Raw genomic sequence first — 63,054 nt, 5'->3', positions numbered from 1 at the left:
GCAGTGATCGTGGTTCAGCTGCAGTGGAGGTGATGCCAGCTCACTCTTCAGCCCTTGTCTGTCCTGAGCAGAGCACTAGTGGTCAGGGCCATGCTTTTGCAGGCCCATTATGACTCTGCTTTCAATTCTCCTTAGCCATTAGCAGGGGCTGGAAACTGGTGGCAATAGAAGTGAAATACTGGCTGGTTCAGAAGCCATGGGAAATTAACTATACTACCTTCTCTTCCCAGAGACTTTTAATGAAGTAGCAGAGAGAAGACAGTTCTTCATATTTTTAAATGACTATAAAATACCCCAAGATTCCAGTCAGAAGCAGGCATGATCTCTACTGTCCAGATAGTTACCCAGCTTTGAGTTACCACTGTTTTCCCCATGAAGCCCTTGCCTCAGCATAACTCACAGCTTTAGAAAGGCCAGTAGTGACAAAACCAGGGAAGCTATTGAAAAGTGAAGTGCGACGAGAGCACAGTTCTATTAGCAGTGCCAGGACAGTCTTGGCTGTAGCTATGCCTTCATTTTATAAATGAAGTGCAAGTTCAACACATCGGACAAATACCTGATTTTACTGAATAGCTGCATCAAGGTACTTGTTTACAGGAAGTACATAGACAAAGCTGCACTGAGACTGAGCAGACTTCTATCCTGACCAGGATCTTATCCCTAAGAGTGATCAAGAGTGGGATGTTGAAGAGCAACTGTAAGAGTAGAGTAAGCATATATGGATTATTTATTTCCAAAACAGACTCTGATGGTTTACAACAGCATTTAGCTCCGGGCTGCACTGAGCCAGATGCAGTCTTTTCTAAAAAGACAAGACATGGGGATGCAGGTACCAAATGGGCACTTAAAGAAAGAGCTGGGAATTTTAAAAGAATCTGCATTAGCAGCCTCAATGCTCTTAACTCTCCCAAATGGAATGATCTTCTGTCAGCATATTGCCATGAATCTTTGACCTGTAACAATCTTTTTTTAGATGCTATTTAAAAACCCTCACAGATAATGAATTTTTAATTAACATCCTGGAGGAAATATTGTTAATATTTTTCCTGTTGTGAAGTTGAATGCTACATGCTGTACAAACCATTTTATCTCGAAAGAAAAAATAACAATTGCAGTGATACACACTACAACCTTCAGTCCTTCAATTCTGAGACTGAAACTTATTGTTTGTACAATCAGAGATTTCATAGTGCTCAACTGCTAGCATTGCAAAACATAACTTGTGTGAAACTGCTTTTTGTAAAGGACATTTTTAGGGCATCACCAATGAATTAAACCCATAGTGTCAAAATTTTATTAATTTGGAAACTGGAAGCCAAAACCCAATTCTGTTTCCTAGAGGAATGACATGAGCTGGAGAGCTGGGATTAATTCAGTCTATAATCCATGTGAAATCTTCCACTACTTCCCTACTGCAGAATCAGCCATTTATAGGGTTGCTATAAATTGTTCTTCCTGATAGGTGTCTGTTTTTTAACATTACGAAATTGGTTTTGTAATTGTATGTATATAGTTGGTTTTTGACTGTGTTTAGCATTAATACTTTATGTTGCTTCACACAACCTCATACTTACATTTTAAAGAAGGGACTGATTAACAGAAAATGAAACAATAATGGAAATTTCAATTTGTCTTTCTCTGCTGTTTCACATTTGTTGATAGTCCTGCTTCTCATTTCTTTGTAATCCTTGCTTCTCATTTCTTTGTAATCCTTGTTCTCCTAAACAAACAGAATTTTTAATTGCACAGATCTAAGGTGTCCCCCTTCATATCAACCCTTTTCCTGAGCTAAGTTCTCAGTTAATTTGCCCATGGGCTGGTGTGCACTAAGAAAGCTTTCCAAGGGTGCTAAAATAGTTATGGGCTTTTGCAAGTGTAACTTCACCTTCAAGACACTCTCCCTACTTTCCTGAAAGAGAAGAAATTGCTGCTGCTGGGAATACTTTTTCCCCCACTGTATTTGCATCTCCACAGCAGTGTCAGAAAGGGAACAGACTTCCTTAGACTCTTGAGCTGTGTGAGACAGTTTCTCCTGCAGACATGGCTGTGCTCTCTCCTCCTGGCTGTCCACCCTTCTCAATCCCATGGAGAGACCTCAGTGATGCCACGCCTCACATCTTCCCATCACAGCACACAAATAGAAAAGTCACATGAACAGGTTTTGATTTGTCATCATCTCTGACCAAGGCAGCACTTCTGCCAAATTTCCTTTCTGGGTGACTACTGTACATAAGTAGATGACACGCCTGCTTCTATGCAATTTAAAGCTACACAAGTGTATACTTCTATATTTGCAACACAAAATAAAGAGACACTAATGGTGGATATTTGTTTCCCTCTCTTATAAGTACTCTTTGCACACTCTCTATGGTAAGAATACACTCTCTCTTGCTGAGAAGTGCTGCCAGTCCTAGAGAGTTGAGTGCTTTTTCCCTGTGTCCACACAAAACTGCCCAGGGGAACAGTTTAGTGCTCTGAGTCTGACAAATGCCTCTTGGTGCACTTTTTTTTTATAGGCTGTAGACTATTCACTGAGATTTCTGAGACAGAGCTTACCTTGAAGGAAGCTGACAAGCTTTGGGTGAATCAGGTTCTAAAAGTAACACCTAAGTAATAGGTTCTAACACCTAAGTAATAGGTTTTGGAACCAAGCACCACCATTTGGCTTCTGGTTTTGCTTTAGGAAGTACCACATGGTAAAGACTAAAAGCAGTGAAACATACTGTTTTTCTCCCTTCCCTAAAGAAATTCTTGAAGAAAAGATATTATTCTCACATGACCAAATCACAGGACATACCTCTTTTTCCTTCAGTCTGATTTATTTAGTAGCATACACACTTCAGAGTAACAAACACTCATCCAATACAGTCAATGTCAGCATTGCATTGTAGTGTTCAGAACAGATGCATGTGGATGATACAGGCTGTTTGATTTCAGTACCTTAAGAATAACAAATAATAACAACAGCAATAAAAAAGTAGCAAAAGCCCTCTGAGATACATTGAAATCTTTCCCCTTAACAGGAACTGGATCAGATGTTAAGTGAATACATCCCTGTACAAAATTTAGAGGGATTTAGGTTTTACCACTTTGGTTAAATTTCAGCCAAATTTATATCTCTGTGGGGCCTCAACATCCATAATTTTTAAACTTATCTGATCTATCTCTGCGATTTTTTTTTCTATATTGCACCTTCCTCCAAAGAATCTCACAGCAGCTTGCAGGCACTAGTGAAGGAGAGCCTCACACCATTGCCACAAGGTAAGTAGGTCTATTCCCATCTGTAAAATATGAACAAAACAGTGCCTAGGAGAGTTGTCCAAGGCCAAAAAAACCCAAGTCAATGATGAAGCTGAGGGAGAGAAGTCCTAGTCCTACTTCTTGATTCACACAGGAATGCAGCAGCTACAGCACTGCTGCATCTAACTAGTGTGTTTAAGGACCTTGGAGCCTAAGTCAGAGGTCCACTGCTCAGCACCAAAGTGCCTCTAGGCCAGCATCTCTGATCCTGCTGTGGAGCCACACGTACTCTGTGTCTCCAGAGTGAGGCACTCTCTCAGCAGATGCATTAATGAATGACATTCTGGACTTGCATGTGACCAAATTCCTTGGTTACCAAGCATCAGCTCCCCCTGTGTTACATGCCTGTGCACATGCGCCATGTCAACCCTCAGGTAAATATAAGCTTATTCAACACAAATTACCCCACAGTGAAAGAAGGCCATGCTGCTTCCTCACACTAGCAAGTGAGTGTTCATAGACAGGTGCTCTGGGCCACCTGATGAGAAACAAGGAATCTAAAACTTACCCTCAGTTTGCTCCTGAGCACACAGCCTCAGGTCCTTAGAGCTCCAGTGCTCAGCTGAAGTTCTACACTTGCAGTTTGCTATGAAAAGCTGCCTCCTTCTCTCCTTCCCCATAACAGCAACAGATGATTGTGATTTCTTTCTTTCTAATCCCCTAGCAAGACAAAGATCCATTTCAAAACTAACATCCTAGAACTTACATCATCTAGAATGAGTTTCCAGATCAGTGTCTGCTATAGCAGAGATTTTCCTTTTTCCCTGACCTTTCCAGCTACTGCAGTGGAACAAACCTTCTCCATGTTTTCTCCCAGGACCATGTACTGGTGCTAGCCAGGTGCTACCAGGAGTTGTTTTCTTTGAAGGTACTGATAACACTTTGTTCCAGTTCTCCTTTAGAACTGGACAGTCATTCTAAAAGTTTGTCTTAAATTCTCAACTAACATTTGAGCACCAAACTCTACTCTTAGATCTCCTCTCCAGAAAATAGTTTACATTGGTACAAAAGATCCACATATGTGGTAACAGAAGAAAGAAATTTAACTCTGAAGATTATTTAGGCAAACCACTAATTGACTTCTGTCTTTATCTTATTTCTAACTTTAATAATTATTTTTAGTTATGGTAGGACAGCTTGCAATTGCAGTCTAATAAAAAAGGCAATGTCATTGAAATCCTGCCTATGAGACCTATTTACATGCTGTTGTCCATAGGCATTGGTATTCTCCTTAGGCACTGCTATCCATGGCTTACCTGCTGGCTGCAGAAAAGGAGAAATACTTTTATTTTTTAACTGTATGGAATTCACTACAGATTCATTTGTCATCTCACAGCAGTTCAAAAGTTAGGAGGCATCTAGAATGATTGAATCTGTGCTGTCACTTCTAAAAACCTAATGTAAACACTCTGAAACTTCTAAGTGAAAAATTCATTAACATACTACCATAAATACAAAACAGAGAAACTCTGGGAGGCCACAGAAGTTGTCTGAATTTGCAGTGAACTGCAAAAATAATTACCAGTTTTCAGACAACTTCTGGTTTAAGATGAAATACTTCCACATGTCATTACTTCCTGCAGAATACCTACTCTGTCATCTAACTTTTACATCACAACTGAGCTTCAATTTTCAATACTCTTGTTTTGTTTAAGTTTATGAAAAAGTAATTAAATCTGACTGGTATTTTAGTACGCAACACACTTTAGTGTGTTACATAAAGTAACTCCTTTTAGAAATTATTTGAGGCTGTCCAACTTTAACTACAAATATTGCAGATTTCATTCCAGATCTGGACTCTATAGGTTTTTTTTTTTGCTCATGATTTCAACTAGTATTGAAACAGCAGTTTCCCAAAAGTGCAGTCACCTTCATCCAAAGTTCTCAGACTCTTTCCTGAGCACAGGATACCAACAAAAGACAGGAATTTCTGATCAATGTGCATTACTACCTCTAGATGTTGAAAGGGCTTTAACCATCAACTGGTAATGTAACTCTTACCTGCATTGTGAAAACTACATCACCACATTATTCACGTTAAAACCTGGCATGTGAGTCAACATGTGACTAATGATAGTATTTATATTGCCAGCATGTAAAAAAATGTTCCAGAGACTAGAGGCAACCACCAGAGAAGGTATGTGAAGCCATTGCAAGAAAACAATTCAGTCTTTCTTGATTTTAACCTAGGAGCTGAATTTTCTGTGGCTGTGCTTGGGTCACAGCAAAATAATGAAGAACAGATCACCCTGTGATTCCAGATAGGGACTATAGGATGTAATATATTGACATTCCTCCACCCAAACTGCATGGAGTTAAGAGCTGATACCTTGGAGGAAGGATGCCTGGGAATTATCTCATTATTGTGTAATGCTGTGAATGCAGAAACACGACCTCCCTGATTGCTGTGCCACTTTATATGTCTAAGTGGCAGCATCATATTTGAGAAGAGGGACATGGTCAAGAAGTCACGTGCATTTAGAGACAGTCAAATCATGATCTTAAGAGATCACACTGGTTGCTGACTGCTAGTGTGTGCATGTCTATAGGGGTTTTATCTTCAAAAATAAACAAGCCTTGGGAAGAAAAAACTTAGTTCCCTGACTAGTTTGTGAAAGATCATTAGTGATTTTCAGAGCTGCAGTTCAGCTGCAAGAGGCCTAACTCTCCAACTTAACAACATATCTAACAGCCCACCCAGCTGGAATGTTTTTGGAGACAATAGGCTGCTATTCTCTCCCTAGAGTGTTTGTAATCTCCTGAGCGGCTACAGAAAAAGCCAAGGCCTTTCTTGGATAGAGGCAAGGCTAGGGTAGGGAAGGGGAGAAATGGTCAACAGCAGTTAGCCACATCAAGCCACTATAAACTGCTGTCTCTCTTTGCTCCCAGTTTCTTGTGATTAACACCCATTTCCACCTTGCTCACTCTGTAACATAATGTAGCAGAAGTTGCTGGTCCAACCTACAGCGTACACAAGAGGACTTGGAATTAGAGAGGAAAAAACACAATCTGGTTTCAAAACTATGCAGTTCCCTGAAAAATCATTTTTCCTGCCCTGAGTTCCCAAGCATTTGTCCTGGTTCTCTGAGAAGTAATTTGTAGTCCCATTTTGCCAGAAATCATAATCATTCTGGCTTACCACACAGACCTCTTGACTCATGCTGGTGTGATTCCCGAATATGAAGATCTTCATTCTCTGAGGACCAGTCTCAAGTTCATCTGGTGCAATACAGACCAAGCTGGAATGATTCATTTAGGTTCATAGAGGGCTGATGCAAAGTAACTTTGATCACTGACTGCTGGGTTCTGGATGCAGCTCCCTCTGCACTGAAAACCTCAGGAGTTTGGAGTTAAAGGTTTCCTTCTAACTGAGTTTCCTTCTACTTCAGTAAAGCAGAAAGTTACAGAGAAGCCCTGCAAGTTTTGTGCCTTTCTCAACTCATCTTTCAGTGATGCTTTCCAAGATGCCAATCAAATTGTCCAATCCCAACAAGTACCCATCCTCCCTGTTGCCTTCTTGCCAGGGGATTCTGTGATCCAGTGTCTGCCCATCAGGAAGAAGGGTGGTCTTTCCAAAATCGATCAGCCACACATTGGCATTCCCACTGCCATCATGTACAAAAAGTAGTGAACTTCCTACAACCTGGAAGACAGATTGAGACAATCTAGTTAAAAATACATCTTCAGTCCTCTCCCACCAATTAACACTTCCTGCTAAGAAGAAGATCTCCTCATCTGATCTGTGACCCAAAAGACTTTTGGGCTGCACTTATAAATTGATGATTTAGATGCCCCAGTAAGGTACAAATGGGAGGGTAGATAATAAATGGGACTCAGCAGAAAACAGGAAGAAAAGCAATTCTTCATCTTAGGATCAGGTCTCAATTTGAGCAATTCAGCAAAGGCCAATAACTCCTTTCAAAGACACATCATGACCCATGATTAACAAAAATATCTCTAGTGATAAGAGAGCATCAACAAGATAAAATAAAATATCTAATCTCAAAATCTTGAGCTGTTAACAGGCAGAAAATACAATGCTAATGATGCCTTCTGCACAGCAAAGCATACAGAGAACACAGACATCAGAATTAAATGGTATTTCAACATAAATCCATTATAAGTAAGACAGCCTTCATTGTCAAACTATAACTGAATGCTACTGTACCAAATGCAAACTTCCATGAAGCCATTCCCCTGTAAATTCCACTGGAGCACATCCAGGTTAGAAAAACCATATGAAACTGGTACTAATAAACTACTCCATGCAGTGGTCCAGAGCTATAAGTGCTGGGATGTCATAAAGACAGGAGGATTTATTATTCCTCAACTAGTTTAATCGTGGTGGAGGCTTTGTGGTATCTGTGTTGTAAACATGTATTAGATCTTTTCTACAAAACCCCTTCTACTCATACAGCAGGCTGTTCTGAAGTATACCGGAATGACAAACAAAGAAGCAATGCACCTCCACAGCTTTGCAGTCACTGCTCACCTCATGACGCTTGAAGAAGTCTGAGGATTCCAGAATGACATTAATTTCCTGCAGACGTTTGAGGTATTTTTTCTGGAAGAAGAGAAAAAAGGCCCAAAACAACCCATAAACATTTCATTAAAAACTGAATAATCTGTTTACAAGAGTCAATATAATTAAGAGATCATACTCATTTTAGGCTAGAGGTCCTTCAAAACAACAGGTTCATCATTTGAAAGTCAATCTGAAAATACATTTCAAGCTTTACTAGTGAATTAACAGACTGGAGTTCAGGAGTTCATCTGCTGCATGTGTTACACCAGGTATACTTATCTCTCTTGACTTAGATGTCATCAGGCTTTCTGCAACTGTTTTTTTGGTTTTGGTGGGTTTTTTTGGGTTTTTTTTGTTTTTTTAATAAAGAGAAACGGTTTTCAAGGAATTAAAAATCTACCAGTTCCCCAAAGTGAAAAAAAAGAAATTGTGTTAGAGAAACAAGGAGCTCCAACTATGGTGGGGGCAGAGGGGGGATAAAAAGAATCAAGGCCAAATATACAAAGTTCTAGTGCAGATTTTTAAGGCTGCCCTGAGCAACCAAGCACACTCCTCCTGCAGGGCTATTCTGCCTTCATAATGGCTTCCACACTGCAGCAAAACATTACAGCATCCTTTGAAGGTCCAAAGACAAGAGATGTGTTATGCCATCTACCACATGCCTGTTGTGCTACCCATGGATTAGCACACAGGAATTCCTCTTTGAGATGAGTTTCACACATGGGAACACAGCTAGTCACCAATCTCACTTCCTGCCTCCACACTCTGGTTTTATCTTCTCCAGACTGAATTCCCAAATCACAAGTTTTCCTGCCAACACAATCCTTGCTTAGATATCACCCATCTAATGCATCTAACACCCATGACTGAAGCTGATGGCAAGCCACAAGTTAGTTAGTTTGAATGACATTTTGATAGCATGAAGCATTTGGGGTCAACTCATGGCAAGAGCTGATAAAACTGGTCTCAGTCAACTTCTCACAACCCACCAAATCCCCATGTCCACCCCATCTCCTGAGAGCAACTGGAAGTCGAAACCACTTACCCCCTTGGTATTCTAATTCCTATTTCCTGTACCAAAGAAAGCATGGGCCTGGACCAAGAGCATTGGTCCAAGACCAGTGCACCTGAAGAGCTCAGACTCACCAGAATAGTTGTGTTGCCCTCAATGAATTCCGCAAAAACCTGTAGAACTTGCTCCTGTGTCTTCGTTGTTTTGAAGTTTGTGTTACATGTTCCATCCGCCTTCTGCACAGAACCCACATAGAGAGAGATTATTTATACTGCACTCATATCATTCCCCTCATCACTCAATCCTCTTGAACCAGCAACAGCTCAGCCCTTGCTAACCAGATGAAAGTAAGCAGCTGAACAGGAAGAGAAACCAAGCAAGAAGAAGGGAAGAGATACAAAAGCTGATTGGATAGCTTTAAATGGCACTGGCAGTTCATTTCCTGTTGAGTGCAAACAACAAAAAAAGAAACGATTCATGATATTACCAGCTTGCAAGAGGGTTTTCTCACACCAGTGCTAGCATTGCAAAGTGCAGTGGGGAAACCACAGAGACCTCTTTGGTTGTACTCGTCTGGCTAGTGACACCCTGGCTGAGGGTGTGAGGGAACATTTCCAAAACCAATTTTACTACTCCTTTTAGTTTGGGGGTTTCTTTTGGGTTTTGGTGTGGAATTTTTGTTGTTATTTGGGTTTTCTGTTGGTGGTGGTGGTAGTTTCTGTTGTTGTTTCTGTTTTTCACTGGGAAATCAAAGAATTGCAGTTAGGATTCAGTTCCAAATATACCTTTGAACATATAATGTGACCCAGAAGTCACAGAACAGAAATCTGTTGCAGACAGGAACAACCTGGGATTTGCAATGCTAGCAGTGACAAAGCAGGTGAATGAATTTTGGCAAAGGACAGTGCAGGCATGCTTGTTCCAAGTGTGTCCTGGAGAAATTCAGAGTATTTTTGTGCTAACAGTAAGATTCAGTACAGAAACATCCTGCTACTGAAAAAGACAAGTATTTTTATGTGCTTCTGGAGCTACAAGCAAATAAGAGCAGTGCATGAACTGGAGGTATTTGTAAACACAGAATATATTAATATGCATGTCCCCAAGAGCATCCCTGTTGCTTCAAGAGACACGAATAGGAGATTTTAGGATATGGGTGTAAAATACAGCAATTATTACAATTGGCAACAAAAATCCACTAAAAGCCTGCAGGATTATCAAATTGTTTTCCTCTCCATTTTTTCAGTCCAATCCCTCATTTTCATTGTGAGTAAATCAGCAGGTCAATAAAATATGTTGTCTCCTACATGTTAAGTCACTACACCAAAATGCCAAATTCACTTAGCAGGTGAAACACTATTTATTCCACAGCTGAACTTCATTTCTAATGCATACATGAAAAACATTCAATAATGCTAAGACTCCAGATCTCTCATGCAAGGGAATTTTATTCCAAGGCTGTTGGACAGACACAAGTGCCACATGTCAGCCTGATGAGATGTGCAAGTTATGCCAGAGTAGTTCAGCAGGTAGGCAGTGAAAGTTAGAAGCCATCTGATCTGATGTGTGATAATACTCAAGAGCACATAGAAATTTGAAACTTCAACTCGTACCTCTTCACTGGAGCAAGATTGTTTTAAAAATAATTTCTCCCTATGCTGCAGATTGTAGAGCAATGTCTAGAATAGCTGTTTGGTGTTTGTTCCCTTTCTAACCTTTCGTGTCTGGACAAACTAGTTGCTTGCTTCCCTTATTAACACTTTTATGATTTTGCTCCTTTCCAGTGGTTGGCAGGAAACATGATTACTGTCTGTCTTTACTGGCTGTAAAGAACATCCAGAGTTTGAATGCCACCACCCCAGTATTCTAAACCACGCTGGCTCTGCATGTACTTGATCCTCAGAAGGCACTTGCCTGACTCACTCCTTGAAGTCATACCTTTGCTAAGGACTCCACATACACTCCTGCACAGCAGAGTAGTCTGTCACACAGTGCAGCTCGTGGGCCAGTTCTTATTAGATGTGACAGTGACATGGCTCACCAGAAGGCAAGTGTCACAGCTCCATAAAACAGTGCTATTCATCTTAAATCATGGGGTCTTGCTCAGAGCCTTCTGCAGACTTCCCTTAAAGGGCTGTGGGTTAACTTAATGGATTCACAAAGATTTATGAATCAAATCTGATATCCTCCTGGGGAAATGGCTATCCCTGATCTACAGCTAAAGGAATGGTACCCAAGGAAGAAGTAACTTTTCAAACCGCACAGATATTCACTGACAGAATGGGAAGACAGAAATCCCAACTCTCAGCCCCAGGCATTAGCTTAGTATTATAGAGAAAACGTTTGCAATGCCTGGCCTTCAGACAGCCTCTGCCAGAGAAGAAATGTGCATTTGGAATCAGGCAGGCACAAGATACTGAGCAACAGGTTCCAACTGTAGGGAAACCAAATTGGTTCAGATTGTTTTTGATAGGAGGAAAAGTGACAAATCCCATAAATGAACTTGACTTGATTTCAGAGATCCAGAAGTAAGGCAAGGATAAGAAATGGATCAACCCAAAAAGATACCCCATGACTGCAGGAGTGCATATGGTGAATCAGATCTCATTTATCAGCAGCCAGTTCACAGAAAGGTTTATGATTTCACTTTCTTTGCATTTGCTTCTTATTCAAGCAGCCACAGGGTAGGAATACCAAACCCAACATACCTCATCAGCTAACTCCAGGAGTTACCAGTCCAGTCAGGGAGAACATCCCCTTGTTCCCATCAACCACTAGCTACCACCACTGACTTTTATAGGCTTTCTTACCAAAATGGGGATCCCTGCAGAATGGCTTTGCTTTTCTGCAAAAATACAGAACTGGATGTACAGTTCAGCTTCAGTGGAACAGTGCAGGCAGTACTGACTACCTGTATTGCCTGAACAATTTAGTTTCTGCCATCTTTTCTCCATCTAAAAAAAATTGAAAATTATACCTACATTACTCCTAACAGCACAGGGAGATAGAGAGAAAGGGAATGTGCTCCAAAGTATTTCCTATAGTTAGTCAAGGATTAAGTATTCTTTTTGTGCACAGTTACAGCAGTGTCTCCACAGAGGGAAACACTACACAGTCTGTGTGTCATACTGCTCCTACCTCTGACAAGAAACAAATCCACAAAGAAAAGCCAGGAGGTTTGTCTGAAGCACCCATGTTCTCCTTTAGCTCAGTTACTCTCTGGGACTGTACATCTTCACTCATCAACTATCTCTCCAAGAACACACATGAAAACTCTCAAGATCATCTGGGTTTCTGATTCCATTACACAGAGGAGCATACAAGGACATAAGTTGTACAGGAATAAAACAGGTATCTTCATAACATCATTAGCTGGCTAAAGGGCAAGGCAGGATCCTGTGTTCTGGCTGGACTGAAGCCAGACCATCTACCACCCAGACAGTTCCTGCATGAGGATGCCTGTGTCTAACAGCCAGGTGTGGGTGGACAGCACACAAGGGGCCAGCACTGCATGAGCTTGGAGCCCCAGTTCCAGTATCACAGCAGGAGAATCTGTGAATAAGGAAACGAGAAGACACAAAGGAAAGAGAGAAGAAAGAGGTATTTAAAGAGCCTCTGTTCATCAGCATCACTGTCTTTTATACCGTATTTCTATGTGCTTGAATTGTGAAATGGAAAGAAAATTAATCCAGGTCCTGGAGTGGTGCAGTTGACACACCTGAAGGATGGGATACCATCCAGAGGGACACAGACAGGCTCAAAGGTGGGCCCATGGGAACTTCATGCAGTTCAAGTGCAAGGTGCTGCACGTGGGTCAGGGCAGCCCCCAGTATCTATCCAAGGTGGGGGACAAACAGACCAAGAGCAGCCCTGCTGAGAAGGACCTGGGAGAGCTGGTGAATAGGAGGCTGGACATGACCCAGCAATGTGTGCTCACAGCCCAGAAAGCCAACTGTGTCCTGGGCTGTATCCAAAGCAGCATGGCCAGCAGGGCAAGGGAGGGGATTCTACCCATCTCTTCCTCTCTCATGGGACCCCATCAGCAGTGCTGCATTCAGCTCTGGGGTCCCCAACTTAGGACAGACATGGACCTGTTGGAGCAAGTGCAGAGGAGGCCACCAAATTGATTAAAGGGATGGAAAACCTCTCCTATGAGGAAAGACTGAGCAAACTGGGTTTTTTCAGCCTGGGAAAGAAAAGGCTTTGGGGTGACCAAACCGTGGTTTTCCGGTACCTGATGGAACCTACAAGAAAAATGGAGAGCAGGCAGTAAATAGGTTTAAATAGGTATTAAAAAAAGATTCTTCACTGCAAGTGGGGTAAGGCACTAGAACAGGCTGCCCAGAGAAGTTGTGGGTGCCTCATCCCTGGAATTTTTCAAGACCAGGTTGGATGGAGCTCTGAGCAACCTGGTCTAGTGCAGCACAGGGGTTGGAACTACATGATCTTTAAGGTCCATTCCAACCCAGTCCGTTCTATGATTCCATAAAAGATAAGTAAGTAACGGGTAGGAAAGAAAATTGCCAAGGTTCTACTGCAGCTGTAAGGTAGTATCCTAGGAATGGTACAGGGACACAAATTTATCCATCAAGAACAGTAGATGAACTTGGCTGATGGAGAAATTTCATTTTGGATTGCTCTGGCTTTATTCCAGCTCCATCTAAACTGGATCTCATCATGTATTTAAAAGGAAAAGTGGTTTCCTTGATCCCAAGAGTATCTAAGCAAATGCTTTTAACATGCCTTGCCAATAAACACAACTGCAACAAAACCACTTTACTGTGATTTGCTTGGAATAAATATGTATAGTTCCTCGATAAAAAAAGTAATTGCATGCAGAGAGGAAGTTAATACTTCTGTTCTGAATTCCTCCTTACAACAGTCTCATTTTCATTCTATCTGCACTGCGTACCTCCTTGTGTCCTTCCTGTAAGGTCTCTGTAGTTGATTCAAATATGGCTGATGTGTATCTGAAGCTTAAATTCATTGACACTCTCTGTTGCAATTAGAATGAATGCCTTAGAACTGCAATAGAGTGAACTCTGTGGTTTCAGCTAGTGCATTTTCACAAGATTCTTTGGAAAAGCTGGCTACTGATGTGCACAAGCTTGTTTGATAAATCAAAAAAGTTCAGTCTTGAGGAACAGGCAGAAGTGAAACATTTACCTTAATTCCTTCAATCCTGAAGCCCAGGTTGGCACTGGAGCTGATAGTTTCTCTCCACTGCATGTACCGGGGTTTGGTGACAGCATGCTGGGCGTTCTCTTCAGCCGTGGGAGCAAGAGGATCCACTTCAATCATTTTCTTGTACATGTCCTTACGCAGCTTTGGTTTCTCTCGTGCCTTAGTCAGCTCTTCCTCCAGGTATGTTCTACAAACATCACATCCCAACACATCCTTAAGGACTTCCTCAACATTTCTTTCTACAGCTCACAAACTGGCCTCAAGAAACAACAACCAGGAAAATAAGCCTTATCATTGCCCCAGTTCTGCATATGGGGAAACCAAAGTACACAGAGCAATGACTGGCATATTTAGTGTACACAGTACACAGGCATATTTAGTGAAACAGCCCCAGGAATCAGGAATTCTAATCCACTTCTTGTTCTAACTATACCTTTACTTGCTGTTACAAGTTATGATTATTTCCTGGTTACAGAATAGGAGGAAGCTGAATTCCCACTGTGCCAAAAAATAGAACTGCATTTTCAAAGGAGAGGTAGGAGAGATCACTTATAATGAAATTTTAAAAAAAATAGGGCCATTGAAGACTACTGCATTCTCTTTCCTCAAAAAACTTTAAAACAGTAATGGGTAATTTTTTAGGCCTCAGTTTAAGTTTTACTTTATGCATCTCAGTGAAAGACAGCGTCACTCTTCATATAGAAAAAACTAGAGTAAAGCAGATTATCAGAGTAGTTCCAAATCAGAAGAGGCAGCTAAGAACAGGAAGGTGAAGAGACACAAAACTCCTACATTTTGCTCTTATCACTCAATCTGCTAATCTGGTAGCCATTAGAAAGGCACTATCCATGTTTTCTACATTCCACTGGATTCCTAAAGCTTGTACTTAGTCAAGTGCCTGAAGTTTACTTTCTTCATCACAGCGTAACAAACCAGGATGGCATTTAGGAGATGATGCCACTCACTGCCAGAATGTCACCTATATTCAACAAAATGTGTATGTATTGTTGCAAATCCTTCTCCTATTTCTTCTGAACATACCAGTTCAGAAGAACTGCTACATCGAAGTAATTTAAAATTTTGCATCTATTTGAAAAGGCATATCTGCACTCCTGTAAGTAGAGTAACTAATTTATGACAATAACTCTTGAGCATCTGAGCTGACATCCCAGCTGAAAGATTACTATGACAGCTGATACTTCTCTGTAGTTACCTTACTCCAGGATCTCAATAAATTTCTCATTGTTATGCTTAGATAGTATTTTTGATGCTTTCATCTTAATCACAGACAATGAATGGAAAAGAAAGTGAGAACCTGGAGAACAAAGAGAGGGCAACACCTCAAGATGTCAGGGTAGGGAAAAACACAGGTCAATCCTGAACAAATGGTCAACTCTTTAAAGAAAAGATCAATACCAGCAAAGACTCATTCAAGCATTGGAAATGGGCTTTCACACTGGTATTCCATCATTTGCATTGGGAGATGGAAATTTTACTTTGTGAGGCTTTCTGAATCACTGCATACACAAAGATTCAATGAACTGGCAGTGAATAAATCATGTCATTTTTTCCCATGTATTATCAGGCCATCGCAGAGAAACTTTGTCTTAAATCCCCCCTGAACATTTCTTGATGTAGACAGTTTTTGAGGATATAGGTCAGCTAGTTTCCAGAATCCATGTACAAACTGGCAATAATGGGACATATTGTCCTCAGGTTGTCCAAGGTGACTGTGAGCACGACCACATCTCCCCTTTCCTTCAAATGCAGAGAAACTACATTCTCTTTCATTCACCCCACCTGATCCCCATCTTGCAGTCCATCACACTTGGCCCTTCAAAATCAGTGAGCAAGTCATCCAGCTGGATGTAGCTCTCGCCATCTCTCTCCACCACGCCATGGAAGCAAGGGACGCAGGAGCGTAGTGGATCCTTCATCAATCGCTCAAAACACTCCTTTTCATTCTCTGAGAAGCGTTTCAGAATCTTCCCACTATCAGCTGCCTTGAAATTCCCTAAAAAAGAAAATCAAACGCTTGCTGACAAGATTGACAAGCACAAAAGAAAAACCCCCTCCCCCACCATTCCAGTTTCATCTATCTCAGTCTCATAGCAGCAGTTAAAGATTTCCCCTGAAGAGATAAGATGCTTTCCATAAAAAATAAAACACACAGGACGAACAATTGTTAGCAGTGAAAGTCCGTTTGGATACATTCCCATGTCAGAATTTATGGCTTTAAGGAGGGCAGTTCCTTCAGGCCTTTGGGCTGTTTGGATTTTTTTCTATGCTAATCTTTGCTAGGTTATTAAACAGTACTACACTTGCTAAATTGCACAGGAAGAAGCCACGAGGCAGAATTCATCATTAATCCTCTGACAGGCTATTTTAAAGCTGCATAACACTGCCAGCACTGGCTTTGTCCTTAATCCTCACACAGGGTACAAACACCTGCTGAGCGTGTCCAGACAGAGGCAGTGCATCGATCAGTGATACTTAAAGAGCCAGAACCAGACAGAAGCCAGGCACTGCCCTTTCCACACACACACACACACACACACACACACACACACACACACACACACACACACACACACACTCTGTGACTGCGCCTGCCTGCAGGTATTGCCTCTCCTCTGGAAACCTGCTTATCTGCTAATGCCCTGCAGGTACAGCCTGGAGGGCAAAGTGCTTTTTACAGCCCTGTGTCTGAATGCTATCCAGGACAAATGACATCTGCAGAGGCCACAATTAGCAGTAATCAGCCTCCACCTGTCCGGAGTTTCCAAATGCTCTCCTATCCTTGCAACCTGCCAACAGCGTCTGAGGAAAGTGCACGTTTCATTCAGAGGCACCCTTTAACTGAGACAAAATAAAGTGGGCACCAAAGTAGGAGCCTCACTAACCCTGGGGATAACACTCAACCTTTACCACAGCGGGATCCTTCAGCCATTGCAAACTGGTTCTTCTCTGACAAATCCTAGAACAGGCACTGCCTTGGCAAAAGGGCAAGGCTGGTAACAGCTCAGGTTCTAGTTCAGAAAAAAACTGTCATATCAGAGAAGAACAGCTGCAGAAAGGATGGAGTAAACTCAACCACAGAACACTGCTAAAAGGAAACTGGAACAGTATCTCTCCTAATCAGCTTCTATTAAACTCTTCACTCTCCTCTTCCACCCTACTATGTGAGTCTCCAGAAGGGTGATGATTACATGACCAGTGCCTCACTCCACACAGATGAAGCCAACTCCACACTTCTGTGACAAAAACTGCATTAAGACTGGGTCATCTTGGCACTTTGTGTGATACAGATCAGACACAAGAACAACACTGTGCGAAATACAGTTACTCAATTTCTAGGCCTCAGTAAATTTCTCAGCATAGCTTTGAAGTGCACCATATTAGGGCATCAGCATACACAGAGGTGGTTCACATACTGCATTACAGCACGATGCAGCGTGGGTGCCTGCCCACATGTGTACTAATAAAACCCCACCAGCACTGCACAGGAATTATATGAAGCACGAGAGACACAAGCCCATTGACTTCTCTTTGTTGTTTTTTTGCCTTACAAATGAAACTAAGCCTCCACCAGGAGGACACCTACCAATTTTTACAGACACAAAACTAGAACCAACCGAGCTGCTCCTTGCACTCGTACAGTGAACAATGACAGACTCACAATGCAAAAACATGGTCAACAAGGCAATTTTCCCATTAGTTTTCCACCCAAGGACCTACATTCAGATGAGGAGTTTGCAGTGGTGTTAGAAACACTGTCCTTTCCAGGGCTGAAGCACATACAGGCATGCACAGTAATCCTTCCTCCTAGAGAACTAACTACTGGCTACTTAGTCAGGAAAAATAATCCCATACTGCAACCAACAGCACCAGACAGATTAGGGCTTTATCTCCCCAACCTCTTGTTTCCCTCTAACAAGTATTTTACACATATCACCTTACAAGCCTGGCCCTTCTCCAGAGTCTGACCATTGCTTCCCTGCTGTTCTCCTTATTCAGGTATATCACTCCCACTTCCCTATCCTCACCACAACTGAAATATGTTTTAGGTCACAGATTTGTGTGATATTGCCTGCTTCCTTTTTACCTGAAGCAAGGAAGTAAACAGAGAAAGACTGTTCTCCATGCTGCAGTCATCCTCACTCCAGAGACAAACACACTGAAGATACCCCTCTCACCTGTATGCCCAGCCAGCTGCACCCATGAGTAGCGTTTCTTGAAGGGGCTGATGATTGGTAAGTTAACCATGGTTTTAATTGTATGCCATGCTTTCTTCTGGAAAAGAAAAGAAATCTTAAGTTGGGCAAAAGCTGAAATCCTGACACGCCACAAATGCATTCCATAGCTTCATGCACATTGAATTGTTCCTCACTAATGTGTAAGTGCTCCAAGGTGGAACCACAAAACAAACACTATCATCATTGTTGGAAAAATATGCACACAAACCCAAGAATGGACAAATAAAGATAACGTCCTGCCATGCACAAGAAAGCTGCCTATAAGGAGGGGGGAAAAAAAAAGGTCATAGTGCACGTCACAGGCCTGTTCTTAGCCACACCTTGCCCTCCGTGTGTGAGTCACAGAGTATGTGGACAGCAGACGCTGAACGAACACACACATGCACACATTCGCACGTTTAAGTTTCCATGAGACATGCACATAAGCTGCTTGTCACTGTCAGCAACACTTCCTTTCCCAGAGAACTTCAGCCTCACCTCATGATTAGCAGCTTTCCCCAAGTCAGCAGGTAAATCCTACTGGGACACCTGCACAGAAAGTGCATCTCCATCTGGACACGGAGCTCACCCAGGTCCCTCAGCACCCACTGACAGTGTCCTGTAGAACCTACTGCAGGTCATGAATTTTCCTACTCCCTCCCCTCTTTCCCAATCCTGTTACTTTTTAACAAAGCTGGGCATTACTCTGGCAACCTTTGGTTGCAGCTGTCCGGGTACCGCTGCAGGCAGACAGGGAAACAGAACAGCTGCTCACAAAGAGCAGCTGAGTGCTCTGTCACAAAGGCAGGAAAAAAAAAGTAGAAAGTGAAAAAGTCTCATGCTCTGGAACTCAAATCCAGATGGGAGAGAACTACAGCCCACCAGCATTCATGTTACAGTTGGAAGGATCCCAAAGTGCTTGACAAACAAGGAAAGCAGGCTCAGTTCTTCTATCACTAGAACAGAACACCCCGCTGGAGAAGAAAAATGGAGCTGCATTATACTTATGGCATGACAGTTTAGTGCTGAGGAGGTTTTGTTGAGATCAGGTGTAGCTGGGGATTAGGCAGCACTTGCAGAAGTGTTTATCAATGGCTCAATTGGAAATCACCAAAATCAATGGGAGGTATTAATGACACTGAAAACAAGTTTAGGTGCTTGCTCATCGACTGGAAAATACACATTCGAAACAACTGTGTCTTCTCTAGCATGGATATTGATCTGGAGATTTAGGTGCTTAGGATAAGTAATTTTTATTGTCTTCTATACTCTAAGTGTAAAACAGAAAATGTGAAATTGCAGGAAATGATACACAGGCAAAATGTTGCTCTCCAGATCACTCTCTGACCTGGCCACGCTTCCCCAAACTTACTAACTTACACAACATTTCTTATAAGGTACCCTCCAGCAACACTGGTCACCGTGTGAGGGCAAAAACCTGCAGTTATCTTAGAATGTATCAAGAACATATATGAACCACAGACACAAGTGATTTTTTTTTAAGGATTTGCCTTCACAAGAAAGTTTTAAGTAATGCTTCAAATTAAACTGACATAACAACATAATTGCCATATGAGCATACTTACTCTGAAATGAGATTGCTTCTATCTATTAAACTTTGGGTTTTAATGGAGTTCAAGCTGAAATTAATTCACTCTTAGTCAGATATGTGCCCTATGCAGCAATGATACTTTTGAAAACATACTGTGTCAGTGAGAGGAAGCATCCAGAGAAAATCCTGGATGTTTGAGAATTATGAAGACTCAGTTGCACTTATTAAAACTCCACAGATGTTACTAGCTCTAGCTAAACTCCAATTGCATAAATAACTTCTGCAGGTTCATATGCTATATTATTTGGATTTCATATTTTTGAAAATTTGCCTTAAGCTGCTCCAAACTGCAGCCTTGCAGTGTTGAACAGTGACTTATGTCTATTGCAGACCCAGCTGCTGTTCTGTGAGGGAGACTCTTGAACACCACTTAAATATGTCCATAGCCTCCTTCTGGAGGAAAGTGCAATGTAAATACTGCTTTTCAAGTAGCAAAGAAATTATTTTTGTCTAGTTTATTTGTGAGATTTCACTCATAGCAGAAGCTCTTCAGTCTACTGTGCTGTTTCTACTTCAGAAGGACAGAATCTCAAGTTATTTAAACAATAGTTGAAAAAAACCCCATTATTATGAATTAAAATGACCTCTTTGAATGTAGCCCCTCCCAAAGATTTAGTTTTTTAAGATTCCAGACCAGTTTTCAGGGCAACACTGGTTTTTCCCCATCCCTTAACCAGAAGTCAACATTGCTCCATAACTCTGCCATAAAGACCCCCCACACGTCATAAAGTTCCACTCCTAACAAACTGCATCCTGTCTCCCAGTGACTTGTCACGCTGCTGCACGCACCAGTAACGAGAGGCACAGATTCTCAACGAATGCACATCAACTGTCAATGCAACATCACACTCCAGTGGCTCTCCTGCCTCCTCCCTCCCACCAAATGCTAAGAAGCTGAAGCTTTTATTTGTACTGTGGGCGTGAAGGAGAGACAATGGGCCAAAACCAGCCCCAGCTCAAGTGGACTTTGGCTGATTAGGTTACAGCTGCCTTGGATAAGGATGTTTAAGCTACTCATCCAGTAAACAGACACTGACAATTTTTATTTACCTTTTTAATTTTAAATAATCTCTTCACAAACCTCTCCTCCCCCTCAAGATAAGGAAAGCAGAAGGCTCAAGCTAGGAGGGAAAGGACTGCCTTCAGACCTGTCCTGTGGGGAGTGTTGCCATCAGCAGGGGTTCAGCAGTTTCACTTTACCTCAATTTCTAGTCTCCCAGCTCACTCAACCCAGGGTACAAATTGCCAGGATGCAAGCAGGGCTGCATGCTGGTAGAGCAGTGGTGTGAGTGGGAAGATGAAACTTTGTGTGCTTGCTGTAGGAGGAATCATTCTCACTTCTATTTCTAAAGCAAGATCTCTTCTTCTTTGTTAGCAATGGCGTTATGTGCTTTTCAAATCACTGCTTTATGCTGCAATGGCAAAGAGGGCTTCTACCACTGCCCATCTGTATTTGCAGCCTTATCTCCCTCTGCTCCTGTTTCTTCTGCTAGTCTTCCTCGATTTTTTTCTCTGCCTGGGTTTCTCCAAGACCTCACTTCTTCTAGATTCCCACGAGAAACTCAGGTATCTCTGCATTCAGGATTGTCTGAATTGACATCACTGATGCTGTTTTATATGCCTCAACATGCTCAAGAGTTTTCCAACAGTAAGAAGAAAGGCATTCCAAAAGAGTCAAGAAGCAAACCTGAAAAATATTAACATTCTTAGACTCAGCACATAAGTTACTCGATGGGAACTTTAACAGACACATGATATAAACACCCCTGAGCAACACACAAAAGGTGAGGGGCACTAAGGAGGGAAAAGCAAGTTTTCTGCCAATGGGGCAGATCATGTGACAGTCTGTGCCATGGCACATGTGCCCCTGGACAAAATTTCAGGGAACAGAAGGGGAGAAGCAATTAATGCAATGCAGCCACAGTGCAAGCAAAGGAACTGTGGTTTGGTATCTGATCTGCTACCTGGATTACTCTCTTGACTCACTTTCCTAAATTTGAAGCACAGCTCTGAAGAGAATCACACATCCATGCAGCAGATGTAGAGACCTGCTCAGTGCATATGCAGACAAGATGCTGGCTGGGTGAGGTATTCCCCACCTATTCTACCCTGGATAAAGGTGGCTGCTGCCATCCTGTCTATCCTTTAAGGGAGAGCAAAGGGCAGCAGTAACTGAGCACCACTGGTTTGCGCGAGCCCACATTTCTCCTGGCCTTTTCTCATGATAAGCATGCAACTTCACACACAACCAGTGTGCAGAGGCACAGCCATGATGAGCCTGCACAAATACACCAGAGGATATATGCCTTGCCTGATGAAAATCCACTGAACTCTCTGGGAGGTATTTCATCCATTTGAAGCAGTTTGGCCTCAGACCCCACTGTCCCCAAGAATAAATCTCCAGGAACTGCTAGGCTTTCCTGAAACCCTCCCATCACTGCCGGACAAGAGCTGTAACATACTAACAAGCAAGCTCACAGAAGAGATTAGGGCAAACTCCCTGAATTGGATGGGGCTTATTTAGTTGCTACTGTTGCAGTTGCTACTGTTTAGTTGCTACAGGCAGTACAGAACAACTAGCATGTCTCTGCGCATATGCTTAATTCCTCAGGAACCGGAGAGCCACTCTAATTCCTAAAGACAACAGTGCATAGGGACCTGAACACTCCTCTGCTGTTCTATGGAAAAATAAATAAAATCTCTCACTTATTAAGGGTAAAAATAAAACAATAATATCTCAGTTCTGTGAATGTCTGAAACACATGCAACTACCCTCAAGCAAGAAATAACAAACAGGTAACATACATAAGAATTTGTTTCACTTAGGAATTTCAGCAATTACAATAATTAAAAACACCAGCCACATCTAAATTAGGAAGCGTTGGGGGAATAAGAAAAACCTTTTCTTCAGAAAAATGAAGTAATTTAGTTTTCATAATTCTGGCATATTACTTGAAACTATAATGAGTTGAAGAACAAAAGAAGACTAAAATTCCATATAAATCAACAGGGTCTTTAAAAATATCCATGATTTCATCAGCAGCAGAGTGGAGGTGTAATTTCTTGCCTGAGCTGGTAAATCATCATGGAAATTCTGTTAGGCAAGTGTAAACAATGACCACTGAATCATTTCACTGGGTAAATTTCAGCCATTTCTTTACCCAAGATCCTGTTGTCTTTTTTTGTCTTTGTGCATAATACAAAGCCTACATAAGAAAGCTATTATGACAGCAAGAAACAAAAGGATAATGAGAAATTTTTTTAGTAATCCCTTTTTTTTCCTAGAAGGCTATAAGAAAGAGTACTTAATTGTCAGTCATCATTACCTACTGTTCTCTTAAAGTCTTTACATCATTTAGGATAAATTCTGCCACTCTGGGACATGGGGGCTGAAATCTAATCTGTAATGCTGGTTGCCACTGCCTACTCAGTGTCTCACCAACTCCTAGAAGGAACAAAGTTCCTCCACAGGGACTTGTAAGGAGTATAGAAAACTATAATTATCAAAAAAGTTACTATGTGCATTTCAGAACAATCCTGTAAGAGCCATGTGCCCAAAATGCAGGAGCACTGAGCAACCCCTTGCCCAGGGATCTTGGCCAACACAGTGAGCAGCGGGCACATGAGAAGGTGATGAGTGTTGGCCTCCTTTGGGGCACAGTAACCACAGCAACAGTGTCTGGAAACGCAAAAAGTGTCTGGGAACTCGTCAGACCAGTCAATGGCTGGAACTGCCTTCTATGAGGCCCAAAAATAATACCAAGAATTACTAAACTGGGTATCAGTTATGACTTATCCAGGCACAGAATTAGTCATTCTCCAGTGGCTCACCTTTCTGCTGGGTTGGCTTTTTTGCCCCTCTTCTCTTCCTTCCTGGTCACACATTAGCACCCTTATTACTCTGAGTGACACAACAAATCCTCAGGAGGTCCACAATATTACACACAATATTACTCACACAGGTGGCTTAAGTATCAGCGTGAGCAGCTGGTCACTTTCTGTTCATAACTGTTTCTTTTAAACTGTACCTTCTACAGTTTTATTATTGCTTCACAGAATGGGTAAGGTTGGAAGGGAGCACAGTGGGTCATCTGGTCCAACCTCTCTGCCCAAGCACGGCTATTCTAGAGTACGTGGCACAGGATTGCATCCAGAAGGTTCTGGACTATCTCCAGTGAAGGAGACTTCACAACCTTGCTGGGCAACCTGTTCCAGTGCTTAGCCACTTGCAGAAGTTCTGCTTCCTATTCAGGTGGAACTTCCTGTGCTTCAGTTTCTGCTCACTGTCTCTTGTCCTGTTGCTTGGCACCACCAAGCAGAGTCTGGCTCCATCCTCTGACACCCTCCCTTGAGCACTGATAGACATTGATGAGGTCCCCTCTCATTTTTCTCTTTTTGAGGCTGAGCAGGCCCAGCTTCCTCAGCCTTTCCTCATAAGAGTTGCTTCAGCCTCCTAATCCTCTTCAAAGCCCTTCTCTGAACCTGCTCCAGGAGCTCCATGTCTCCCTTGTACTGAGGAGCACAGATGCAGCCTCACAAGGGCTAAGTAGAAGGGTCAAATCACTTCCCTAGACCTGCTGGCAACGCTCTTCCTAATGCATTCCAGGATACCATTGGCCTTCTTGGCCTCCAGTTTTACCTTTTATATACACTTTTTTTTACTTTTATATACATTTACTTAAAATGTTTTATAAAACCTCTGAGTTAATTTTATTTACAAAACCCTTGACTGCTTTATTTACCATAGTTTATTAAAACTGAAATAAGTTTGAAGACTAATTTGTTTTCCTAATTATTTATGCCATTTTATTAAATTATTTAAACAATTTAGAAAATTAAAATATATTTGTTTTCTGCTTTCACCACTACTGTTTGCCACTTTTTTTGAATTGGCTTTCACCTGACATATTGGGCCTACACAGGTAAAGAACTTAAATGTAGGTCTAAAGCTATTAAACATATTATTATAATGGACTAAACCTAGCTGAAACAAAACTTTCTTTTCATCTGTTTCAACACAGTCAATACCTGCCACTACTATAAGAAGCTTTCATGAGAAATAATTCTGAGCAAATCACAACCAAGAAAATTAGTGGCCTAATTTAATTACTGAGTAATTAGATCTGCTTCTTTCTCTGTTTGAATGTAGTCAATAACAACAGTACTACAATTATAATCTACTAAAAAAAAAAACAAACCACATAACACTTAAGCAACGTATCTACTGTTTTGGCAAAATCACGATACTCTACCAAGACAAGTTGTTATCAGCACAGTTTCCCCAAACCAAAGACTGTTCCATAGGCGCAGCTTCCCAGCAGCCAGTTTCAATGGTTATTAGGGATTTCATTTTCTCAAGGAGTATAGCTCTGGGACAGTTCACCATATGGTTTCACCTCATGGAGAGAACTGAAGATCTGAGTGATGTTATATAAGAAAAAAAGATTAAAAAGATAGTGAGAGTTGCTGAGCAACACAGTATCTTTCTGGTTACAGTCACAAAATTTGCCTATCAAGGGATTCTGGTTTTGAGTTCTTTCAGTTTGAGGCTTAGTGTAGTTGTCTTTGCAGATATGAAACAGGCAAGCAGTCATCTTGGTCAGATCCAGACCCTGAACCAGCTAACATTTTTATGCCAAATGTTAGCAAAACATAATTATCCTCAGTGTTTCTTCTAATAATATATGCATACACATTCATGCATGCTTTTAAAACATCTAAAGCAGATTGTAAAAGCCTTTGATTGCAGATGATCAAAATTCCATTAGTTTTTTTTATAATTATCCAGACTATAACAAGTCCTAGGCTTGAGATCATCTGGTACTATAACAAGTCCTAGGCTTGAGATCATCTGGTATTTGAAGAAACTTAGAACACCTTACAAGACACAGAGCAAGTGAGGCATACATGACATTTTTACCATATTTGTTGGGAGAAATATAACTGAAATATCCACAAAGGTTCTGTGTAGGGAAGCAAGGCACAAGATTTTCCCATAGCTAAAACAAAAATGCCCCAAACAAAAATGACAGCAATCCCTGAATTTATCATAGAAGGCACTCTATACTTTCAGCAGCCAGTTTCTGTGCTCTTGCCCCCTATTAAAGGTTCCTGGAATCCTCAAGCTCAGGAGATTCTTGCTGCCAAGTCTACTACCCACTTGGCTGAATCAGACATGAATCACAAATTGAGACAAAGATCTCAATGGGTGGGAGGTGAAAGAGCAAGTTAAGTAGGAGAATGCTACCCAAATGTATGTGAGTGAACCCTCACACAAACCTTTGTCACTGAACTCCTGAGTGCAACACTTAATTCAGCTCCCAAGGTAGGGCAAGGCTCCTACAGTAACTCAGCCCCATTATTACCACATTTCACCTTCTCTTGGTCCTGGGCAGGAAACAGGTTCCTGAAGCACCAAACACTGATCCACAGAGCAGTCAGTGTTTCTGACTAGACAAAAAACTATTTGGGGCCAGAATGCTGCATTATGATAACTGCATTATGAGCCTGGTCCAGAGTCCGGAGCTGCAAGCATGGGCTTTGGACAGTCTGTGCCCTGACAGGCAACAGCATCATTCTTCACACTGAGATCTGTGCCAATCAATGCCAACTGATCATCTGGCCAAATCACAGCAAATGGCCTCCTGCCAGGGAAGCGGTGTCACCTCAAATGCTGTCAGCTATTGCTCAAGGAATACAGTGTAACCACATCCCCGGTCAAGGATATCCTGGAGCCCTCTCCACCTAAGGGATGCCTTGGCAGCCCTGACCATCCCCGCATCTAAGTTCCCAAAGGAACTTAACACTCCCTGCTTTGTCACACAGTTGATCTTCCCATGATGTAGGAGTGCCAGCTGGAGCTGTAAGACTGATAATCAACAGCAAGGGAGAACATGCACTCCTAAAGAGCAGCAGTTTGCATGCTACACAAGCAGCCTCCTGATCAGCACCTCTCATCAGACTGCCAGGCAAACTGTGAACACACCTTCAACTCTCCCTCCCTCTCTTTCACCCTCCAGCCTCCAACCTTAGAGAAGAAAAAGTGCTTAGACTGTTCTTAGCCCTTGATGCTTCTGGCTTTGCACTCAGCCATGGGTGAGCGCCACAGCTGCTCAACCAGCATTTGGCAGGTGGATCCTCTGACTGCAGGGTTTCCATTTCCTGTTTGTGCTGCACTCAGGATGGGCTGGGCTAAATCTTCGGAGTCATGAGAAACACTTAATGTAATAAGCAGAAACAATACTGCAAGTCAGAAGCCTCAGGTTCCTGTGTTTTCTCCCCTGTGGTGCCTCACCATGCAGTGAGATGCACACATAATTTGGTTTTGCTACTCTTTAGGATATGTGGTAAGCCTGCTGGATGTTCATTATGTCTGGACTAAAGGAAGAAGTGAAGGTAAGAGAAATGGCTGGTCAGTATCAGACTCAATTACTAGGAGCGGAGAATCCCATGTCCCACTCCATAGCTGGATTCTACTTGTACAGTCCAGGAGCAGTTCCTCTCTAAATCAGAGGAAAATTAACTACAAAGAAGCAAAGCCTTGTTTGTCCTCCTGCAAAGAGCACCAAGAGCCACAATCTGCTGACTATTCTGCAGGGATCTATGTTGGCATTTTGTTTCTGGTTATTACCAGTTGAAATTTCTGCAACTTCTACATTATTCCTGGGCCAAAAGACAAAATAATAAAGTTATATGGCTTCAAAGGTACCTTGTCACAAGGGTTTCCTTCATCTATCTCACAGATTCGTTGCAAACACCGATACTGTTGATTGAAAGATAGATTTTAATTCAACAAGAATAAATGTTTTCTGTTCTAAGGGATACTAAACTGTCTGCCTTCCATAGCAGGTATTAAATATGGCCATTACCCCTACTTTCACATCTTGTGGTCTGCTCTGAAAGAGACTGGGTCTCTAACAGGATGGAGCTCTGCCACCGGTCCCTACCAAGCACAGGAAAGCTGAATCCATGACATTCTGCTCCTACCAGGTTTCTGCCGAAACATCAGTCTTGCTGGAAACTGAAATGTTACTATCCAAGAAGTAAATGGAAAGTTCCTCACTATAGGAAAGTTGACTCAGAGCCCAAACATTCAAGATTTATTCAGGCTGTCCATCACCCAGAACAGATATGTGGTAAATCAAACATCCCTTTAGCAGATGGTGTGGCAGAAGGAAAGAAATCTTTCTTAACCTCCAAAACAACTGCAGTTTAAATATTCAGAAACAGTCTAGCAAATTGACAGTTCTCTGCCTGTCTTTCACATCTCATGGGTCACTGACTGACTTCTCCAGTCATGAGAAGGGGACATCTAGAAAGACAACACTCTTTACATGATAAAATAAGCCCAGCATCCTATCAGGTAGGACACAGAACTATCAGTTGCAAACAGGATGAATATTTGGTAATACTTAAAATCCAAACAGATCCGCATTTCTCTGTGCACAGACCAATAAATAGGTTTATCCTAAAACATAATCACAACTTGTTAAGGCGCAAACTTGTCATTTGTGAACTGTGCATGACCTCAAATCCAAATGTACTACAAGTGCCAATCAGTTTAAATCAGGTGTGGTTTCTGTGTAACATCAAGGGAGACTGTGTTCTGGCAAGAAGCCAGGAAATAACTTCAATAAACTAATCTCCCCTGAGTGAACTTGGGAAGGAAGCTGAGCATGTGCTGCATCTCATTTGCAATGGTGGTGCAGTCTGTTACCTGGAGACACAGCTCTATCCTGCCTGCCCAGCGGCTCAGGGCTAGGCACACCATCACTTCAATATCCCAGTGACTCAAGAGGCCACAGCAGAATCTCCAGTCTGAACAGACAAAGAGAAATAAAGAAAATTTTAATACTTATCCTTTCTACTTACACTTTCCTATTTCCAGAAACCACTACCATCCAACAGGAATTGCAAAACTGTTTTCTACTAATTGGTCAAAGATCCCTGTCTTTCTATCCCCAGCAGTTTGGGTTAGTGGTCACATGTTGAAAGCTGACCCTGCTTTCAGACATCCTCATGTAACAGCCCCAGAAACTGCATCCCACACAACTTTGAGATTCTGCCTGAAAGAAATGTAACAGTGGAAGACTATTGTACTGTAAATAATTTTTTCTATAGGAAAGGATAGGAAGCACAAGGACAGAATTAAGGTTCCTGCATGTATATATCTACATACATATAGAGAGGTTACTGATAGATATTGATTTTTAAAACGTTTTCACATAACTTTTCTTTCCTACCATGATAATTCAGCTTCTAACATCCTAAACTGTCAGACACTCACTTGCAAAAGATCTCAGCAAATTTCACTGCTTCAATATGGAATCTAGGTCCAGATATGCGCCCTTTCTCTGCTCCAGTTCCCACAACTGCAGGTTATAACAACTCTACCTCAGAACACTGTTGAATAATTTAAGTAATTAGTGCTTGTAAACTAAATTAGAGGCACTCAAATAAGACAGTCAAGTACCCAAATAAGCAATAATTCAATGTTAAGTGAAAATGATTATGAGAGTCTAAAAATACATCATGTAAAAAACAGACCACGCATATATACTAGTAGCAGTTTGCCAACTGCTCTTCCATCTATCACAAGACAAAGTCCAGTACTCCACCTCTCCTGCCTTGTCCCCTCTGAACTGCCTCTTCCATTATCCTCTAAGGAAGCATAAGGGGTTACTGCCTCACCTGCAGTGCACTGCACTGTTCAAACAGGGCCCACCCCTGGCAATGGAATGCAAGTGTCAACATGCAGCAGGCACTGCTACTGAGTGGGGTGTGGCGTTTACCTAGGGGAAAGCCACATCCTTCAACCACTTTAATAATTCCAAGCTTCAACACAGTATAACTGTGAGATTATTCCAAATCACTCTGTTGAAAGGATTTTGAAACAAACAAAAAAATAACAACCCCAACCAAACAAAAATCCACGCTCCTATTAATGGAATGTGGCAATGATTAAGAAACTTGTAATTCTATGGAAATTAGTACTCTTCACCTTATCCCATTGGAGCAAGAGTCTTACAAGGTTGGTTTTTGACACAAACCTAAGATTAGAGAAACTCTTCCTTCCCCAAGTCAGCCCTAAGAACTATGTAAGGAATACAGAGAAAGATGACATCTCCCTTGAGCAAAACTACAGGATCAAAAGATAATTTCTGTCAACAGAACAACGTAAGAGAAGTGAGTTGAATTCCTCCTCTGTATCAGTAGCAGCTAGCCCCAGAGACAAGGGGTTATTTGAGATTTTAATTTCCATAATGTAGCCTTAAGAAAGAGAATCAAATTCAAACCTTACATAAGCATGAGTGACTCAACTAAAGACTGAAACTGAAACGAGGCATCTGTCTTCCTGAAGAGTTGTGGGTGTTTGAACAATAGCAAATGTGTTTTATGGAGCATGCTTCCTCTGCCCGGAAGGTAAAGCTGCGTTCACCATCAGGATGCTGGAGATCCCACCTTTGTAGAAGCATAAACATCAACTGCCAATTATTAAGACGCAAACTCACCTAAAAATAAAGTAAAATAAAAAGGGTGTAGTTTATAAGGACAATTTATCTACCAAAATTATTATCTCATGGTAAAAGAGATTTAAAAACCCCCATAAAACTTCAAAGAACTTCATACTGTTGGCTCCTAGCAACAGAACTGCAAGCCACACTCCCGTATCTTGCACAACCACCTACACCAGCCTCCTGGTATATGGAGCAAACAGCAGCTTCTGTGCCACATTGGACATGGGTAGCAAAACCCAAGAGCAACCAATATCAATTTACCAGGGTTCAACAAAGAGAAGACAGACATTTGAAATGTCATCTGCAGATGGGTGATGACCTACACTGGACACAGGGGAACAGGCCACACAGAGAAGTTACTTCACAAGACAAGACGGATTTTGCTGCCCATCTGCTCTTTTTCTTAAAGAATGCAATGTAAAAGGAATATTGGTGGTTTGGCTACATTCATCCTGTAGTCCTAGACAGGACTGTTTCCTGTAAAATCAGAGGGCTGAAAAGGCAGACTAGGATCAAAGCACAGAACTATAGCAATGGAAGAAGACATATTTCTAGAGATGATGTGGAAAATCCCAATGGATAAATAGGGGCAGAAGACAGATGATTAATTATGTGTCACTCCAGTTTTAATATTGGAATGAGAAATCATAATCAGGACATCAGCCAGTCCTATTACTGGAAAAAGACTTGGAGACTGTTGGCATAGTGATTAACTATCACTGGACTGTTACAGAGCTCAGGACTTGCTCCCTTTCTTGGCGTCTTTGCTGAAAGCAATAATTTTCTGTGGTCTTGCTATAAATTTTGAGGAAACAACTCATGAAACTCTTATAGGGGCCTGATTAGTGCCCAAACCCAAGCACCTGAAAGTCAGGAGTCGCCACTTTAAAATCCTTTTATAGGTTTTTCAACAGAATGGCAGGATCTGTCCTGAAATGAGTAACCTCAGGATTTAATTGCTTACTCCTTCTGGATTAGTACAAAGAAGGCAAAAAAGTTCCTTGTTTAAATGCCACTGAGCAAGACAATACAAACTTTATCAAATTATTAGCTCAAAATTCTGATACTCAGCATTTTGCACTATGAAAAGTGAGAGCTGAAGCATTGGAAGGTTTCTTAGTTTCTTCAGATTATACTTTCCTCTGAACAAAGCTGACCCTTTGTGGGGTCAGCGATGCCATCCCTACAGGCCATACATGGGTGGCAAAGGAGGGAGCCCACACCAAGCAGAGCTTGTCATTATTAGAATATTCAGGTCAAGTGCACTTAGCCAACAACCCACCCAAGCCCCGCACAAGATAACAGCTGATCTGCATGCAAAAACACTGTTCACACAGATTTTTATCCTTTCTGCTGCATCACATAAGCATACAATGAAGGAGAAGAGTACAAAGGCCATACAGTCTTCTCTAGCTCTGCCTCTTTCAGAAGACCAGGGTCCCAAAACCCAGATTTCCTGCACAACCAGGAAAGCACCAATGCACAAGAATTCTTTGTATGTATTTCATTCTCTGGTGATTTGCTCTAAGTTAACCACCTCAAAAAAGAGCTAAAACTCTGGTTTGCTTCAGGTTGAACAACTCTAACAAAAACTTGAGGTGTTTCCAAGGCTAGAAAAAGATTCATATTGACCCCGCTACAAAATTTCTAGCGAATCCTCTCGAAAGCTTTTTAACTTTGAATTTTGAGGAAGGAACCTGAAATCTAGGAAGAGGAGTGTTTTCAAAGCAGGAGTAAGCAATGTGAGGAACAGAAGTCAACCTGACAAAGCCTGGCAAATTGTAATAACCTCAAATTAATTTGCAGCAGACTCTCATTAGTAGTTAATTACCTTCTGTGGAGACTGCTCGGCACAGCACAAACAAGGGATCAATGTAGCTCAGCTGTGAGGGATGTGTTCAGCCATACACAGGAGGGAATTTGAGGAGGCTCAGCTGTGCAGCAAGGAGCTGTGAACTAGGTTTTCCCCACACCAGAGGGCACGTCTCCAAGTACAGCCCTGCAGTGAGTGCCCTCTCTAGCATGGGCACCTCACCTGGGCCAGGCAGCGCTGCCTTGTTCCACAGCACACACTTTGGGAATGGAGAGAGGATGAAACATCACTGCCAGATGTCAGCACCTTCTGCTCCTGGAACATGTTCAGATCCAGAATTACATTTGAGCTGGAACTTTAATAATGCCTTAAATGCAAAACTGAGCACTCAGAAGTTAGAAATTTTCAGAACTGAAGTTTTCGGTACAAACTTAAGGACAATCGTTACAGCAGCAGTACACTGTTTTCCAAATGTTAGTGAATTTGTTCTCACAACCCGTTAAATGAAGGGGTTTATTCATCTTACAGAGAAAAATAGTGAAGGAAAGATAGGTTAATGTGAAAAGTACAACTAATTTTGAAAGCTTAAACTGAGGTATCAACCTTTGCTTTTCCTAATACCCAGTGTTATACAATACTGTACAATACTGTTGTAGAACAGCTCCCATTAACTTTGGCTGCATGCACAAATGTTCAGTGTTTCTGCTAGTAAGGTTCACTCTCAAGTTAGTCAAAAGGAGAATGAAAAAATACAGTTATTGGCCATGGTGAAAGTCTCCATAAATAACTTCCCTAGTCTCTTCTCAGGCAAAGAGGGACTGTGAAACTGTGAAAGGCAGCAGCTCTCCACATCAGCATTCAGCCGTGTTAAATTGGGAAGTCAGCCTCTCCTTTCTGTGATCTGCTGCAGAGCTATCTGTGAATAAACAGAGGTTCTGCAATACATTACATCAGTGACTGTGGAACTGTAACTTATCCTTTGAGTTGACTGAAAATATAGAACTGTTGAAAGTCATGAATTCTGTGCATCAAGTGCTATGCCTACTTGTTATGAAAGACAGTAGAACATTAACATACCCACACTGCAGGAACGTGAGTTCTTTCATTACATACACTTGCAATGTTTGACTGATGATTTCTTAATATAGTTGTCACATGTTCTCCTGAGGTTTTTTTGAGAATGTATTTTCCTTGATTTTTAAAGCAATAATCTGCTTGCCTATTAAGTTTTACTCTTCCCCTCACATTTCCAGTACCCTTCCCAATCCCTGTCAGTGACTCCCCTTCTGTCTCATGGTACATAACCTGAAGATTTTACAACCCTCTTACCTCCCTCATGTCTCAAGTTCTCCTCTTGAGTAGCCTGCATTAGAACCTTGCAGCTGCCCTTTGCAATATGTGTACCCCTAAGATTGGTCATTTGAAAGCACATGACAGTACTACTACCTGTGCCACATGCTCAGATCTGTGCCAGATGCTTCTAAATCTTCGAAGATTTTCAGCAGAGGTGGTGATTTCAGAGCATTTGAAGAGGTTCCAGTAGTGGAAAGTCTTGACATGCGGCAACAATGCTCCCTCCATTTCCAAAGTACGTGCTGCAGAGTGAGCCAGAGCTGGCTGGTTGGTGAGAGATGCCTTCTTGTAAGGGAAAACCCAATTCACAGCTGCCTCGTGCACAGCTGAGCCTCCTTGAGCTCACCTCCTGCGCCTGGAGTGGGATGGCTGCACACATCCCTCACAGCTGGGCTCTGTCGATCTCTTGTGTGCCCACAACACACAGACTCTGACTAGCACCAGCACCTCAAAGGTGAGAAGTAGCAGCCTGCATTTGATTCAGCACTCCACCACAGGAAGCAAACGAAGTAGAGCACAGAAAATAGTTCTGTCTTGAGTGAACATCACTAGAAAGAACTGCCGCAGTGTTCTCACTATATGGAGCTGCTTGAAAAGAGCTGAGACACAAAGAAAGCTGTGTTCTCTGCAGCAACTCAGAGTAGGGAATGCAGCTGTAACTAAGACTGGATCACTTTATGTTGGGATGTGGCAGAGATCAGGAGACAAAATCAGTTATATTGATAATTAATGACAATTTTCTACCATCACTGAAAACAAAGACCTTCTCTCTCTATGCAGTGTTCAATGTAATTTATCAAGAGACATTATTCTTATCACATGAAAGGTGTACAAAGTACACATGAAGTCGTATGAAGCAGTTTCTGCTGATACATCCCAAGTGAACCCTGCCATTCCCACTAACTAACTCATACAGTTCTGCAACATCCCAGCTTCCTGTTAATCCTCTGGAAGAATCAGACACATTTCAGTACCAATGACACCCAGACTAAACAAGTTTCTATACATATTCTTTATCACCTGTAACCACACCTCTGTTAGAATGTGGCTCACGTACTGATGAGGTCAGAAGGCTGAATAAAGCGGCAGACTGAAGCTGAATATGAGTAAAATAAACATGGTAATAGTGGGCTGAGGTAAACAGCTTAAAGTGTTTCCATCACTGCATCACCTTACTTGGATATTTCAGCCTGTAAATATGGACGGCTCCTGGATTCTGGGTTAATGGCGAGCTCCCACAAAGCAGTGTCTGTGCTCTGCTTGCTATAGTCACCAGCTGGCTTGGAGAGTCTGTCCCAAGCTCTAAATCTGGAACATGTCAAGTCTATGATCACTGCTTCACATGAGCTGTCGATTTGTCTTTGGCTGACTTCTTCCCAAGCTTGCCAAGGAACAGAAGATTTGCTAACAAGCAACCATAGCCAGGCCTGATGGGTTCAGGGTAGGTTTCTGTAGAATCTGTCTCACACCTACATGTTTTGGAATGTAAAAGATTTCATCCCTTGTGAGAAGCTCATCATTCATCAGTACAAAAATCCCCTCAAATGCTGCTGGTTATGTGTTATCCCAGAAAGCATTCTCCATAACTGACAGGAATGAATTTGTTAAGCATTGGAAACAATACACCAATACGCCACCATTGGAAACACCACCACCACCACACTGTTATCCAGTGCCAGGCTATTTGCGAGCCTGACTCTGGATGAACAGGTAGCCTCTCCCCGTTCCCTGCACTTTTATTCAGAAGGAGTTGATGGACACTAACACCTGCTCCCACTCCCTCCTTTTTTTATTATATTTTTCCCCAGGTATGCTATGCTTTGGACAGACAGTGCCACCTTACCTAATTTGTGAGCTTCTGAGATGAAGCTCTGTTGGTAGAGAAGAGCACTTAAATTCCATTTAAACCTACGCTATGCAAGATTCAAATTAACATGGACTGACAAGCCAATTTCCTCTGCCTCAGCCCCCTTTGACTGCAAGAACTACCCTGACTGTGAAGGAAGAAGAGAGACTTGACTGCTACTGTACATAAGATCACCTTTTCCTTCCAAGATGTCTAAGGTTAACATTACTTTTTCTACCACCACATTTTATAGATAATCACTACAAAAATGCCATATGATGATCCTTAGTTTTTTCTCAGCCATTGCTAAACAAAACAGCTATTTACCACATAAATACAATGTGCATTCTCAGCTTCCAACATTAAATTGCATCACATTGTGAGCATTTAATCAAACCAATCCACTTTAACACATTCCATTTATAATAAACTTTAGATGTGAGTTGAGGTAATTTTTGAATATGTTAACTACCACACTAATTACACGTGGTAATCAAATAAACCAGTTAAAAATATTCACTCTAATCAAACCAGTCTAACGGGGTAATAGCGTCAGAACCCCAAAATACACAGACATGCAAAATTTCCAAACTATTGCTCCAACCACTACCCTTATTCCTATTAAGACTGGCATGGGTTTTCACAAATCTGCTGAGTCAATGATAGTGTGAGAAAAATACACTTAGGTATTGCCTCTTTAAATATGCATCACCCAGTGATGAGGAGTTGCTGTTACTTTTTTCTCACCTTTCCAATTGAAACAAGCATTATAAGGAGGTTTGAACTATAAAAGTAGACATGCAGAGAAACTTCTACAATACACCCAACAGAGCAGGTCCATAAGGGAAAAGTTATCACAGAGTTCTTTCAACTTTAGACTGTATGCCCAAACAACGTGTCCTTTCACATATGAAAAATGAAAACTATCAGAGTGAAATTGATTCAGAAGAGAAGAATATTGTAATGTCTAAGTCACCTATATCTATTTCAGATATATCTATGATTAGAAACTCTTATCTGATAAGGCATTTAATTGCCTCTCTCTCACCTGATTTGGGAACAGCTAAGTCAATCTCCTTACAGACAAGAATCTACACTACTAATAAAAAGTCACCATCAGACCTGATACTGCTGATGGTTTGATATACTCCACCACTGCAATGTACAGTGGTGAAGAATTCATCCTCAAACTGAGAGATGGCTCTCACTTCAGAGTTTTGTTCCAAGTACTGTGCAAACATGCAACATTACTGCTGTTCGCCTCAAATTTGTTCAGTATACAATAGGAAGATTTCAGTATTTGGGACTGTCATTATAAATATGTGTGTTTTTAGCAGCATGAAATGTATTCCATCAAAAGCAGCTGTCTCATGAGCAGAACACTAGAGAAGCTACTCGACTGGTATCTACTGTCCTGCACCCTTATCAGAGTATCCACAGCTTGTTACTGTCCTCTATAAACTTCTTCCAAAAGCCCTCCAACCTCCCTAACATTTCCACACCTCCTCATAAGTTCCTCCCTTTCACCCCTGTGCCTTAACGAGCACCTTCCACATTGCCTAACCTCACCAGCCCACAGCAGTGTATGATCCCTCCCACACCTTCTGCTAATTACCCTCAGGAGAGAAGACACTACCTGCAGCAGCTGGATCCAGCATGGAAGCACCTATGGACTAACCAGGGTACACTTGGCAATTTGCCAGTCAACAAGTGAAATAGAACACAGCTGTTTATCTCCTCTGGTACCTTCCCCCCTGAGAATAAAAAGTATGCATTTATTTTGGTTTCCTCTCTTCCACCCAGTCTGACCTTTGTGAAACTTTAAAGAGCTCTTGAAGAAACTTTGAGATGTCTATGCTGCTGCCAAATTTGGCTGAAACCTACTAAAGCAGTTGAAATTGAATTGATAGAGTGATTACACAAGCTTTCTTTCCTTTGGAGAGGAGGCTAAAATCCCATTAACAGTCTTACTTATGTCATCCCATCATTCCTATTCTTCATTTAAAAATAACAATTATATTCTACTGCATTAGCTTATGTAACCCACCCCTGAGCCAAAGTAGTTAAAACTTTCCTCCTGTATTTATTAATTTATTTAGTTAGTTAGCTATTAAGTGTGTGTGCCTTTCTATACACTTGTCCATTTTAAGGTACTTGATGTTATGAAAAATACAATTAAGAAGATCCATGAAACCAAACCAAATGCACTTCACTAATAAATATCCTCCAAAGTTTCTGGTATCACTGCAGGCAAGAACTGAACTGCTTTTTCTCTAGCAAACTGTCAGCTGTTCTCATGGTTACAGTTCTAGGAATTTGGAATGACAGGTCACATCTATGAAAATGAGTAGATTTATTTGGCATGTTTCTATCTAGTAAATAACATTCTCCTATAAGGAGGACAAAAGGCTGCTGTACATTATCATGGTATTTATTCTCTGTGAAAACCACTCTTCAAAGTCCCAGTCCCAACAAAGAAGGGGCTAACCAGACTTCATACTTCTAAAAACTGCTCATTCACAGAATTAAGACAAAAACACACAACTCTTGTATCCTCTCCATTACTATAAAGGCACCACTGGTGTTTTCACTGCAAGATTCAGCTGTGTTTATACACCTCCCAATGGCATGAAGCAAGGCTACAAAAGTGTGCTTCCCATTTAAATGCAGGAATGTTAGCTTTTGCCATAGGGTAAAATCTATTCTGTCAGTTGGCTATTTAAAAAATAACCAATATTTCTTCGGTTACTGCCAAGAGTTACAAATATCCAAATATGGCATTATGCAGTTTCCATTATCACAGATTTTCACCACTGGTTTTCACAAACCCCAAGTTGAACCAACAGGACAGCAGCAGAATAGGCTTCTCTCATACTTCCATCCCTTCGCTGTTGGAAGGTCTTCTTTCAGGAAAGCCTGGATAGCCCCATTTCAAAGCCTCTGCTAATTACTGCAAAATGGCATGAATAACTTATGCAGAGAAACAGGAACACCACCCACTGAGCTGCTCTCAGAGGTGGGCCTGCCCAGATGTGAACTGTCCCAGTGGAGCCAGGCTGGGACTGCACTGTCACCGTCATCAGCCCCAAGGTATTCACTGCCCCCAACACTCCAGGGACATGCCCACGTACTGTGCTCAAGAAGAAACAAAAATTTAACATCATCATGATATATCAATCCATCCAACCCCAAATGCTCTGTGAAATACTTAACTGAATCACTCATCCTCTTGGAAAGTTGTTTGCCAAGTGAACTACCAAGGAGAACTTTCCTCCAAGGAATACAGTCAGAGACAGCACTCCCAGGCATATCATCCTGGGATTTAAGGCCTGAGAACTCCAGGGCAGCAAGCCCTAGACACTGAGGCTCCTGAGCTTCCCATCTCACACACAGTCCTGCACAGGTAGCTTGAGAGCCCACAATATTCCAGACTCAGCTGGGTCTTGATCTCCAGACCAACAGTAGAGAGGTCTGGGAGGGCCTTCTTCAGCTTAGGTCTCAAGTTCCTGGGTCTCCAGATGGAAGCCTTGAAGCTCTGATAACAGGAACATTATTATCAGAACTTCTACTCCCACGGTTGAAGACCTGGGCAAGTTTCCAAGGTCCCTGGTAGGCACTGGGGAGCCTGGTAGGCTTGACAACCCAGCAGTTCCCTGAGCACAGGTCTGAGCTTAATCATAAGGCACCAAGCTCCAAATAAACTTCTAACATTTCCAGAGAAAAGTCTCAGGGAATTCCCCCAATACAAGAGAAATTTTAAAATGTCAAAATTTCCCATGAATTAGGAAACAGAAAACTTTGGCCCACCTCTGATTCCAGTTTCCTTCAGAAAAGTCTCTATCCTTTGTGTTCCACTCTTAGAACAAGCCTTCACCTATGAAAATACACTGAAAACAATAAATATAAGCAAAATGTTCCAAATTGCTTATAAATAAAATCTTCAAAATATAAAACCATTCCACAGAGTATCCTAAAATTTGTAGTTATTTTCACTTGCATGTTTGTGCCTTTAACCCAAAGCCTTCCACTCTAAAATAAACATTCATCCTGCCTCAAGATTTACGAGTTGAAAGGACACATCCTGTACAGTTGAACCCCCAGAGGTTCAAAGCATAGACTCCAACTTTGGCACAGTATGAGGTCACTGTTTTGCTGAAGAAATGACTGGACAGCATTGTCCAGTACCAAAAGACATCAATGACAAGAACTGTCCTGGATGCCTCCAGATATTGCTGAGCAAACAGTGCAGCCACCTGAGATGAAGGGCAGTGCACCTGACCACAGGAGAAACAGCAGATTCCTGGGATTCCAGGTCTTGGTGGGTAATGCAGCAAGCAAGGAAGGGATGAGCCATGTAAGCAGTCACTGAGCAGGTGAGCCCATTTAATTTACTAGGTAGGGCCATGAAATTCTGCTGGTTTAGAGTCCTAGGTACCAGACCCTGCTCTGGTTTGACGACTTGCCACAGAAGCGGTAACGAGATAAAGAAAATCAGCCAGAATGCAAGCTCCTGGGTGCAGTTTGCCCCATCTTCCCCTACACTGCAGGTATGGAAACATAACTCAGCCTTTTAAAGCATCAAGTAATTCACCTGAGTTGAGGAAATACTTACTTTACCAAGGAGGAACTAAACAGTCCTGCAGCTGTGCTAAACTTTGGAAAACTGCAAAAACTTTTTCAAAAACTGAATTATTATAATACTATTGAAGTCCTCGTTTTCCCATACACCTAAGTGAACAGGATGGTCTCTCAGAGTTTAAAACATTTATAATATGGATATTTTTAGTTTGTCTATAAATCAGTGCTAGAGACCTTCTTTTAATATTTTATTTTCTTGTAATTAAAAGGTGACTATAAAGACTTCCTAAAAGAAAGTAGTAGCATTCACATGATACATGCATTTCAGACTATAGGGAAGGATACAGCCCCAATCATTTAGGTCTCAATATCATATTCAGTACGAATGACTTCAGAGAATCAGAAGCATAAGCTTTGACGTAGCACAGCTTCTCATCTGAAGAACCAGTTTTGCTTCAGTCTATACTCACACACAGTTTAACCAGATGCCACGATGCCATCTCAGAGTTCTCTTACTGCTGAAGCATCATCACTTAATTCTTGCTGCACACATATTGCCACAGCAGGGATATTGAGTCAAATGATCCCATGGCCTTTTATTGTCTTTAATTTCTGTTCTCCTGCTACTTTCACAAAAACACATAGTGTGTCTTTTAGAAAAGAAAGCAAAACAAGTGGGTTTTTTTTTTTGTGCAAACCATATTCTATCTCAGAATCAAAAGTACAAATTAAGACTTATTATTACAGGTTTCTTTATACTCAAAATGATGAAATACAAAACTCTTTTTTTTCTCTTCCAAAATCAGGCCACAAGTTGATGCAAACAAAACCAATATTGTGCACAGCATTTTAGTTCCTGTACTATGTGTCCTTTAAAGTAGTAAACGCACAATTACCATGAGAAAAGTCCAGCTGGAGGTATCACCTACAAGTTGCATTACTTCTTCTTTATACCTTTTTTATCAAAGCATATGTTGTGCTTGAAAACAATTCAGCACAAATGAGTTGGCAGTAGAACAACAATTTAAGCAGCAGTGTCAATGAAGGTGGGAGGGGGAATTCACTAAAGCTACATTTTTCAGGTACAAAAGCCTGAGAAGCACTCTATATGGAGTCAGGGAAATATACATCAAAGACTATGAAAAAGCAACTAACTATATGCCTTTAAAAGTGCACTTCATGGATGAAAGCTACCAAATTACAGAGGGGATTTACTGAGAAGAATGTGTCGCTGCCAGAATGGACAAAAGCATGCATTCTATCCATTCCAAGCTCCTCCCCATCTCCTGTCATGCTCACAGCAAAAAGCAGCTCAAAAATTGACAACCACAGACTCCAGGACTGAAAGAGACAAAAAATACCTGCTGGGAAATGCCTGGTAAAATTTTATTTTGAGCATCTGACACAGGAGACTGGAAAAAAAAGAAAAAAAACAACCCACTTATGATCAAAAAACACCTCCCCGTATTCTTGGGACGTAAAGTACAACTCCACAGCAGAAAGAAACAGCGCACACCTGGCCGGCTTTTTGAGGAGCCCACGTGCAGAAGCGCTTTTCCAACAGGCACAGCAGCCTGTGCACCGCAGCGCACTGCTGCCGGCCCAGGACAGGAGCTTCACGGAGCTTTCCTGGAGTTGGGTCACGGAAACCTTACTCCAAGCGGGAGCATCTGTTGGCCCCTGAGGAGCCCGATAGGCGCCCAGCTGCCCGGCCAGGGGGCAGCGCCTCCCGGGCGAACCGCTCACCCCGCGCCCCTACCTGGCTGGTGTCCTCGCCATGCTCCAAGTGCACGATGCCCTGGCTCCTACACTCCGTGTCGCTCAGCACGTCGTCCTCCGAGTCCTCCAGGAGGGACGAGGAGCCGGTGGAGGAGATCGAGGAGTTGGACAGCCGGCGGGACTGCAGGTGCAGCGAGCTGCCGGTCCTCAGCCCGCCGCCCTCCGGCCGCGCCGGCCGCGCCTGGGGGCTGCCCTGCGCCTCCTCGCTCTCCTCGGCGGTGACGGTGAGCCGGGGAATGACGGGCGGCAGAACCCCGTTCGGGGGTCGGCAGCCCCTCTTCGGCCGGTCGGGCAGCTGACGGGCGGCGGCGGCGGCGACGGCGGCGCAGCGAGCCTCGAAGAGGGAGCAGAGCTCCCCGACGGTCAGCCGCTTGGCCCGGCTGAGCTCCGGGCTGCTGTGCAGCCCCGCGCGGGGCTCCATGGCGGGGTCGGTGCCGGGCGCCTGCCGAGCAGCGCTCCAGGACCGGCGGCCGGAGGCGTGCATGGGGGAGCGCCGCGCCGCCGCCGCCGGGGAAACTTCTTTGTGGCTCAGTCAGTCTCCCGCGGCTGCCCGGAGCCCGGCGGAGAGGCACATCTCCTGCCCGGGCAGCTCTGAGTCACCCGCGGCGACAGCCGGAGGCTGCTACCGTGCCCGCTGACCCGGCGCCAGGGCCATGGGGGCGCGCTGAGCCCGCCCGACCGCCCGCCCGCCGCCACCGCCCCGCTCCGCCTCGGCGCTGAGGGGAGGAGCGATCGAATCGCATCGAGCTCAGCCGAGCCGCGCCGCGGGAACCTCTGCCCGCCCCTTCCCGCCGCCGCCACCATCACCATCACCGCCCTTTTAGTTTCGCTTTCCCTGCGGCGGCCCCCGGGGAGCGGCCTGGGGGTGTCCCGGTGCCCGTCCGAGTGCGCCGCCTTACCTCCGCGCCGCCGCTCCCGCCCGCCGGCCGCGGCTCCCCGGGCACGGCGGCTGCGCAGCGCGGCGAGCCCCGGCAGCCCGCGGGCCGGAGGGCGGTGCGGCCCCACAGCCCAGTCCGGGCTGGGAACGCGGGGGAGGCGGCCTTGGATCCTCCCTGGGGATTTCGGCCCCCTCAGGGCCGCGCGTGGCGGTCTGGGGTCCGTGTGTGAGCATCCCCTCGGTGCGCGCTGACACCGCGGGCCACCTCCAGGCCTCCGCGGCTGCCGTGGCGGGACCGCGACATCCTGGGGTGGCTCAGCGCGCCCCGCGGGGGCGGGGATGTGACTGGGCTGTCACCAGCCCGCGGGGACCAGGTGGCGGTGCGTGAGTGACCGCGCGGTGCCGGCAGCCGAGAGCGCTGCCCCGGCCGCGCTGAGGGTCCCCACGCCCCGCTGCAACATTCCCGGCGGGCTGCGAGCGGGACAGGGGCTTGGGGCAGCGCCCGCCTCCCGGGAAGCCCGAATTGCCTGTCAGTCAGCGCGTTACTGCTGAGCCGTGCTCGATCAGGCTGCCTTCAGCCGCCGGTTGCTGCGATACCCAAGCCCCCTTGAGCGAATTTCAGCGTTTGACACCCCCTGCCTTGGTACTTCTTGCCTGCTGAACTCCCACTCTTTACCTAAAACATAACCCGTGCTGGACTGCCGTGTGTGTTGTAATTGTAGTTATTAAGACCTTTGGAACAGGAAAGGTGTTCTACCATAGGGTTACATCAACTGAAATGATTACTAAAATTAATAATTTTGGAACCAAATGCTAAAGTCTTCAGCTGAGTTTTTGCTCATTTATCTCATTGTTTCCTTGTACTCTCCCATCTGTCTCTCACCATCTGCTCTCTCTTGCCTGGTGCTTGGGCTGGGAGCTCCATGCAAAAGGGGCTGTGGAGCTCCACCTCACCCAGTGCACTCCCAGCCACGGCTGGGTCTCCTCCTTCCAGTGATGCTATAAATTATTTGTTAACTTGTCTTGTGATTCGGTCAGATTATCTGTAAAATAATCAGTTTATTATTTTACAGCTTGATCTTTCAGGTTACCTTTGAAAAAGCCTGTTCCAAAAGGCACCACACAACATGCCTTCCCCTGAGGTGGCTGCTGCACTTCTCACAGGGCCCACAGCTTGTGAATGCTAAGGAGCAGACAGAAAGGCAGATGAGAAACTTAAAATAAAAATAATCAGTCATCTTTGGACACTTTTCTGAAACTACGTGGTGCCTAGACAGGAATTTGGGAAGTCTGGATTTTCAGCTTAAATGGCCAAGCTTTGTGGTGGACTTAGTTTTGTGTAGAAGCTGTGATGGGAGCTCTCCCAAGGTGTATGTGATGGGGGAGGCAGGGCTGACAGCTGCTACCAAAGTATGTGAAAACACAACCAGTAAAGTGCACAGTAAAGTGGTTGGCAGTGCAACTTTTCCCCAACAGGCAGTGAGAACACCAAAGCACCTGTAGGAGGGTATTCCTTCATGGTAGGCTGTAATGGATTAACATTCTTTCTGAAAGAAGACAGTCACTGCTTTTATTATTGATTTTGCAATCAGTTTCAAATTTCATGTAGCAGAAAGGCAGTCTCAAAACATGAAAATTGATTAAACCTAATATATACCTAAAGTCATAACAGTTTAATCAAAAGCATGATTTTATAATTGGTGGTTTTCTAAGAATACTCACAGTAATAAATTTATAAATCGAGCAGAAAATGCAGACGGCAGTTTTAAATGGGTATTCAAGATTATACACGAGGTTGGACCCATGTAACTCTTTTATGTCACTCTGGCAGCTTCTGTCTGTAGATAAGCAAGCTGGAAAAATATATTTATTCACAGGAGAGGGGTTACGTGTGAGCTTTCACAGGGCAAACAGGAGCCCTTCAGGAGATGGCCTGCTGCATGTGGAAGGACATTTCAGTTTCCAGTCTCTTTTAGCTGTTGCTCTGTCTGCTGATTCTGCAATTACAAGACTATGTGTGGTCTATGATTAGGAAATTTTATTTAGGAAACCTTAACCTTGGCAACGGTTCTGGGACTAGCAGCTCAGTTTGGTTATAAAATATCATTTAAAAGATTCTGCTTTCAACTAATGAAGATGAAAACAAAAACATGCAATACATTATCATTTAATAAATACATGAATAAAAATTGCTCTTTTATAATATTGATTAGTGGTGATTGCTTGGATAAGGTTAGTTAGGTTTAACTGACTTCATTTATAGCATATCACTCTAGGGAACTACTGGTGTCTGAAGTTTGTGTAACATTTAACTCAAAATCTTTCAAAGCTACCTGGAGAATAAAAAGATTCTTCAGCCAGTATCACCACATTTCCTCGTAGGTGTACAGCTGTTTTAACAAATGGAATGGTACTCTGTGTCCTGACAAAGTGCTGGTGACTTGTACTTTTCACTTGTGAAATCCTGCATTCCTGACAGGACAGGACTGCCCGCATCCACCAGTGATGCTTGCCAAGAGCTGGCTCTGATAAGATACAGATAAATATGTCCCTGTTGTAGAGATGGGTGAACTGATAGACAGTACACGAGTTGACTACAGATATACAGTCAGTCGAGGGCAGGAACAGGGAGCTTCAAATTTGCTCTGTGCTACTGTAACCGCCAGATCACATTCCCACCTCCAGGGGTGAAGCGTTTTGCTTATCACAGTCATTCTGGCTCACATCGGCACTGCTGCGCACTGCCAGGGTTTCACATTTCACACACGCCTGCTACAAAAACTGCTTTCTGCCTTTATTTATATTGGCAAAAATAAAAGTCTATTTCATTCCCATGAAATCCCTTTCTAAACATTGTTATCATTAACATATTGCTTATTTCTACTTCCAGTTTGCGTTCCCATAGGGTGTCTAAGCCTTGACGATACAGAGACAAAGATGCAACAGACATTTCTAAATAGATTAGAAAGATTTCATTAAGACAACGGTTTAAATATCATCTAGGGAGGAGCCTTGGGTTTAACTTGGCCTGTGTAGTACATGCATATTTTTCACTGCCCACACGAGATTTCTCAGAGACCTTAGAGAATGATAGCTGAGAAATGCCGCCTCCTTCAATTCCATGCTGAGCATGACCTCAGAATGCCTGAGAAGTACTTGAGTGCTGTGATTTGCAGGTCTCTCTTGGATGCAACAAACACAAGTATTTATTAGTAGTTACCATATCTCTTTCAGGATATAGCTAGGGAGAAAAGGAGTTGAGTGTGTTTTTATACAGAATGACCCTTTTTCCAGAACTGGAAGAAAGGCACATGGCCCAAGTGCTGGCCGTGCCTAACGGAAGATCCCAACTCACCCACACCCATTCATGCCTGAGGCAGAGTTTCCCCTCTGTGGCTGAGATGAACAGCACATCTCTTCCTGGGAAGCCAAGGGGAAAGTGGTGGGTGGGCTGCCTGCCTCTCAGGAGTGGTGTCAGGAGCAACTGTGCCAGGGGATGGTGCTTCTCTGCACAGAGGACCTGGGAGCAGAGCAGGTGATGGCGTGACCAGTCTGGTGGAGCTGGCAGAGGAGCAGCAGAAGGGACAGCAGGCAGCCTCAGTGGCTCACCACCATCTCCAAAGGGGCTGGGCACCCTGGCCACGTGTTTTAGTTTTTCTGTCTTTGCTGCTCATCAGAAAAAGTGAGCAAGTTAGTGCATGTTACAGTCACATCCTCTTTTTGTCATACAAACACAACCAGATCAAATTGTGCTAGTACACAGCTGCCACATGCAAGAGGAGAATGAGACTCCAAACACAGGTCATATGATGTGAAAACAATTGCTGCACTGAGAGCTCTTTATTTTTGGGATTAATTTTTGTAGGGTATTTGCCAAATTTCTCTATGCAAGACATTTATATATTTTTGATGTAAACTCTGGACACCTAATAAATGAAAGCCATATTAAAAAGAAAAAGGGGGGAATGTGTTTTTACCTAAGAAGAAGCAAAACTGTAACTGATCTAAGTGTACAGATCAGACGAACCTGCAGGGAAGAGACAATAAACTATGAAGGTCCTCTCGTGGCTGGAATTAAAATGGCATTTCCAAGTCACGCCTGCACAAAGTATCTCCGACTATTCAGCTACCTCACATACCTAAACTGCAGAGAGGGAGACAGCACACCTCAGGCACAGTCAAATGCCAATGTGCCCTTGGAAAAATGGGTGCTAGTGTTTGACACCATGAGGTGATAGCTATGGCAGTGAGGAAGGACACAAAGGATAAGGCCAAAGGGGAGGAAGGAGAGTGCACACCACCCCTGCTAACAAGATGTCTGCTGGTGTATAGGGCATAGGGTTACTCTATAAGAAAGGGTAGGGAAATACGCTGGAAAGAAAGACCTACATAGAAGGTGGACATCACCAGAGAGAAAAAAACCTGGGAGAAAAACCATTTTTCTCCCACATCTGCACCACCTTATGCTGCAGGCAGTTGCTCTTCTTTATCATGAAAGTGGAAGAGAAATGCCTTTCCTTGTCACTTCCCTCTCACTACTTTATCCCTCACATTCCTACTGCTGCCCTGGGGGCCAATATATCCAGGGAATAAAATAAAATGGGGGAGGAGAAAGGGCCCTAGGTATAGTATTCCATGTCAGGAAACATGTGCTGAAAGGAGCAAGCAGGTAGCAGCATCACTGGCTGCAGGTTGTTGGTTTGGCATGTGGATTGTGCTCTCCCTCCTCAAATTTCCTGTAGCTCCACGGAAGAGCATCTGAGATACTCTCATGGTTTCTGCTAATGTTTTCCCTGTTCTTGCCCTAAATAAAGAATTTATCTTCCACAGCTGGCATTTTAGCAGAAAATCCACACAAAAATTTTGCAATTAAGCATAGTTGTTATTTTTGACTAGCCATTTGTAACCCCTCGGAACACTGGGAGGTATTTGCCTGTATTTATAGTGACACATCAAATTTTCTGGACTTACTCCTGGTTTATAATAGTGTAAAGAAGAGGGAGATATGTCTCATTGTGAATGCAGACTGTTTCAAGAAGTTTAATTTCACCTGTTCATCCTTCAAACTGTGGGTGTACTTAGAGAACAAATCATGGTTCTATTGTTAAAAGACATTTCAGCAAAAGACTATTCCACTTCTGAGACATTTAAAGGAATAAACTATTGTGGTGGTTTGGCCCTGGGTGGATGCCAGGCATCCATCAAAGCCACTTTATCACCCTCCTCCTCAACTATACAGGGAAGAGAAGATATAATGAAAAGTCATGGGCTGAGGTAAGGCTTAGGAGAGATCATTCACTGATTACCATCACAAGTTAAACAGACTCAACTTGGAGAAATTAATTGAATTTATTATTAATCAATATTGGACTAAGACAATGCGAAGTAAAACAAAACTTTAAAATCACCTTTCCCCATCCCTTCCTTCTTCCTGGGCTTTATTTTGTTCTCAATTCTCTACCATCTCCCCACCAGAGATGCAGGGAGACAGGAATGGGGATTATGGTCAGTTCATCATGTTGTTTCTGATGCTGTTTTCTCCTCAGAGGAAAGATGCTTCCCCTGCTCCAGTGTGAGGTCTCACCCACAGGAGACAGTCCTCCACAAACTTCTTCAACATGAGTCCTTCCCACAAAAGCCACAGTTCTTCACAAACTGCTCCAGTGTGGGTCCTTTCCATGAGTTGCAGTCCTTCAAGAGCAGTGTCTAGCCTGGATCTGCCACAGGGCCACAGGTCCAACCAGCACACCTGCTCCAGCATGGGCTCCTCACTCCATGGGTCCTCAAGTTCTGCCAGGAACCCGTCTCAGCCTGGGCTTCCAACAGGTCACAGCCTCCTTTGGGCATCCACCTGCTCCAGCCTGGGGTCCTCTGGGGCTGCAGGAGGATCTCTGCAACCACTCTGCAGAGACACAGCTGCCCCACCAAGGTCTGCACCATGGGCAACAGGGGAATCTGAGCTTCAGTTCCTGGAGCACCTCCTGCCCTTCCTTCTGCACTGACCCTGCTGTCTGTGCAGTTGTTTCTCTCACATATTCTCACTTCTCTCTCCTCTGTCTGCATGTAATTTTGCACAAGAACATTTTTTCTTTCTCAAATGTTATCCCAGAAGCACTTCTACTATCACTGCCTGGCCCAGCCTCAGCCAACAGAAGATCTGTCTTGGAGCTGGCTGGCATTGGCTCTGTCAGACACAGAGAAAGCTTCTGGAGGCTTCTCAAAGAAGCCACTCTTGTAGCCCCCATATATGCAAACCAAATAAAATTATAAAAACCTCAGTAGATTATGGGAAAAAAACCCAACAAAACTGAAAGTCTGAAATAACTAGATTTTAATGAAGATTTAAGCTAAATATAATATTTTCCACAGAAACCATCACTACTATTATTTTTTACAACAATCTGGCATGGTAGCTGAATTGAAATAGTCTTTTTAATGGTGTTACTACTCAAATGTGGCAAAAAATTTATAACTCAACAGTCTCAGGGTTTTATTTCCCTTTGCAAGAAGTATATCTCTGGAAAACTCATGAAACTTCTTACTGAGCAATTGACTACCTGGATGCTGGAGGTAGGGGAGTTAAATACACTAATATTTCTTTGTCGGCACAGTTTGCTTTGCCAGTTCATTTGACAGTGCTGCATTAAGAATCAAGCATATCCTGAAAGGTCATTTACACACCCTAGTGAGATGAATGATGCCACATGAGTGTATATTTAAGAAAAAAAAATCTAAGTGGGAGTAACTACTAAGAAACAAGGAAACAGCTTTGTTTTAATGTAAGGGTCTGGTTTGTGCTTGTGCAAAAGAACTCCAAATGGTTTGTAGGGGGTTTCTTAGGATATAAAGGTATTCTTTGGAATGAACATAACTTCAAATTAGTGCCAATATGTCTATTAAAAAGATCCCTTTTTCCTCTGTATTCCCAGCATTTGGTGGCACACACATTTGCCCAGCTTTGTGGACTATACCACAGTATGACACAGAACTTGACAGAGATTTTTATTCACAAGACTTGACAGTTTGTCTCTGGAATCAACTCAAATATAGAATAAAAACAGTAATGCCATAGAGAATAAAAAGTAAAATAATTCAAAAAAAATGCCAAGAAAACTTTTTCTCTGGGGTTTTTGACATTTCTGTTTCACAGAATCAAATATTGTAGGCTTTAGGTTTATTTGCCTGGGACAAGTACTTTCTTCACTTGAGGTCATAGGAACCAATTTTGCTCTAATATAAGTATGTCTGTGTTGTCACTGTCTTCAAGGAGTTTTTCACTATAGGTATTGGAATTTGTTCAGGCGGAGAGTGTTGCAAAGGAGTGCATTCCATAATGACTTCCTCCAGTCGATCATAAACGTGTCAGGGAAAAGAGTGGCCTATGAAACTCACCAAAAGCAGAAGAAACGCGGTACAGGCAGAGAGGCAGGGGCCGTGCCGGGCCCGTTCAGCACCGCGGACAGCTCAGGGCCGTGCCCGCGCCCCGGCCTCGGTACGGCCAGACACTGTACCTGGGACACGGTAGGGCCATTGGTGCTACAGCAGAGTTTAAAACCAGCACAAAACCTAATGTTTGTACTCAGGTATGTCTGTAGTTCTGTCTTCAAAACAGGGAGCCCATATTTTGTCATCATTTTGAAATCCCCAATACTACTGTCTCTAGTAATGCCTTTACAAAATGTCTGATAATGTTCTTAAACAGTGTCCTGGTTTGGGCTGGAATAGAGTTCGTTTTCTTCCTAGTAACTGGTACAGTGCTGAGTTTTGGATTCAGTATGAGAATAATGTTGACAGCCCACTGTTGTTTTGCTGTTGCTGAGTAGTGCTTACCCTAAGCCAAGGGTGTCTCATTTTCCCAGGCTCTCCAGTGAGGAGGTGCACAAAGAGCCAGGCAGGGGGGAAACAAAGCCAGGACAGCTGACCTGAAAGGGTCAAAGGGATACTCCATCCCACAGAACATCATACCCCATATATAAACTGGGAGGAGCTGGCCAGGAGGTGTCTTTGTCTCTGCTGCTTCCACCATTGCTAAGAGCACACAGAGTTCTCTTCAGTAACTAAACCAGGATTGTAGATCATTAGATTGGGTTTCCATCTGTTTCTCTTTCCATGTGAGCAGATTGCTAGAAAAAAGACACTGAAAACAAGACAATAAACCCACCATTCTTCCTTGTAAGGTGCTGCATAACCATGAGTCAGGGGCAGCCAATATTTCACCAAATTCTTCTAATTTCTCAGAGAGAGTAAGTGGCACCGCAACCAAGCATTCTTCCAGCCTCCCAAACTCTAGGTGTTTTCCACTGTTTTGTCTTTTCCATGGGACTAGTAGCACAATTTGTCAACAATGATAAACAAAGTAGCCCTGCAAAAGTACCAGGGGAAAAATATTCCATGCTTTTACTGGCATAAAAGATATTAACGTAGCATTTAACATCAAGGAAAAAAATATATCAAAATGATGAAAAATTGTCAGAGGTGTTTTATTCGTGCATCCAATGTATCATTGTCTCAGGTAAGTTCAATTTTGCAAGGCTGCCCGATGACTAGATAGGAAGCAAAGAGAAACACACATCCTCTTCAAAATGCAAGCAGAAGACCTCTGCTTCCCTAATGGGGTTGTTATCAAGCCGAAGAAACAACTTTTGGGTTTTCCTTTACAAAGCTGATAAGTGCGGCTATTAGTTAGTTATGATATTTACTAACTGGTAGCTAATATTTTTGTAGTTGGTTTTTTTCTGTATATCAGTTGTAGTAATAATTAATCCTATTTCTCTTATAATGTTATCAAGGTTCTTGCCAAAGAGCTTAAGAAATTTGCCTCTGAGAGTATAAGCACCTTCAGAAATGGAAAGACTGGGCTGAGGTGATACAGGGACACTGATTGCAGTTTGCTGGATTTCATTTTCATTCTAGAAATTGCATTTCTCTCATAGGCAGCTGTCTGTAATTGTTGTGAAAACATTTGCACTTTGATACAAATGCATATGGATTCCTGGAAAATAATGTTATTTCAGCTTTCATCATGTTCAGCAGAATTTTGGCTGAAATTAATAATGGAGGTATTAAGTTGCACTTTATACAGAAAATGCCTAATGACAGGTTACATATTCATATATCCATATACCATACCTGTTTTTCAGGTTGTCAAATGAGGATAAAATCAATAAAGAGGTATTCGGAGAGACTGAATGGATAAATATCTTCCTGAAAAAATTACAGATTTGAATCACAGCACACAAAAGAAAATGCCTTTCCAAATATAATTAAGTGAATATTAACTGTCTTCATAAATAATTTTACAGAAAATGGAACCATAAAGTTCAGTTAGAGCTTATTTATAAATCAAACCCATAATGCCATATTTTCCTGCCCAGTTACAGGCCAGAAAAATTTTTTACAAAGGTAGGCTTTCACCATAGAAGAACATAAGTTCTTGCTGGGACAGCACAGTGTAACTTGCAGTGTCAGCAGCTGGTCAGTCCTCACCACTGGGCAAGTTAGGTATGAAAGCTTGTGGTGAACCTGTAAAAAAAACTACTGGGACAAGAAAGCTTGACTAGTGGTCAAGTTGAAACTGAATTCTTGTCCAAGGAAAGAGGAAGATAATCAGAGGAAGAAGGGAGAGAAGAGGGAGAGAAAGAACAGGCATGAGAGTCTTGAGATAGAAGACTTCAGGAAAAAAAACAATAGTAGAATTGAAGCATAGCCCCATGAAGGACCTCTGCCCGGGAGAGCCTCCCTTGCCGAGCTCCTTTCGCCACCAGATGGCCCCATATGGACGCGGATGATAATTGGATGCTTGCTCCAAAGACTTCGGGCCTAGGTTTCAGTGCCTAAATTCCAAGGATCCTAGCGGTCAACAGGGAAACAGAACGAAACAGAAACAAACCCCAACGTCCAAAAGTCTTGCCTTATGAGGCTGGAGAGTTTGAACAGTCCAGGTTCAAGAGCTTGAATTAGAATACACATCTCAAGTCCTGGGATGTTTTTCATGGAGTATCGTGGTTCAATTTTATAATCACAATAAGTGATTTGTTCCTATGAGGGTTGGCATTGAATTAACACTGAACTGAGAGTACAAATGGAAACTTAATAACATGTGATGTACCTGGGTTCATACTTTCAATCTATGTGGCATCTGTAAAGTCATGGGTTTGCATCCAGCTTTGGGTGCTCCAGGAGAGCTGGAAAACACCTGGAACTGTAGAGAATTCAAAGGAGGGCAGCACAGATGAACAGAAATGAAACATTACCAGCATGGAAATCCTGAAAAATTGGCTTGCTAAGGTGTTTGACAAAGAGCTTTATTGGCCAGTTGCAGGCAGCAGCTGTCATTGTAGGTTAAAGTTCCTAGCCAGAAGTTATCATTAGGATAATAACCTGCTTATATTAATTTGTTTGCTTTTTCCCTGTGTTTTTTTCTTGCCTGTGCTGTCTTTCTGAGATAGACTGGACCTAAAATCAGTTGTTTAATATCAGGTGTCAGGTGGATTCTCTCTTAAATTTGTCACTCTGCTTTTACATGCTTATTTCAAGCTAAAAACTTCAAGGGGCTCTTTTGCCATGCAGGCATCCCTAAGGACCAATCTTAGCAGATCTCTGAGGGTAAACAAAACTTAACCCTGCAGAGAATGATGGCCCCTCATGAGAGAAAGTTTCCTGGAACTTTTGGTTTATGATTAACAGAGGCCTCTGAAACCTGATGTAAATCCCCAAAAGGGCTTTCTTCCTTAACCACTAAACCTATCTGAATAGAAGATGAGCTTATTTTTAAGGGGGTGGAATGTCTTCAAAACACCCTTCACTTTATATTTACATCTCAGCTTGTAGTAGCTAATACTCACTGGTGGAGTAGGTGCTTGAAGAACTTTCTGACATAAAAAGCCTTCGGAAAATAGTTGTAATAATGCAAATTCACCTGACAACAACCTGTGCGTGAGTACGTTAGCATCTGTAGCACCTGTTTGGAGGCTCCCAGCTGTGGGAACTCAGCAGGAGTCCATACATGCAGCTCAGGGGAATACTGAAGAAGAGATATGGAAAAAAATAGAGGACAACACAATCAAGTGAGGTAAGAGTCAGGATATAGTCATAGATTTGTACATAAAGAGCTTTCCCCCTAGTTCTGCTACAGAATAGAAGTATAAACTGGAGTGTGCCTACCCGGATTTGGTAGAGTTGAGCAGAACTCATGCTAAGTTCTGCTCTGAGCCCCACTTGTGGCTGGATTGTAGCTCCTTTGATGGGACTTCACAAATGCTGCAAAATCTTGTTAACAATGGCTTTACAGGGTTATGGGGAATGGGACTTTTTGAGAAAACCTTTTCATCTTACTAAGCTTTGGTACATCTCCAAAAGAAGCCATTATCAGGGTCCTGAAGATGTAAAGGAAGTGTTTTTGTAGTGGTGAGGTGTACATGGGTAGTGCTGAAACAGTATGGAGTCATTTCCTTCTCACAGACCTGATCCTGTTATGCATCACTCATTTTTGCTCTGCTGATTCATTTGGAATTTCAGCTTCAGTATACTGACTGAGATTTATGATCACTTGAGCTTTTTCTATAAAAATAGTTCTTACTAGAATCATCATTGCAACTACCCCCCTGTGTACATTTAATACCCGTTCAGAACTTGCAAGAGGAAGTTCCTGAAATTTCAGACATTTCTATCAGGTAAATTCTCTGTCTGTTTTGATTTTATTTGGTTTACATTGATTTATGCATGTCACCCAATTCAATAACTTCTTGTTTTATACTAAAGCATGTCCTAAATTATAATTCTGGAAGGAAGGGAGGTAAGAACTGCTGTGACAGAGAGAAATCATCTCAGGCCAAAGGCAGGGTCATGGAGTGTTGGTGCCTTTTTCTTTTCCTGTTTCATTTTCTTTTTCTACTTGTATGACAGAAGAGCCAAAAAAACCCTGGCTATCATCAAGCTAAAAGCTTTTGACTTATTAACACTCTAAACACAGAAATGGAATCACCTTGTAGCTGTGAGCAGTGAGTTCTGCAGTTTATCGGATGTGCAATGACTTGCATGGGTGCTGTTTCCTCTGCTTCCCATTAGTCAGAGACACTTCTGTGGAACACCAGACATTTGAAGTTTCACACCTTTTATTCTGTTCACTGGTGTCCTGCTGTTTGAAGTTCTCTGAGCAAGAAACCACTAATCACAGTTTACCTGTTAAGACTCAAGTTCAAAACTGTGTGAAAAATTAGGACTGCTTGCAGGCAGAATAATTGTTTTTAAAGTGGAGGAAACATCTTCTTCAAGGAACACCTGGTGGCATGGTCTCCACTGCTGACAGACATGGATCATCTGTTAGATCTCTTATACTTCCATGAAGAAAGTGGGATGTCAGGTTTGTAGACACCTATCCTGAAAGCATGTGTGAGGATTTCTATGAGTCTCTTATTTTCTCACTGCTGATAGATTTGTGGGAAAGATGCTAGCTTGACTTTGCAAGATTTTTTCTTTCTCTTTCTTTTTTTCTGCTTGTTTGCATTTTTTCTCCAAACTGGAGCATGCATTAGTATTTGCTAATTCTTTCAATTCTTTAAAATTTCTGTGAGTCAGACATATTAATGTAGCAAAGCAGAGGCAAGCAGCTTTGTATTGATTGTTGCCTAATAGTGTGCAGCCTTTGTTTTGATTTGATAGAACAACTTTGAGGTAAGTTTGTTTTTCAAACAGATGTTATTGAGAAGGATGAACAAATAGATTAATATGTTAACTCTCTACAGTTTATTAAGGTAATCAGAAATGAACATTGCAATGATTATATTGCAGGCATATAACAATAAATCAGAAGATGAATTATGGCACTCCCTCCCCATTCAAATCCTCCCCAGGGCTGGAACCTCACCACACTGCCTCCACCTTTGCTCCCAACTGCAAGAATACATTTTCCTCCCAGGAACACACCACCAAGGGTTAGCATCCAAAGGAAAGAAGCTCCACTGAGGGTTATTCTCTGGGCAAAAGTCAGGAGGGAGCCTAGCTCAGTTTAGAGCCTTATTCTGGACAGTGCACTTGTAGGAAAGACAGTGCACCTGCTGTTATATGGGCACACACACACGCATATCTCCTCTGCAGCTTTTTTTTTTGTTCAGACCCACACCAGCTAAACAGCATTACAGCAGCCAGTGAGCTGAGGCAATGTGCTACTTACAGTTCACTGTAGGCAAATGGCAAAACTCAAAGCCTGCTGTGAATAGTTACAAGAGATTTTTCTGCTTTAAGAGATACCCTTCTGCTACTGACTAATGCTTGTGATGAATGAATTAGCCATCTTTTTTTCTGCAACCACTGTAGGAACAATATGTGAACCTGTGAAAGAGGAAATAAGAATAGAAAGCCACTCACATCTAACAGCAAGAAATTGGAGGGGGGTGTTAACACTGAGTGCTGATAGCAGACATCTATAAAATTCTGTCAGTATCATTTCTTCAGAGCTCTCCTAGGCTGGATGAGGGTGTCAGAGTACTCATGAATTTTTAGATATTCTTACAGCTTCAGATATAGCTCTGGAGAGATCTCTCATGTAGGAGTTATGAAGCAAATCTTATTCCCCTCCACTTCTGCATGATCTGAAGCATGTAGCTCTGATTCAGGAAAGAGAGACTGCATCCTTCTGCATAGCCTTAACTTTGATGGGAGTAATTTCCTCTGACTAAACAAAACTGACAAGTAAAGAAAAAGAAAAACCTACATGAGCTACAGAGTTGCCAGGGCAGCATGAACAATCTGGTATCAGGGGATAGTAGGTGTATGGGGACACCAAATATGGTGATGGTGAGGGTAAGATCCAGAAATATGAATCATTCTGTATAAAATCATAACCTTTTTTTTTCTCCAAATTGTTTTACTGTTCTTGCTTGGTCTTCTCACTTTGAATCTCTCCCTGTGCCAAAGGTGCACAATTTAGGAAATAGCCAGCCAGGCAAGACCTGCCAGATGTACAGAATGCTAGTCCTGGCTTGTGTACAATCTGCTGGCAAGGGGGATAGAAAGCATTTCCTTCTGCGCCTCTCCTGTCGCTGTGGCCTGATCACTGTCTCCAGCTGATGTTGGGTATCACTGCACCTTCCCACTGGAGCAGATAATTCCTGCAACTCACTTCCTGCACTGGGAGGACTCCTCCAAACCCTCATAAGTTAAACCCCATTGTGTCAATTTTTCACAGTCTCTTTTCCCTCTCCCTTGCCCATGCTGCTGGCAGCAAAGGCTGTACAGATGGGTGACTACTCTGTGGTTAACTTATTTTGTATCTGTCCTTTTCTGTGTGATGAGAAGCTGAGAGCCAGCTTTGGGTCCAAGACTAGTCTGCCAGCCTTTAAGCATCTGCAGATTTAGCTGAGAGGAACTAAGTGCATTTGAGGGATTTTCAAGTTAGCTGCTGAGAGACTGACATCCCCTAGAGGTGGTGCCAATAGTCACAATTAGATGCTAAAATTTGTCACAATTAATATGGTCACAAATCAATATTTGAACTTGACTAGACAAAAGATTTTTTTTTAAGGGGAAAATTTCTTGTTTAATAAAATAACAGTTATAGACCCTTCAGTGATCTCAAACCAAAGTCACCTATACAAGAAGGAATATAAGAAGAGGGTAATGGTTTGAGTTGCTTCTCCCACGTTTCCTTGTTCCCCTCACCATAACTCCACAATTTATTTGCAGTCATTCTCTTGTCATGTGAGAAAGCAACAAGTAGAACAAATATATTTTCTAAGGTTACCAAGCTCCTCTCAAGTGCCATGCTCAGGTAAATCCCAGGGGCTTGTGGATTCCAGGATACAAATGGGAAAGCCCAAACAATGTCGCCACTGCACTGACTGGCCTGTCCATTGACTGGGTGTTAAGTGCTTTTGGAGAATAAATAAGAATCACCTTTCCACTGAGATTTTAGATCATGCACCACCCCAGCTGAACAGTTTAGAAGGTATCTCTAACTACTTCTCTAAAAAAACTCCAATGCATTTTTCTGACCTGCTAAAATGATTACAAAACTGGTGAAAAGAGTTTGTAAGGTCACCATGAATGCCAGATCTGCTCATCATAAGGTTTTTAAGAGCTATAATGCTGGTAACTGTGCTGCTTGAGGGATGAGGCTGATGGGTGTGATCAGAGCACTGCTAGACAGGAAGATATTCTGTGTAATGCAGCTTCAAGCATCTGAAGTTATTTGCTCCTTTCCTACAGCATTTATCATCAAGGCTCTTGCAAAGTGGTTAAACTCTCAAGCAGATTATTTATTGCTTCTTATGAAAATTTTCTAATTAAAAAAAGAAGTAAAAATGGTGTTCTAAAATATTAATTGTGAAATACAACATTCTTCATCCTTACCATGTCTTTTACCAATGGACAAAAATCTATCACTTACGAACACTTCTCATGAAACCAACATATACTGTTAAAGATCAATAGGAAGACAATGATTTTAATAGGTAAAGGTCTACATGGAACAAGAGATCATGGCAGGGATTTTATATAAGAGTCCTTAGAATGATAAACCATATCTACACACTCCACGATAACATCAGCAGCAGTCACCAACCCACCAATAAAGCACTGGTGAGGACAAGTTCTGCCCATTTTGTACAAAGGAAACTGCTCTTTGTTTAACCTCCATTAGTCATTCAGGGAAAAATAATCCTCATATTTCATAGTATAGTTGAACAAAAAAAAATCCATTTCATACAATTTTTTTATCTTCTCAATTTGTTCTGAGGTCAGTTGTCTGAGGTACTCTAAGGTGATATCACCATCAGTTCGTTTCTCTGAGCTGTATCTCTTCAAGCTGGGGTATTGCAGGCTCTCTGGTGCACCAATGACCTTCAGAACATGCTCAGAGTCCAAGCCAAGAGTTTCATACTTACCCACAATATCATAGTGAATGTTGCAAGGATCACAGAGCAGAAACATTGGTTTCCAGTGAATGTCAAGAGTATGTGGTGGTTTTGCTATAATGAAGTTGACAAATTCCTGGAAACTCACTTTTTCAGGAGAATTTTTATTTTTCCTGAACATTGCCCTAATCTCATTAGCAATAGTGGTACTGTAGAATGGTTCAGAGTGCAGGAGTTTGTCTCTGTAAGCTGAAACCAGCCGTTCCAAGGGATGTCTGGTGAACATCACTTTGGTGTAATTGCTTAGAAATTCCTTTTGTAAGGCAGGAGGGTGAGACACCAGCCTTTTAATTACTGAGGTATGGTGGATGTTGTCATGCTCAATTTCAGAAGCTTCTGCATTCAAGTCTGATTGAAGAAGAAAAATAATTCTCTTCCAGTTGGAGCAGCCTACCTTAGGCACCTCACAGTAGATAAATTTATGTTTGTGCTCCACAAAGAGCTGGTTTGCAACATGAGAATCCAATTTGCTTCTTGGTTTATTGAGGTTATTCTTCAGGCAGACAGAAGCCAGTGTGTTTTTCCGACCGTTTTGAATTGCCAGCCAATTTTCAGTAGGATTGGAAAATGCATCTGTAACCAAGGAAGAATTGAAACCATTTCAGTGAAATAGGCTTGTATAAATCTCTTTATCTGTGACAATCATAGCACTCTATCACACTGCATACAAAATCTAATGAAGATGCTAAAATATTTTTTTTTGGCTGTAACTGGACCAGACCATGACAAACATGCAGTAAACTATCCTCCCTAGTGAAACATTTATTAAAATGAAAACTTTCAATATGTTAGCAGTACTAGTCTAAGCAAGTTTGGTGTTCCAATATCATGCTTTTGTAGTACTCTCATATATTTCTGAGATAACTACCATAGTGACAAGTGACTAGGCCTTGAATATTTTCACAGTATTGTTTATATCTTGGGCTCTATATTTACTTTCTAACACATTCAGAAAAAGTGTCTCTCTTTCTATAAAGCGTTAAATTTTTTTGGTAATTTCTTTACTCACCTGTTAGATTTTTTTGTCTCCTACAGAAAAACCCAAAAAGAAATATTCCAAATAAAAAATTTGGAAGAAGGAAAACTAACACCTTCTGGTTCATGTTATTCTCACGGGAAGGAAAATGACGTGGTGTGTAAAGCAGAAATCTGTCTTTCTGTCAACGAGGAAAGATAATTCAGGTTAGATTTTGTATGACTGATATAACAAAGATAAAATGTATATCTCCTACAGAATTTAGGGCAGCAGAAAGACTTTTCAAGTTCTATAAAAATGGATTTTGCTAATAAGAAAAAATTCTCTTATGGAAAAGACTCATCACAATTATATTGTTAAACCAAATAGATAAATAATACGTCCATTTTGAAGTCTTTCAAAATTTCTCCCTTTTTCAGAACAATGAACTGCTTATGAGCAAATACTCCTCCCTTGTCTTTTAAAGCTGTTGGGGAACAATAACTTCATTTAGAATTACAAAGTTGTATTTTTTAATAATCTTTGGAATCTGGGAGCACAAAGATCTCTATAAACTGTAACAGGTGTATCCGGAAAGGCCAGGGCACATTCAGGATGAATTTATTTCCATTTATTGCCTGAAACTTTGTACTTTGAACAACTAAATCATTGCAGAAGAAACTCTTCCCTATTCCTGCAGAGAATCCACACCAGTAACTTGAATTCTCCCATTTTCCCTCTCCAAAGACCCTGCATATATGTTTGTTGCCATTGCTGCTGTAGCAGAAGAGCCCCAAAATGGCTCAGTATGATAGGAAATGCAGAAAGTGGTAAACAATAGAAAAGGAGCTATTCCATGTTCCCAGACAGAAGGAAAGAAGGCAGTCCAACACAACATATTTCTTCTCTTGTGCTCACTTATTGTCTCCTGGCACATCATGGAGAGAGACCTATCTAAATCCTCTGTGCAATCTTATTCTGTTTCCCCCAGTAGAGAGCATGCTTTTATTGGAATTTGCAAAATTAGGTGCAAAACAATAACTACTGGCAATCATGACATTCTGTTCCATAAAGTCTGTACAATCAAAAAAGTCAAACAGCACTGTTTTCCTTTCCCACTTCTCAAGTTTTCACCCTGAACTTGCTGGCAATAAACACATTGTCTAGATTCCTTTAGGACATAATTTATTTCTTTTTCCAATTTTTCTTATTTTGTTTTGTTTTTGCAAGATACAATAGGACCGCTTCTGGTTTCTGGTGTGTTCTGAGACAGCAGTTGAGGCAGTACCATTTACATTGCTGAAACTGTACTTAAGCACAAGGGTTCTTCCTTGCAGGGCTGATAGGTAATTTTGATATCACACACTTTTACCAGAATATCTGCAGACTCATAGAGTTAACAGCATTACTGACAATTAAATCTCTCTTAGTGTAGGTATGACCTAGGGAATGGAGACGGACACTGTTCACTATCTCTGATTAAAAATTTACTCATATTTACAATAAAATGTTACAATAGCCATTCAAATTTATGCAGCATTCTTAGACGCAATGGCATTTAGGCTATATGTTTTTCTCATTTTCTTGGCTGTATAAGATCATTGTAAGGGCTACAGGAAAGGTCATGGGAAGATCTGTCTTTAACCTTTCCTTCACTGTACATCAATTCTCATTTCACGATGTGATCCTTGAGTCCGAATGCCCCATTTTCAAGGCCATTTTCAAGGCCAGTTAAGTCAGTCAGGCTGTTCATTGATCTCATAAGAGCCAAGATTGAGTGTTCCCTTTTTATTCTCTTTCAGAAGCAGTTTGAAGACACAACTTTACACTGTGTAGCAAATAAAATCAATATGAGTCTAAGCAATTCTGTACAAGGACTCCATGTTAGAATATACCTAGGAGAAAGAGGTTGGGCTTCATTCACTTTTTAAATGCTGTCACTTCAGAAAAGAAATGCTATCATACCTGTCTCAGGAATCAGAAAATGAACTAGATGAATTTTACCCTATTATGATACTTGTATCACGCATATTTAATAATTACACTACCACTAGAGACTATAAGGTCTGCTATAAGACGTATTTCATAAGGAAACATGTCAGTGACTCACCACAGGAAAATAGAAGAGACTTGCTTCCTTGGGCGAAAGAAGCTGTTTAGGAGCTAGTTACACACAGAAGACAACTCCTCTTCTAAGACTTATGCATATTTGTGGAAGCAAAAGAATCTTTCATTAAATTCAGGAGAACAATCAGACCATAAGAAGGGATAGAACAAGCTCCAAGCTAACAGGTGAAATCTTTCTGGACTCCTCAGAAAACTTCACAGAGCAGACTGGCAGTAAGAGTTAACATTGCCCTCAACTAGTGAGGTCACATGACATGAAGCTACCTTAAGGTGAAGTCCAAAGCCTTCTTCGGAAGATGTTTTCAGATGTCAGACCCCAGTATGGAGTTCTGTGTAATGCAAAGTTTCCACTGATGAAAATCACCTAAGGGAAACCTGAGGAAGAGGAGGAAAGAAAATTCTGAGAGCCATTTTGTCAAAGAGGGACAAGTCACCTGGAAATTAAAAAGGACGGAAAAAAATCCAAAATGGAAAGCACCTTTGCCCATAGGTGTCAGTGTCAGTAAATCAGATGAACTTTTCCTTATATTTTTTATGGCTTTCCCATGTAATTGTGTTTGCTGTTTAAGATGTAATGAGTTAATACTTCTCTTTGCATTTTCCCTCATCCTATCTTGAATTAAGTGTGATTTTAGGTAACTCCAAGGCATTCCTCAGTAAAGGAATGGTGAGTCTATTAACACAACAAGTTCATACTGAATAGACTATTTCTGCTGTAACCAAAGGGCAGCAGTATGGGGTCTCCCAGGCAAGAAGGAAAGATGGCATCATAAGACTCAAGAAACAAAAAAAGCAGAAACCTCTTCTACTGAAAAGTAACAAAACAGGAAACAGGGAGACAGGGATCTAAATATCTCTTTGAATCTTACACATTTCCAGAAAAGAAGATCCTAAAAATTAAATATAAGGCATTAATCTGCACTCTTCTTGTTGTACATAGTAGGGGGAAGCAGACGGGGAGATGGATTTTTTTTTAATTAAAAAAAAATAAATTAATGAAGCTTAAAATCTTCCAGATAAGAGCCTTACACTGCACTGTTGTTTTTTCCCTTGTTCTTCAGATCACATAATTATAAATCAACTATACAGAGCTATGGCTTGGTGTTTTTAAGATCTGCATGTCTTACTGGATTCTGCAAATTAAATCAAAAATAATTTTTGGGCTCTTTTTTGGTCATTACTAAAGAGTAAGCCAGGCCAGGCAGCAAGAATTATCCTCACAGAATCCTTTCTTGCAGGAGTCTTTCAGAAAGATTGCTATCAGGAGATTTTTTGAGGCCTATCAGTTAATTAGTGTTTAATTTCTTCAGTGTGTGTCCAGCTGTTTTGATGTCTTTCTAGCTCCTAAGTCAGAACATGCTGTCATGTCAAATGCTTTATACAGTTCTAAATCCACTACATCAGTGCTATTGCCTTAATCAACCAAAGCCAAG

At 42.1% G+C, this 63,054-nt stretch overlaps 2 protein-coding genes across 3 annotated transcripts in view; both read right to left on the bottom strand.

Moving 5' to 3' along the window:
* Positions 1-2,806: 2,806 nt before the first annotated feature.
* On the bottom strand, positions 2,807-42,424 carry ITPKA (inositol-trisphosphate 3-kinase A). Of its 2 annotated transcripts, none has more exons than XM_030950197.1 (7): positions 41,732-42,424; positions 18,215-18,311; positions 15,819-16,032; positions 14,001-14,205; positions 8,972-9,073; positions 7,793-7,864; positions 2,807-6,943 (listed from the first exon to the last, which is right to left on the bottom strand). In XM_030950197.1, the coding sequence occupies exons 1-7, from the start codon at positions 42,233-42,235 to the stop codon at positions 6,740-6,742; spliced, it is 1,398 nt and encodes a 465-aa protein (XP_030806057.1). In that variant the 5' UTR covers positions 42,236-42,424; the 3' UTR covers positions 2,807-6,739. The 2 variants fall into 2 exon arrangements, with proteins under 2 accessions (XP_030806057.1, XP_030806059.1); XM_030950199.1 differs by having other exon boundaries at positions 18,215-18,308.
* Positions 42,425-58,054: 15,630 nt separating this feature from the next.
* LOC115904643 (carbohydrate sulfotransferase 9-like) overlaps positions 58,055-63,054 on the bottom strand; it is a 10,539-nt gene continuing 5,539 nt past the window's right edge. The window contains exons 2-4 of the mRNA XM_030950179.1: positions 61,886-61,996; positions 59,549-59,696; positions 58,055-59,112 (exon numbers count right to left, since the gene is read on the bottom strand). Of these exons, the coding sequence (XP_030806039.1) occupies positions 58,262-59,112; positions 59,549-59,642 (945 nt within the window). The 5' untranslated portion in view covers positions 59,643-59,696; positions 61,886-61,996 and the 3' untranslated portion in view covers positions 58,055-58,261. The remainder of the gene's footprint in view (positions 59,113-59,548; positions 59,697-61,885; positions 61,997-63,054) is intronic.

Source organism: Camarhynchus parvulus, chromosome 5 (assembly GCF_901933205.1).
Source record: "Camarhynchus parvulus chromosome 5, STF_HiC, whole genome shotgun sequence".
Taxonomy (NCBI): Eukaryota; Metazoa; Chordata; class Aves; order Passeriformes; family Thraupidae; genus Camarhynchus; species Camarhynchus parvulus.
The sequence above is the reverse complement of the archived record's forward strand: the minus strand, read 5'-3'. Positions and strand labels throughout refer to the sequence as shown.

Excerpts from the sequence above, each read along its gene's own strand:
- ITPKA (XM_030950197.1), bottom strand. The coding sequence starts at position 42,235 with ATGCACGCCTCCGGCCGCCGGTCCTGGAGCGCTGCTCGGCAGGCGCCC. Across the intron at positions 16,033-18,214 it reads GCAGCTGGCTGGGCATACAG|GGAATTTCAAGGCAGCTGAT; the intron begins GTGAGAGGGGTA and ends TTTCTTTTTTAG. Across the intron at positions 9,074-14,000 it reads TCAGGATTGAAGGAATTAAG|AAGGCGGATGGAACATGTAA; the intron begins GTAAATGTTTCA and ends GGTTCTGTGCAG.